Source organism: Pelobates fuscus, chromosome 11, assembly GCF_036172605.1.
Source record: "Pelobates fuscus isolate aPelFus1 chromosome 11, aPelFus1.pri, whole genome shotgun sequence".
Classification (NCBI taxonomy): domain Eukaryota; kingdom Metazoa; phylum Chordata; class Amphibia; order Anura; family Pelobatidae; genus Pelobates; species Pelobates fuscus.
The window spans coordinates 26,667,261-26,739,349 of NC_086327.1; the positions used below are offsets into that span (position 1 = coordinate 26,667,261).

The window sequence follows — 72,089 nt, forward strand, 5'->3', positions numbered from 1 at the left end:
AACTGGGAATCCATATCCTACAGAAGCTTGCTGCCCCCAAGAATTCTCGCACTTGTCTTCTATTCTTGGGTATTGGTATTTGGCAGACAGCTTCTTTTCTCTCTGGCCCCATAATTCTTTGACCTTCAGAGATATGGAATCCTAGATACTTGACAGTTGGCAAACACAACTGAGCCTTCTTTCTAGACACCTTGTATCCTGCCTTCCAGAGAATGTGTAGTAGATCGTGCGTTGCTTGCTGACAGATTTCTTTTGTAACTGCTGCTATCAACAAGTCATCTACATATTGTAACAATACACACTCTCCTGGGATGGACTCGAAATCCAATAGATCTTGACTTAGGGCTGAACCAAATAGGGTAGGTGAATTTTTAAACCCTTGGGGCAGTCTTGTCCAAGTCATTTGGCGTTTTGAGCCCGTTACAGCGTTCTCCCATTGGAAAGCGAAAATACATTGACTTTCTGCGGCAATTCGGAGGCAAAAGAAGGCATCTTTGAGATCTAAGACTGTGAAGTAAGTAGCCCCGCCCGGAATTAAAGCAAGCAGGTTATATGGATTGGGTACAACTGGATGTATGCTAACAACCGCATCATTGACTGCTCTTAAGTCCTGCACAGGTCGATACTCATCTGTGCCGGGCTTTTGAACAGGCAGCAATGGGGTGTTCCAGGGGGAAGTACAGAATTTTAGGATACCATACCGTATGAACTTATCCAGATAGGATTGGATGTTCTTCTTAGCCTTCTGCGGAATGTGATATTGTCTTAGGCTCACTGGATAAACCCCATGTTTCAGTTCAATTTTTATTGGTGGAATATTGCGGGCCAGTCCTGGTGGGTTGTTCTCTGCCCAAACTCCTGGTATGTTAAACAATGTCTCATCACTCCTAGGGTTTTGGCTAGTCAACACTGTATAAAGTCGCCACTCTTCTTCCTTTGGTACGGATAAAGTCATAATACCTGAAGGTCCATTAAACTTTAAAGATGTTGTTCCATCTGGTAGGAACGTAATCTGCGCTTGTAATTTGGATAGCATATCACGTCCCAGCAATTGGACTGGACATTCAGGCATATAAAGGAATTGGTGTTTTACTACGTGGCCTCCCAATGTACAGAGTCGACTTTTAAGAACCGGTCTTTCAGCACTTCTTCCAGTTGCTCCTATCACAGTAATAGTCCTTCCAGATGGAGGAGCAACTAGATTAGTCACCACTGAATGTTCAGCACCAGTGTCGATCATGAACGCACTCCTTTTCCCCCCTATTGATACATCGACCATAGGCTCCGCTCGACCAAGGGGGATGGAGCCCGGTCGGTATCAATAGTCCTCCATGACCGTGTCAGCCAATCCTACAAAGTCCCTACCTTCTCTATCGCGAGACCTTTGCGCTGCTGGAATATACCTGTCTTCCCTAACACTTCCTCTGTTCCCATTACTCCCTCTATAACCATTACTCCCTCCGGGACCTCCTCTACCTCTCGCTCTGCCTCTAAAGTTTCCGTAGCCTGCCCTGGGTTGGTCTCTCTCGTACTGCTCTCTTTGCGGACATTCGTTCCTCCAATGCCCTTCTTCCTTGCAATACGCACACTGATCCCTACTCAAAGGCTCCCTACTCCATCTATTATTGCCTCTATCTGGGCCCCGTTTATCTACGCCTGCGATCGCTACCGCTAGCATATCAGCCTTTTTACGCATCTTGCGCTCCTCCTCTTTCTTGCTTTCTGTTTCCCTATTCATATAGACCTTATTAGCTACCTCCATTAGTTGGGAGATTGACATACCTGCAAACCCTTCTAACTTTTGTAGCTTGCGCTTAATATCTCCGTAAGCTTGGCTGACAAAGGCGGAGTTAACCATTCGGGAATTGTCTGCGTCTTCCGGATTAAAGGGGGTGTACAAGCGGTACGCCTCCAATAATCGGTCATAAAAGACACTGGGCGCTTCATCGCTTTTCTGGATCACCTCAACTGTCTTCGACATGTTAATGGCTTTCTTTCCTCCGGCTTTCATGCCAGCAATTATAGCGTCTCTATAGGCTCTGAGTTGAACCATATCAGCACCATTTACGTTCCAATCGGGATCAGTGTTGGGATAATGTGTTGCGGCCCATGCTGCTGGATTAGCTTGGTTCAAAGCACGGGCTCTATCCTCTAATGCTTTAATGGCTGCTTGATTTATTCTTGTCCTTTCCTCATTGTTAAATAAAGTCATTAATAACTGCTGGCAATCAGCCCATGTCGGATTATGTGTCTGTACTATTGAGGTGAACAGATCAGTCATGGCTTGTGGTTTCTCAGTATACGAGGAATTATGGGTCTTCCAGTTTAAAAGGTCGGTAGTGGTGAAAGGGACATATACGAAGACAGGGTCAGCGTGTGCCATTTGACCTGCGGCATCGATATAAGCTGACCCGGGATTTAAGCGAAGAGGCATCTGATAGTGCTTTAATTGTTGGGCACCAGTCAACTGTCGGGTTTGGATGGGGCTACGTAGGGAAGCGTCAGTCATGGGTTCCGGTCGGGGAGATATAGGGTATGGGGATGTGGGAGGTTGGTTTTGGGAAAAGGTAGTGAATAGAACACTTCGGGCCGAGCTAGATGAAGCTTGACCGGAAGTCTGAAGTGGCGCCAAATCAGGATATTCGTTTCTAATGGGGGTGGGTTCTGGTTCCGGAAGGGGAGATTTAGTACGAGGGGGGGTGGATCCTGTACTGGAGGAGGAAGCGGAAGTGGATGAGGGTAATGAGGGAAGGGTTACAGGACTTCCTGTATTTGCGTCACTTCCTCTTACCGGAAAGTAAGGGGGCGGCAAAGGGATCTCGGACTCAGGGGGCGTGTCCAAAATGGGCCTAACACCAGCCCTAGTGGACGAACAAGTCCTAGCTACCATGAGGCGACACTGTTCCTCGTGGCATGCCCGGAGCCATTTTGGCGAGTCATTTACGGCCTGTCTCCAACAATCAATATAAGGAAACTGGCCGTAAAGTTCAGGCCTACCTGATACAGCCACGTGTAAGCGCTGTACCAGAGTTGGATCCAAACTGCCACGTGGCGGCCATGCCGCAACCAAAGTAGGCCACTCCCTAGTGCACAAAGTGACCAAACGTACAGGGGACATCTTAACCCCAAAATCACAAACTTTGAATCCCTTTTTAAAATTCTTAACCATACATCCTAAGGGATCCGGAATCGTTGACTGCGACGCGCCCATATTTAACAGTGGAACGTCGTCGACAACGATTACTATACACGCGTACTATTCAACAGTCACACCCGTTTCCTCTGGCAACAGCACCACGTGGTACGGTTACCAAGTGAAACGTACACAATAACAATAAACACTCAGGGAATTCCCGTACACACACAGCTGCTACACCAGTCACTATATAATCAATATTATGCCCTTTGGCGTAACTACACAGTCACCCACGCTATAATTCTCTATATACGAATTACCCGTCTATAACACACCCCAGTAACATCGTCTTTTACAAATAGCGGTTACAGTACGGTTAGCATAGGTCAAAGCACAAGTTAAGGTCACAATACAATTATTAGTGGTTATGGTGTTAAACATGCAATGGACGACAATGATTAGTACTTATTATATAATGTCAGTAAATATACAGGGTTATGGTACCGTGCACTATAATACAGCAACACACTATTAACACTCTCGCTAGACGGCTGAGCTCGCGCTATCTAACAAGATATACACTTTACTAAAACAATCGTTAACACATTTACAATTCCCAACTAAACTATTGGCCAGTACCTTGAATGGACTACCTAAAACTATATACACCCGTTTTGGTTAGCCACACTGCCCAATCACCACATATACATAGCGAGCTAGAGAACCGAATTTACACAGACGCCTCTTAGTCGCACTATACAACGAGCTAGAGAACCGAATTTACACAGGCGCCTCTTAGTCGTACTATCAAAAGTCTAGTGGGTTCCAAATTTACACGCCTTCCCACTTAGCCCAGATAGGATGAGAACTAGCGAACCGAATTTACACAGGCGCCGCTTAGTCTCCCGGTCCCTCCGACCTAGCGAACGTAATATACACCCTAGAACGCTAGTCTAGACAAGACACCGGTGTCCGGCTAGGGCTATCTTACACCTGGACCCCGCCTGACTAACCAAATCAAACGGTCTGACTAAAGAGCGTTCGATCGAGCGGTGCGCCTTCGCTCCTTCCCTCCGACAGAGGGGGCAGATACAGATTCAAAAACCCCTTTGGGCCTACCGCACAATCGGTATACCCCTAGCGGGTCCTGCCGTCTAAAACAGCAGTTATCTTACCTCCTCGTTCCTGAACCTGAGTTCACACTCATCGACGGGGACACCCCAGCACTTCTCACGTAGAGGCCGATGATCTCCTGGACAACAGACCAGTGGCGCCGAGACGAAGGGAGGTCCACGCAGAAGTTCAGGGGTGCAGCCGTAGAGAACGTGGGCAAAGATAGACCGTCTCACGCCTCTGCCTCTCAGCTACCGTTGAACGATGAGCTTCCCGGCCAATGCACCAAATGATACCGGAGAAACTGACGGAAGCCAAGCACAGAGAGATGGACACAGGTTTCTTCAGGAAGGAAGAGATTCTTTATTGGATCACCGATCGGGACTCAGAGGGACTAGCGTCACCAAAATACAGCAAAGTCTGAGTACTGAATACATAGAGTACATTCCTTATATAGCACTGTAGCTCCTCCCACAATTAACTACACCCACACATACCCTTAACCTATTTAATGAATAGAGTCTAAACTCATCCATCCGGTCTAACCACGTGGCTCATCTGATACAAAGGAGAGGGACGCGTAATTCCAGTTCTTACATTCCTGCACCTGGTCAGTACAGTGATGACAGTATCTTAGCTACGTGTAATTAACCAACTGATACTACAAACACATATACATACATATGCCTTGTGGCAATCTTAGCCTGCTAAACTTGTATTTTACTGGAATTACATCACAATACGGTCACAGTATAAGCAGTGTTTAGGAGATACGGTCACAGTATAAGCAGTGTTTAGGAGATACGGTCACAGTATAAGCAGTGTTTAGGAGATACGGTCACAGTATAAGCAGTGTTTAGGAGATACGGTCACAGTATAAGCAGTGTTTAGGAGATACGGTCACAGTGTGAGCAGTGTTTAGTAGATACGGTCACAGTATAAGCAGTGTTTAGGAGATACGGTCACAGTATAAGCAGTGTTTAGTAGATACGGTCACAGTGTGAGCAGTGTTTAGGAGATACGGTCACAGTATAAGCAGTGTATAGGAGATACGGTCACAGTATAAGCAGTGTTTAGGAGATACGGTCACAGTGTAAGCAGTGTTTAGGAGATACGGTCACAGTATAAGCAGTGTATAGGAGATACGGTCACAGTGTAAGCAGTGTATAGGAGATACTGTCACAGTATAAGCAGTGTTTAGGAGATACGGTCACAGTGTGAGCAGTGTTTAGGAGATACGGTCACAGTATAAGCAGTGTATAGGAGATACGGTCACAGTATAAGCAGTGTTTAGGAGATACGTTCACAGTATAAGCAGTGTTTAGGAGATACGGTCACAGTATAAGCAGTGTTTAGGAGATACGGTCACATTGTGAGCAGTGTTTAGGAGATACGGTCACAGTATAAGCAGTGTTTAGTAGATACGGTCACAGTGTGAGCAGTGTTTAGGAGATACGGTCACAGTATAAGCAGTGTATAGGAGATACGGTCACAGTATAAGTAGTGTTTAGGAGATACGGTCACAGTGTAAGCAGTGTTTAGGAGATACGGTCACAGTATAAGCAGTGTTTAGGAGATACGGTCACAGTGTGAGCAGTGTTTAGGAGATACGGTCACAGTATAAGCAGTGTTTAGTAGATACGGTCACAGTGTGAGCAGTGTTTAGGAGATACGGTCACAGTATAAGCAGTGTATAGGAGATACGGTCACAGTATAAGCAGTGTTTAGGTGATACGGTCACAGTATAAGCAGTGTTTAGGAGATACGGTCACAGTATAAGCAGTGTTTAGTAGATACGGTCACAGTATAAGCAGTGTTTAGGAGATACGGTCACAGTATAAGCAGTGTTTAGGCGATACGGTCACAGTATAAGCAGTGTTTAGGAGATACGGTCACAGTATAAGCAGTGTATAGGAGATACGGTCACAGTATAAGCAGTGTTTAGGAGATACGGTCACAGTGTAAGCAGTGTTTAGGAGATACGGTCACAGTATAAGCAGTGTTTAGGAGATACGGTCACAGTATAAGCAGTGTATAGGAGATACGGTCACAGTATAAGCAGTGTTTAGGAGATACGGTCACAGTATAAGCAGTGTTTAGGAGATACGGTCACAGTATAAGCAGTGTATAGGAGATACGGTCACAGTATAAGCAGTGTTTAGGAGATACGGTCACAGTGTAAGCAGTGTTTAGGAGATACGGTCACAGTATAAGCAGTGTTTAGGAGATACGGTCACAGTATAAGCAGTGTATAGGAGATACGGTCACAGTATAAGCAGTGTTTAGGAGATACGGTCACAGTATAAGCAGTGTTTAGGAGATACGGTCACAGAATAAGCAGTGTATAGGAGATACGGTCACAGTATAAGCAGTGTTTAGGAGATACGGTCACAGTGTAAGCAGTGTTTAGGAGATACGGTCACAGTATAAGCAGTGTTTAGGAGATACGGTCACAGTGTAAGCAGTGTTTAGGAGATACGGTCACAGTATAAGCAGTGTTTAGGAGATACGGTCACAGTATAAGCAGTGTATAGGAGCAGGGCCGGCCTTAGGGGTGTGCGAGCTGTGCGGCCGCACAGGGTGCCATGTAGCAGGGGGCCCCGTGCGGCCGCACAGGGATTTAAAAAAAAAAAAAAAAAAAAATATTTTTTTTTTTTTTACATTTGCAGCGGGGGCGGAGCTTACTGTGCGGCGGGGGCGGAGCTAAAAGCGCCGGAAAACTGCTGCAGGGGAAGCAGGAAGGAGTCCCTGCTTCCCCACCAAACAGTCACCAGGAGCTGCACTGCCTCCACAATTAACTCCACAGGTAACTGTGTGATTGTCAGGTGAGTGTGACTCTCTGCCTGTGTGTATTATTGTCTGTGTGTGTATGACTGTCTGCCTCTGTGTGTGTGTATGACTCTCTGCCTGTGTGTATTACTGTCTGTGTGTATGACTGTCTGCCTCTGTGTGTCTGTGTGTATGACTGTCTGCCTCTGTGTGTCTGTGTGTATGACTGTCTGCCTCTGTGTGTCTGTGTGTATGACTGTCTGCCTGTGTGTGTGTATTACTGTCTGTGTGTATGACTGTCTGCCTCTGTGTGTCTGTGTGTATGACTGTCTGCCTGTGTGTGTGTATTACTGTCTGTGTGTGTGTGTATGACTATCTGCCTCTGTGTGTCTGTGTGTATGACTGTCTGCCTCTGTGTGTCTGTGTGTATGACTGTCTGCCTCTGTGTGTCTGTGTGTATGACTGTCTGCCTCTGTGTGTCTGTGTGTATGACTGTCTGCCTGTGTGTGTGTATTACTGTCTGTGTGTGTGTGTGTGTATTACTGTCTGTGTGTATGACTGTCTGCCTCTGTGTGTCTGTGTGTATGACTGTCTGCCTGTGTGTGTGTATTACTGTCTGTGTGTGTGTGTATGACTATCTGCCTCTGTGTGTCTGTGTGTATGACTGTCTGCCTCTGTGTGTCTGTGTGTATGACTGTCTGCCTCTGTGTGTCTGTGTGTATGACTGTCTGCCTCTGTGTGTCTGTGTGTATGACTGTCTGCCTGTGTGTGTGTATTACTGTCTGTGTGTGTGTGTGTGTGTGTGTGTGTATTACTGTCTGTGTGTATGACTGTCTGCCTCTGTGTGTCTGTGTGTATGACTGTCTGCCTGTGTGTGTGTATTACTGTCTGTGTGTGTGTGTGTGTATTACTGTCTGTGTGTATGACTGTCTGCCTCTGTGTGTCTGTGTGTATGACTGTCTGCCTCTGTGTGTCTGTGTGTATGACTGTCTGCCTCTGTGTGTGTGTATTACTGTCTGTGTGTGTATGACTATCTGCCTCTGTGTGTCTGTGTGTATGACTGTCTGCCTCTGTGTGTATGACTGTCTGCCTCTGTGTGTATGACTGTCTGCCTCTGTGTGTGTATTACTGTCTGTGTGTGTGTGTATGACTGTCTGCCTGTGTGTGTGTGTATTACTGTCTGTGTGTGTGTATGACTGTCTGCCTCTGTGTGTCTGTGTGTATGACTGTCTGCCTCTGTGTATTACTGCCTCTGTGTGTCTGTGTGTATGACTGTCTGCCTCTGTGTGTGTATTACTGCCTCTGTGTGTGTGTGTGTGTATGACTGTCTGCCTCTGTGTGTGTCTGTGTGTATGACTGTGTGTGTCTGTGTGTATTACTGTCTGCCTCTGTGTGTATTACTGTCTGTGTCTGTGTGTATGACTGACTGTCTGCCTGTGTGTGTCTGTGTGTGTGTGTATATGACTGTCTGCCACTGTGTGTATTACTGTCTGCCTCTGTGTGTGTGTCTGTGTGTATGACTGTCTGCCTCTGTGTGTATGACTATCTGCATGTGTGTGTCTGTGTGTGTGTATGACTGTCTGCCACTGTGTGTCTGTGTGTATTACTGTCTGCCTCTGTGTGTGTGTCTGTGTGTATTACTGTCTGCCTCTGTGTGTGTGATTGTGTGTATGACTGCTTCTGTGTGTATGGCTGTCTGCCTCTGTGTGTATGGCTGTCTGCCTCTGTGTGTCTGTGTGTATTACTGTCTGTGTCTGTGTGTATGACTGACTGTCTGCCTGTGTGTGTCTGTGTGTGTTTGTGAGACTGTCTGCCTTTGTGTGTCTGTGTGTGTGTGTGTGTGGATGTCTTCCTGTGTGTGTGTGTGTGTTTTTTTGTGTAATCCTCCTTGAAGTGAACTACTGTGGAGAAATATAACAATTTTGTCTGTGAACTATTACACATTTTTTTATTGGGGAAATGCTACCCGGGAGAGTCACTGTAGGTGCTGAGATTAGAGCACTGTAGATAGTCCTTTTTGCTCCTTGTATTTTCCCCTTGAAGGTAAGTACCAGCAGCCTATTTTATTTCAAATTAAAGGGACACTATAGTCACCTGAACAACTTTAGCTTAGTGAAGCAGTTTTGGTGTATAGAACATGCCCCTGCAGCCTCACTGCTCAATCCTCTGCCATTTAAGAGTTAAATCCCTTTGTTTATGAACCCTAGTCACACCTCCCTGCATGTGACTTGCACAGCCTTCCATAAACACTTCCTGTAAAGAGAGCCCTATTTAGGCTTTCTTTATTGCAAGTTCTGTTTAATTAAGATTTTCTTATCCCCTGCTATGTTAATAGCTTGCTAGACCCTGCAAGATCCTCCTGTATGTGATTAAAGTTCAATTTAGAGATTGAGATACAATTATTTAAGGTAAATTACATCTGTTTGAAAGTGAAACCAGTTTGTTTTTCATGCAGGCTCTGTCAATCATAGCCAGGGGAGGTGTGGCTAGGGCTGCATAAACAGAAACAAAGTGATTTAACTCCTAAATGACAGTGAATTGAGCAGTGAAATTGCAGGGGAATGATCTATACACTAAAACTGCTTTATTTAGCTAAAGTAATTTAGTTGACTATAGTGTTCCTTCATTGATTAGGACAAAAAGGGACTTTATTGATTTTCTTCCCCACTTATAGAATTATATACCATTTTATTGTGATCAATGTAAATTATAACCAGTTAACAGAAAACAAGATCTTACGTTTTGGCACTACAACTAAATTTAAAGGAACACTACAAACCATAAGCAATACATGAATGAGCAGGCTTTTCGTAAACATTGCATATTATTTATTTTCATTTAATTTATTTTCTTCATAGAATTAAATGTGTTTATGGAGAAATTGGAAGGTTTTCTTCATTTTCTTTTAGCTACACAGAGCTAGTGGAAGTGACAGGCGTGCTGGGCTATATTGAGCCTGCATTCACTAATTCTCAATGAGCTGTACTATAGCTCATTAAGAAGCAATAGGAAGCTGATTGTGTGTTGGCAGCTCCAGCACAGAGGTTTTTCAATAAGAAGCCTCTGATTGATTAAAAGGACAGTAGATCTGCAGCTTTTGCACACTGTTTTTTTTCTCCATATTCCCCAAAATAAACATTACAATGTACCAATGTTCTTAATGCATGTTCCTTTAAATCTCAAAGATCTAGACTTGTCTCCTGAAAAAATACTTGTTTTTATACGTTATATAGATATTTATGAACAAACAAGGAACACAACATATTCATGTAGCTTCTAAAATGTCTTTCTGGGCCATAAATATATATATATATATTTTAAACTACTGTGATATCTTCTTATGAGTTGTCCTTTTTCAAAAGATGAGAGAGGTTTGCTGGAATCCCAATCCATTCAGGAAGATAAAAAGCTGCATTTATCACACGTCTGTAGGGACGGAAGTCAGTTAAAGAGAAATTTGCAAGGTAGACAGTCTCACCTCCTGTCATGTACCCAACCCAAAACCCAAATGTTCCTATAGTCATAATAGTGTGGTTGCAGTGTACCAGGAGGGCAAAGTCACGGGCAGGAGAACCTTCTATGCCATCTCCAGCAAAGTGGACATCCCCAAGGGAATTGTTTATATTCTCCTTGCACCAATCCATGCCATTACTGGCCACCACAAATATGGGGTTTTGATATTTATTTCTAAAATAGTCCATGGCTTTCTGGAAATATTCTTTATCACCGACAACCCCATCCTTAGTTTCCATAATCTTTACATAGTCTCCTCTGCGGACGTGCACCCCAATAAAGGTAACATTTTTCTTATTCCCTCGTACTTTAGCAAGATAAGCATAGCTCTCTTCTTTAATCCATTCATGAAAACTGAATTCTTTGAAAATCTCATCTCTTAAATAGTCATAAAAGTTCCAAGAGCAAGGATAACCAGTCAGTTTTACATACTCTCCCTGGATGTTTTTGTATTCTGGAGACATGAAATTACGTATTGTGTAATCTGTCCAATTAATACGATCAGCGACCTCTTGGTTAAGGACAGGCAGTTGAATTTTAAAGATTTTCGATAACTGCTCATGCATGTTTGGTAAGATGTAGGCTTGGTAACCGTTAAGTCTTGCAAGGCCATAGACCGTAGCATATTCCCCCATTAAATTCCCGAGGCGTCCAGCAACATTTACTGTCATCATACCTGTGTGAGGTGTTTTCTTGGCTATTAATGCCACTGTTTGTTCAAGTTGTGTATGTTCAATAGTTATGATGTTGCATTTGGTAATAGTTCTTGTGCCGTTATGGGAGATGTATAAAATACTCACAATAAAGATGATCAATGCAATATGTAAGACACTGAGAAGGTTTTTCCTTTTCCTGGGGGCAAGTGCTTCAAAAAAAACTACAAAAAAAGCAATAGATGAATGAGCTGGCTTTTTGTAAACCTTTGCATAATATTTATTTTCATTTATTTTGTTTATTCATAGAATTAAATGGTTAGCCCAAGCACCACACCCACTACAAGCTAGTGTGGTGGTTTTGGTGCCTGGAGTTCCCTGGAGCACACTCACACATTAAGTCAAACCAGTCAGTTTACACTTTTATTGAATAAACAAACTCTAAATTAGCACAAAGTTGACATGGGTAAAATGAAAGAACAAACGGGAGAGAACTGGAAGCCTGAAAGGAGCACTCAAAAGGAAAGGGGTTAACCCTTGGAGGAACTACCAAAGTAGTGTGAGAAGGAGAGAGGAGGTTGAGTGCCCTAATTTAATTAATACATAACCTTTAATATTACACTTAAAATAGATGTGGAAATCTCCACCATAAAGGTTAATAAACTTCTCAAATGCTATCTATTAGATATACCGGTGTTTCAAGGTAAAGCCCATTTCTATAGACAACAGAAAAGTATCAAAAAAATAATCAAAAAAATGAAAAGTTTCCCTGGTAGGGTGAATAAAAGAGGACCTGTTCAAAAGTTTTCAGTGTCCTCAATACAGAAATCTATTGCGCAAAAAACAATTTTTTGCCCAATTGAGAGATATAAGTAAGATTGTATGCTAGAACCTCCTAGATAACGGCAGCAATACAGTCACTTATTCATATTAACATATAGGCTAATATAGTGCACAAGCGCAGCTTCAATCTAAATGACTAGGTGATGGTGAAAGGCTGAGACCTCCTAAATGGAGATCGCTAATCTGCCCAGAGCTTAGTGTAACACCTAATCAACAATGTATCAATGCTAACTGTCAGGGTATTTATATCGGCAGACATTTTGTGCTATGATAGAAATACAAAGTGTATATTCTGAAGTCATTGCTAAACAGACCAGACTCCATTTTGTATCTTCAAGCTAACAAAGAGACACAAAATTTCTATCCTTTCTCTCAAACTGACTGCTTTGCCCAAGCTGAATGGAATGTGTATATAAACAAACCAAATAGATAAGACATTGAGAATGGGGGTAGACAGACTGTCTAATTGCAAATGGAATATAATAAATTCTATTCCCAGACTTAGGTGACAGAGGAGATTAAATAATTAAATTTTACTTTCGATATTGTACAACGTCCCATTATAGTTCAAGGTGAAACTTAGTTCACAAACTATCAATTTTAGGAATTATAGCAGAATTTGCAGACACATAGTCTGGACAAAACTGAGAAAGACCCTGTGATCTGACAGATAAAATAAGTTATTGGCTACATAAAGATAACGTAAATAACGTCAAAAATAGCCACCAGGAAAAGTTAACTCTTTCCTGGATAGGTATGTGTAGTGGAACAATGCTGCCATCTAGAGTCCAAATACGAGAATGATTACCTAGAAGGCAACCACACCCCACATTTGTGATTGGCTATCACTTAGAGGAATTTCCCCTTTAAAAAGTTAAGACAAGGGAGATTCGAAGATTCAAAGAAAGAGAGAGACATTACAACACTCTCGGGAGATTCAGAGAGATCCAGGCAGAATCGGGCGATCAGAGTAACCAAGAAACTCTTACACTCCATGCAGAGAAAGAGATCCATGACACTTAGCTACCTGAGGATATCTGATGAGAAAATATCTACTTAACTGGTAAATATACAGGCATTTAATTAATTAATTTAAATTAATTAAAATTAATAGCATGATATATGACTGGATAAATCGTGATTAGATTTCATATTTAGAAATCTTAATTATTAAAGAATATATATATGGTTATAGCACCCCATCTGCAGCTGGGAGTAATATAGCCATTAATGTATTTGTGTGATTAATATCACGTTAGCATATCATGACCATTTATCCAGCTGTATTGATTGGCTCTAAAATGAGATAAATTATCTGTTTAGACAAATTAATAAAATATCAGCTAATATAACATAGTAGATTTCTCTCATTGGATAAAATCAGGGAAATGGTTGACGACTGGTTAAATGTTATTTATTTAAATTACATAGGAGTAGATCTTAACTACTTAGGAGGTCTAGCCAGCATTGAAAGGGTTACTCTGCCAGCAGAAAGTCTTTATGGCTTTATTGCCTTACACTACACACTGAAGAATTCTCTGTCTCCCAGTGAAACTTCACATTCTTTGTCTCTGTGAAGCCCATCGTAAATCTTATCTTGACAGCTTGTAGATTCTATGCTGTACTAACCAGGAAGTAAACTGCCACTATTGTATTGCATATTGTTTTATACTGAATATTCATTGATTATTGCCATATTGTTATATTCGAATGCCATTGATTATTATCATGCATGTTACTCATCATTATTATTTAAATTGTTAAGAAATAAATATCTATTTTTATAACAATTTGTGATTTTTAATTACCGGTATATGGTTATACATTTCACTTATAACGATAACGATTAGGGATCTGAGAATTGAAATCGTGGGCAATTCTCTCTGTTTACAATTATTATCCCATAAATATCCCCACAAATTGGAGGCACCGCTGCTGAGATCGTTTAAGTTGAAATTATATTCCATATACAATAATAATATTTGTGTAATTCATGCAAAATTAATCTTAATATAGAAAAGAGTTTTGTATTGAGATTAAATCACTGTATAAAATATGGCCAGCGGCAGCGATACATCTGTAACAGATAATTGTGAAATAATTGAAGACCTAAGAAAAAATGCTCTAATCAATATTCATAAACATATGAAAAATGATTTAAGCTATGATGTTTGGTTAAAAAGTATTGAATGGGATGCTAAATGCACGATGATAACTGATGAACACGTACTAAGAAACCTTAAAGTAATTGCTGAACAAAAGAACATAGAGAAAAAGATGGGGTACATAATACACTCCTGGCCTTTCTTTATGACAGCACTTCTTAACCCCTTAAGGACACATGACGTGCCTGACATGTCATGATTCCCTTTTATTCCAGAAGTTTGGTCCTTAAGGGGTTAAGGCGTTAGATGAAAACAAGGTATTGAATACCAAACTGGACACGTACAGTGAACAATTTGGCATTCAAGATGGGAAACTCCAAGATTTACTTGCTGAGCATAAAACTCGCCAGGCTGATCATGAAAAAGAAATGACAGCCTTGATGGATAAATATGCACAGGAAATAAATCAGCTCAAAATGCAAGTGGATAAATATGAAAAGGAAAGCCAGGAATCAGGCAGTGAGGTTGATAGCCATCATTCTGTTCCAAAAAGTTGCACAAAAATGAAAGAAAAGACTATCTATAAATCCCCTCCTTGTCGTGATTTTCCCACACCAGACCAGGTTTTCATAAAACAGTCTGTAAGGAATGAGGTGAGTAATTCAGGAATATCACCTGTGAAACAGAATTCTCCATCTCCTGGCATTGCCAAACAACCTTGGCAATCTTGGGCAGAAGGGTTTGAAAAAGCTGTCTTGGCCAAACTTGAGAGGGAGAGTCCAGTTCAAGGTGATAGGAATGAAAACAGACATGGTTCTGTACACTGGCAGGATTCTGATGCTGATCAGAATTGTGACCGTGAACAAGAAGCTCAGAGTGATGGGAGTGAAAGTGATTGCACTGTCCACTCTGAAGGCCATGTGACTGATATGCCATCTGCACTTTTGTACGGATCTAATTCCTCTTCAGCAGACAGATCGCATAGACGTTTACCACATCGCAGGGAAACAAACAGAAACAGAAGTCGCAAATTAACGACGCCTGTTTATGAATCGCCAAAGGTTGTTAAGTTCCTTAGAGAGACTGTCCCACAATTTTCTAGAGGTTCAGGAAACATATCTGAACATCTGGAAAATTATGATAGAGCAATGAATTCATTGGGCATGTATGATGACATTCAAAAGAAATGGTTCATTACATGGACCTTTGATTCAATGTGCCGTGTTTATCTAGAGAGTCTTCAAGCTATGCAGTTAATGTCCTGGTCCAAGATGAAATATGAAATAATCATGGAATATGGTAAGTATAAAACCGTTGCTTCTGCAAAGAAGGCGCTTTATAACTTAAAGTGCCGTCCAGATCAAAGCCCCAGAGAATTTTTAGTAATTCTTAAAAATGCATACTCCGTGGCCCAAAGAAAACCCAGGTATGAAAGCACAGACTTCAAAGATCTGTATTTTCATGCCATGCCAGTAAACATACAAATGAATCTCGCAAGAGATTATGACTGTAAGCTACCATTAGAATGGCTAGTCAGTCAGTGCATGAAGTTGTATACCATACACCACGCACATGACGAAAATCAGCCAAAGGTTAAGAAACCTGGTGATAAAATGGTGTCAGAGACTAAAATTCAGTTAGGTTTAGAAACCCAACAGAAAAAGAGGACCTATTCTGAGGTTTTGAAAACACCAAAGCCTCAGAAACAGGAAAACGCCAGAAGCAATTCTGCAAACTCCTCTGACAATAACTCTGAAAAATCCAATGCCAATGGGAATAAACGCCCCTGGGTTAATAAAAACCAAGGCAATTCCCAATGGAGAAGGAATCCTCAGGGAAATAGGAGATATGGAAACAGAAACAACCAATCTGCTTCCAATAACTCCCAACAGTCTCAGCCATCCCAGCCAAATTCTAATGGGCAAAGACAAAACGGCAATGGGGGAAATAATTTGCGTCGTCAGGTTGGTCAATTGACAGACCAGATGGGCAAATTAATGGAGCAAATAACAAAGATTAACAAAGTCTTTGCTATCAATCCTTTTTTAGGAGCAGCTCAAATTGCAGAGACACCTGTTCAATTGCAACAGCAACAACAAGTGCCGCAGCAAATATAGCTACAGTGACTAAACAGGCTAGGTTGTCGTAGATGTAATACCTAACCCTGTTTCCTTTCCAGATACTAACAGTCAAATAAACGATAGTTGTGTTAGGAAACCTATTGCCAATCCCGTCACTTCACTTCCGGATGAAGGAGGCGCAACGTGTTCCTCTGTTTTTTCATTTCAGCCAAAGGCTAAAATAGCCCCAGCAACCACTAGTTTCCAGGATCCAGCCCTGAAAGGGTTAACTGATGAGATGCCGACCACTAGTTCCTGCTTGACAGTTCAAGATATTCCTACAAAGGATGGGCCTGTGGGTAAGACTGAGCATTCCTCAGTACAGGTAGAAACTACTGCTGTGACCGGTAATGTATGGAAAACAAGTAATATGTTGACACATTCTAAATTCTTAGGTGAATTAGAAGAACATGAAGGAAGGTACTACATGTCTGTAGAAATACAGGATTCGCTACCCCAACCTTTCAAAGGGTTAATAGATACTGGTTCACAAGCCACGATCTTATCCAATACCTACTTCCAGCAGGTAATGGACTTAGCAACGGATAAGCCGAAGCTAAGAAATTTCCCCAATGCTTTGTTGAGTGTTGGAGGAAATGCACTTCATGTTATTGGCAATACCTGGTTAAAGTTTAAAATAGGTAACAAAACCTTTAGACACCCGGTGATAGTGGTAGATCTCCCCTATAACTGACTAATTCTGGGTATAGATATACTCAGAAGACTTAACACAATTATTGACTGTGTGAATGGAATTGTATGGTCACAAGCTAAGGTTCCTATAACCTATGAGAAATCACATATACAATCTGATCGTAACTGCCATGTAATAGAAGAAAGACCTGACTCGATAGAGGTACATTTTAGGAATAGTCAGTCACCTGACGTGACTATCCTGCAGGTGAATGATGCAATCGCACCTGTAGATGAGCATTCTGTAAGAATTGCTCCAGAGAGGATCCAGAATGTCTCTCTGGAAGGTGATGTTTTAACCATTTCTCTCCACAGGGACTATGTTGAATCTGTAGATCTGGCAGGTCATGCTCAATTCCTTGCCAGAATTGAAAGGGTTAATAACAACTTATTCTTTCCTATTCAGATAAATGACTTAGGAAGAAGTAGGAATGCAAAGCTGGTCTTACAGAGTGAGAACAGCTATATTAGCAGAAGTCTGTTAAAACAGATCGCTAATCCTAAAATGATCAGGTACGCTTCCCCACATGACAGGTGGATCCAGAACCTGGATGGCGAATCAGAGAGTCACAATGTGATAGCAAAATGTTTACTATCTATCTCCATCGGAAATAAGACAGTTAAACATTTATTCCTAGTGATAGACAAACCTCGCTATCAGGTTTACATTGGCAATGATGTCATACATCGCTTTGCCATACACCTTGATCTGATTAATTCCAACTTGTGGACAAGGTTAAAAGGTAATCCTTGTGGATACCTACACGAGGAAAACGCCCTGAAATCAGGACAAATACTAACTTATGCGGTAAGTATCCAAATACCTGATGACATAACCATTCCACAAGGGACAAGTAATTTTCTTTTACCCCTACAGGTCAAGGAGGGTCAGAGATTAGAAAACTCTGATGCCCTAATCTGTTTATCCAACAGGATACAACAATTAGGGATGGTGGTAACGCATACACCAATGGTAAGTATTGGTAAGAATTCCACCTATATAATGGTCAACAATGTTACACCCAATAGTGTTACTTTACCAAAAGGAACATTAGTAGGTCTAGCATTGGATGCTGGGTACTATACATTTGGTTTCCAAAACCAAATTATAGGCCTCATCCCTGAAGAATACTTAACTGAGGACGAAATTGTCGATCAAATATTCCATTCCTCCCCAGAAGGATTATTCACTATCCTATCTGTGTATCCCTTCAATGTCGAAGACGGCTCATGTAAAATCGAAGAAGCATCAATCACCTTCGATCATCCGCTCAATGAGCAGGAATCACAAGAGTATCGCGACCAAAGAGAAAAGGTAAGTCAACACCGAACTGACCTAACTTCTAGGCTTGAAGAAGCTTATGAGATAGGCCAGCCTGAAATCTTTCCAGGATTTCAGGAAAGGCTAGAAGAGCAAATATCTTTAGCTGACGGTTGCTCCAACGACGCTGAGCGGCAACAGCTAAAGGAAATCCTTATGGAATTCCAAGATATTTTTGCCAAAGATTCCTACGACTGTGGGTTAACTAACCTACACGTAGCCAGAATACAAACTGATCCAAATTTACCACCTGTATTTATCAAACAATATAGACTCCCATTAGCGTCATACGATGGTCTTAAAGACATCATTCAGAATCTAAAGGAGAGGGGCATTATACGTCCAGTGCACAGTTCGTATAATAATCCGATCTTGGGGATTCTGAAACCTAATGGACAATGGCGTTTATGTGCTGACTTACGACAGCTAAATAAACGCGTCTATATGTCTGGTTGGCCAGTGCCATACATAGACCAATGTTTGGTACAAATGCAGGGATCCAAAATATTCACTGCCATTGACTGTGCGCAGGGATATTGGACTGTACCAGTCCATAATGAAGACCAATACAAATTGGCCTTCACATTTGGAAAGCAGCAGTATACCTGGACCCGTATGCCTTTCGGTTACATAAACTCTGGTCATGAATTTGCTGTGTTCATGCATAAAGCTATGCCTGATGCACTCGAGAGAGGAACGTTATCATATGTCGACGATGTCTTGCTGAAAAGCACTTCCTTTGATAACCATATCATAGAGATTAGACATGTTCTCACTCAGTTAAGAGAGGCAGGGATTAAACTATCTTTACAAAAGGCGCAATGGTGTCGCACCCATGTCAATTTCCTCGGACATGAGGTAACCTCTGAAGGATTAAATCCCCAGAGGAAGAAGGTTGAAGCCGTACTAAAGGCTAAAACACCTTCAAACATCAGGGAATTAAGATCGTTCCTTGGTATGACTAACTACTCCCGTAAGTTTATAGATAACTATGCAGAAATAACGAAACCACTCTTACACCTGCTTAAAAAGGAAACTACCTGGAACTGGGGGAGCCTCAGGACCTAGCGGTAAGTGAACTGAGGAGGAAGCTCACTCAGGCACCCTGTTTAGCATACCCAGAGGGGGGTAAACCCTTCTATCTGGAGACAGGTTATACCGATTTAAGCATAAGTGCTGTTCTGTATCAGAAGCAGGACAGTTTAAACAAAGTTATTTCATATGCTAGCAAGACTTTGTCACCTGTTGAAGTTAAATTTAACACGTGTGAGAAGGCGTTATTGTCGACTGTCTGGGCACTACAAAATTTTCGTAGCTATATCCAAGGTGAAAAAATAATTGTAGAAACAGCTCACCAACCTCTACAGTATCTGCAGAGTGAAAGAATTAGAGACGGTAATCTCTCTAACAGTCGGATTACTGCATGGACTCTATCCTTACAGGGATGGCCGTTAGAAGTCCGTTATAAACATAATAAGAGAAGCCCAGTTGCCCAAGGTTTAGCAGAATTACATGACTGTACTGCTCCATCTCTGGATGATAATGACACCGGAGATGATTTCCTAGAAGAGCAATTGCTATCCCCTTATAAAGTTTATGACGAGGAATACTGTGGACCACTACCGTGGGTATACATTGATGGTTGTTCATATCACCACGTCGCTGGTGCTGAACGGAAGTTAGTTGCAGGTATCGGAATCGCCTGGATAGGTGATTATCCCAATGTATCTATAGGATACAGTATTGGTCCCAAAAGCAGTCATATAGCCGAACTCTGCGCAGTATATAAGACCATTCAAATGGCAATAGAATATAGTATCACAGAATTTGTTATCATAACTGATTCCAACTATGTTCGCAACAGTTTCGTTGAATATCTGCCTAGCTGGAAACGTAACCAAATGCTGAAAAGCAATAACAAACCTGTTAAACATGGGAAATTGTTTTGTAAAATTGATGAGTTGGTTAAGGAACTGTCACGGTAATATACCCCAACACGCAGGAATAGTCAAGACAGTCAAGAGACAAGAAACCAGGATTCGTCTTACCGGACCTTAGAATGGCCGGACTAGACGAGTACAAGAAAAGACAGAGTCCAGAACAAGCCGAGGTCAAGGGAACGGAGAGACAGCGTAAAGTAGAACAAGCCGAGGACTGGTACACAGAAGACAAACCAGCGGATAAACAAGCAAGGATAAAGAGAGAGCGGAGTCAGGAACAAAGCCAAGGTCAAGCACCAAAAAACCAACTGAACGATACAAGCACTAAAGGGAACTGGACAGAAACCACGATAGGGCAAGGTGCAAAGGAAACAGGTGAGTATAAATACCCTAATGTTCACTTTGATTGGCCCCTGTCATATCCACGCCCCCAAAACGTGAGTGTATGGGGAACGTGGCATGACAGGGGCCAATGGGAGACTGATTCTAATTTTGTCTCCCACTGTCCCTTTAAGAGCGCGCCCGAGATGCGCTTAGTGTCAGGCGGGTCACTGCTTCTCGCAGTCACTGCCCGCCCGACTGATCTCGTCGTTGGATGAGCCGCGCGCGGCTCGTGCAGGAGCAGGACCGCGCGCGGCGAGGAGAGAGGACCCCGGCCGGCCCCTGGAGAGGGTAAGTACTGCTACAGGAACATGGTTTAACCATATATTGGAAGAAAACCAAAGGCCATTCTAAAATAGAAGGTATTGACAAGGATGGTAATGATTTAGCCGATTCACTGGCAAAACAAGCGGCCATCAATGGTGAAACCCTAAACATTGATGATCTTATGGGTTCAATTCACGTTGAAGCCATAACTAGACGACAGGCTAGAGATAATGCCGACTTAAATGTCGTGCAATGGAGTCAAGAAGCTCCTAGTGAGGACCTGATTACCAGTCAGAAGAATGATCCTGTCATAGGTATTTTCTATAAACATATAGAAGACCCTACTGCCAATCCCATCACAGATGAGGATTGCAAAGATAATGAAGATTTACGAATCTTGATGAGATATAAAGTCCAATTTAGTATCATGGATGGGTTGCTGGTCAGAACATCTAAACATGGTATTCAACAATGGGTAGTCCCAACTGTATACCGAGGGTTAATGCTCCAACACGCACATGATGCACCTACATCTGGGCATCGTGGTGATAAGATCACATATGAGATATTGCGTGATTATGCATATTGGCCACACATGTTAAGAGATGTTAAGATATACTGTCAGGGATGCTTGATTTGTCCGCAATATCAACCCCATGGTCCAACCCATCGTGCACCACTTCAGAAGAGGGGGGTGTCATTACCCTGGTCTGATATTCAAATTGACTTCATAGGTCCTGTAACAAGATCTTCAAGAGGTAACAAATACATGTTAACCGTTACATGTATGTACACAAAGTGGATAGAATGTTTGCCTTGTAAAGAGAACACGAGTACCGTGTGCGCCACTTTGTTGATTAACCATGTCTTTTCCAGGTTCGGTCTGCCTCAAAGAATTGAGTCAGACAGAGGTAGTCATTTTACCAGTGAAGTAATGGCTAAGATGTGGAATATTCTAGGTGTTAAACGAAAGCTACATATTGCATACCGCGCTGCGTCTAGCGGGGGGGTAGAGCGATATAACCAGTCTATCGTTAATATTCTGAAGAAGTATGTTAAGGAGTCTGGTAAAGACTGGGACATTAAATTGCCCCTAGTTTTAATGGCAATTAGAGCTACACCTAGCACTGCTACCAAATTGTCACCTTTTGAATTGATGACAGGAAGAAAGATGGTTTTACCACAGCATTTACTATATCGTACTTCGGATCATAATTTGATCAATGCTGCCACTACACATCAGTATATCGAAGATTTGCGCAAGCATTTACAGCATGCGTTTGCTTTCGCCCAAAAGAATCTAGAGAAAGCAGCAACAGGGGTTAAAACCTATTACGATTTAAAAACCACGAAAAAGGAATATGAGATAACAGATCAAGTCTATCTGTATAATTTTGCGCGAAATCAAGTCAAGGAAAATAAATTTTTACCTTCTTGGAAAGGGCCATATGTCATCATTGACAAAATTTCCCCAGTAGCGTACAAAATAAAAATTCCTAAGGATGGTGATTTTATTGAAAAGTGGGTTCACATTAACCAGTTGCGTGCTTGTCATCCTAAATCTCAATTAAGGATTATAGGTGTGGATTCAGATGCAGAAGGGTGAACGACTAACCTGGATGAATGCTTGATTCACGTGGTATAGTATGATGTAAAATGTTGTGATGTGCCATGATCTCATGTACGTTCATGTCATTAACCATTTCCTTGCCATCCAATAACTACATTTTCTAAGCAGGTTACTAACTTGTTTAACTGCTATAGGCATATTGCTGAGGAGTCAGTAATAAATGTAGTGAGGGATGAAGTTATAAAAATAGAATTAGAGAGAATACATATGTTGATGAATCGTAATAATGCGTTGTCCTAGGCCAAGTGATGTCACACTGTTATAAGTTTGTATACTTAACAAACCTTGAATCTGTAGTAGATAAGTCTGAAACCAGTTCCTGATCCGTGACTGTCGAAAGATGTCCAAGAAGGATGTGGCGTGTTTCTGGATCGTACTGCTCCTGTGCCAAGAGCTACGGACCGACCCGATCGCAGAGATGGGACCATCCTCCGGCATCCTGATTCAAGAGACACCAGGGTTCATCTTGACAGAGAAGAGGATCCTTACCCGACGTGTGTTCGTCAGCTTGGACCCCAAGAATTCCATCGAGAAGGCGTACAACATTTCATCGATGCAGCTTCCTGAGTTACAGACTTGGTACCAGATGCACCTCCAAAGAGCACAGGACCGTGTGCGAAACATCTTGGAGCAAGCCCGGAAACCATTTGTATCCAGTTCTATTTCGATGAGCAACCGACCCAAAAGGTTCCTCACCGCTATAATTGTTGCATTAGTTTGTGCCACTGTTGGTGCAGTTGTCGCAACTGGAATGTCTGCAGCCAACTCTATTACTGTCCAAAAGCTGGATATGGAAATCTATGCGCTAAAGCAACACATTAACGATATTCATCAGGTGATAAAACAGCAAAGAACACTTCTCCAAGACGTGTTAACTATTGTGGAAGACACAGTTGTTACAACAAATTTGCATTCGGAGTTAATTGCCAAATCCACTGAGTTGCACCAAAGTCATGACTTATTTAAGCGTGAACTTCTATTTCTGCATGACCCAATATTGTTCCACACACTTGCTTTTCTCGACGAAGTGCAAACTGGAATGATCGAATTGGCAGGGGGATGCATACCTCTGTATTTTGTATCCAAGGATATTGTTCATGCGATGCTCGCCAATGTGGATGGAGAAACAATTGAGCCCATGCAATTAAATCTGGCCTTTGAGATGGGGAGCGCTATACCTCTCTTAATTGATCCGGAACGGATGGAGATTTGCTTTTTATTGGCCATACCATATGTAACTCCCAAAAACATTTTTCAAATTAAAACAATTTACAACGTTGGTACATGGAAGGACAATACCCATGTAAAAGTCCAAACCCCAGACGTTTTGGCTTTTCAACCGTGGATACCAGTTTGGTATTCAATACCCATTTTGAATGACTGTGAAAAATTCAAAGACAATAATTTCCAATGTGATGGAAAACCTTTTGTGTACGATTCTACCAATGCTTTGTGTGGAATCGAGTACCTTAAACATGGCTCTGAAACATGTCAAGTGACTATGTCAAAAACCGACAGTAATGCGTTAGTACATGCTATCTTAGTAAAAGATAAGTGGTTGGTAAGCACGTGTCTTAAAAACATGAGTGTTTTTCGCAGGGACCAGGTGACGAATAAAGTAATTGCCTTACCAGCACCTGTATCACTGATCAAGGTACCCCACGACTCTCGTATCACCATCGGTGACGTTACGCTATACCCAGTGTACACTGACATCCTCGAAAGTGCTATTGAGATGGTGGATCCCTTCCAGAATCTAGATATCCCTCTAGATCCTAATCTTAAGTTCTTGCTAGACCATAAGCCCAACCACACTATCCAAATGTCAATCAAGAAAGACAACATTTCTGTGGACACATTTAAATACTCTGAGTTAGATACTGACCTTATTGATCGTGTTGACTGGTTCATCCATGTTAAGATTGTTATTGGGTGTGTTATGATAATGATGTTATTATGGTTGATTGTACTAAGCATAAAGTTCAAAACACTTACAGGTACAAATATATACAAAAATGTTCATTCCACGCATGGACCTATGTCAGAAATGATATGATTGCACAATATGTCTTGTGACTTCTATAGTGCCTACTCATAAGCTAAATTAATTGGCTATGACAGGCACTAAGGGGGGTTATGTCAGGGTATTTATATCGGCAGACATTTTGTGCTATGATAGAAATACAAAGTGTATATTCTGAAGTCATTGCTAAACAGACCAGACTCCATTTTGTATCTTCAAGCTAACAAAGAGACACAAAATTTCTATCCTTTCTCTCAAACTGACTGCTTTGCCCAAGCTGAATGGAATGTGTATATAAACAAACCAAATAGATAAGACATTGAGAATGGGGGTAGACAGACTGTCTAATTGCAAATGGAATATAATAAATTCTATTCCCAGACTTAGGTGACAGAGGAGATTAAATAATTAAATTTTACTTTCGATATTGTACAACGTCCCATTATAGTTTAAGGTGAAACTTAGTTCACAAACTATCAATTTTAGGAATTATAGCAGAATTTGCAGACACATAGTCTGGATAAAACTGAGAAAGACCCTGTGATCTGACAGATAAAATAAGTTATTGGCTACATAAAGATAACGTAAATGACGTCAAAAATAGCCACCAGGAAAAGTTAACTCTTTCCTGGATAGGTATGTGTAGTGGAACAATGCTGCCATCTAGAGTCCAAATACGAGAATGATTACCTAGAAGGCAACCACACCCCACATTTGTGATTGGCTATCACTTAGAGGAATTTCCCCTTTAAAAAGTTAAGACAAGGGAGATTCGAAGATTCAAAGAAAGAGAGAGACATTACAACACTCTCGGGAGATTCAGAGAGATCCAGGCAGAATCGGGCGATCAGAGTAACCAAGAAACTCTTACACTCCATGCAGAGAAAGAGATCCATGACACTTAGCTACCTGAGGATATCTGATGAGAAAATATCTACTTAACTGGTAAATATACAGGCATTTAATTAATTAATTTAAATTAATTAAAATTAATAGCATGATATATGACTGGATAAATCGTGATTAGATTTCATATTTAGAAATCTTAATTATTAAAGAATATATATATGGTTATAGCACCCCATCTGCAGCTGGGAGTAATATAGCCATTAATGTATTTGTGTGATTAATATCACGTTAGCATATCATGACCATTTATCCAGCTGTATTGATTGGCTCTAAAATGAGATAAATTATCTGTTTAGACAAATTAATAAAATATCAGCTAATATAACATAGTAGATTTCTCTCATTGGATAAAATCAGGGAAATGGTTGACGACTGGTTAAATGTTATTTATTTAAATTACATAGGAGTAGATCTTAACTACTTAGGAGGTCTAGCCAGCATTGAAAGGGTTACTCTGCCAGCAGAAAGTCTTTATGGCTTTATTGCCTTATGCTACACACTGAAGAATTCTCTGTCTCCCAGTGAAACTTCACATTCTTTGTCTCTGTGAAGCCCATCGTAAATCTTATCTTGACAGCTTGTAGATTCTATGCTGTACTAACCAGGAAGTAAACTGCCACTATTGTATTGCATATTGTTTTATACTGAATATTCATTGATTATTGCCATATTGTTATATTCGAATTCCATTGATTATTATCATGCATGTTACTCATCATTATTATTTAAATTGTTAAGAAATAAATATCTATTTTTATAACAATTTGTGATTTTTAATTACCGGTATATGGTTATACATTTCACTTATAACGATAACGATTAGGGATCTGAGAATTGAAATCGTGGGCGATTCTCTCTGTTTACAATTATTATCCCATAAATATCCCCACATAACATAGTAAGTAATAGGCAGCCTTGGATGGTGCCTAGTGAGAGCCTTATATGTAAATATATGACGGGGTTCCGTCACAATCAACAGTAAACCCCAACAAAGAACATTATTTGTACATGAATAGATAAAAGACTAACAGCTAAATAGGAAGGACGTGTATGTGGCGGAACCCACCCCGCCACTGAGCATTGGAGGGGCCTGGCTGCCTGCCTCTTACCGGCTGACTATGGCCCCTGGAAAACTGGTACACTTAAAGATTTATATTTGGGCATATTGTACTTTATCTTGCTGCTACTGGCCCTTTTAACAGCATCTATGGACACATTGGGACTTTTGGGACTACTGTCCCTTTAAGACTGTGAAGCATATTCTAGTGTACAGCCTGTAATATTATATATGTATTTATATATGTGTTAAGTTTAACCTGGGTGATTTGTATGCAGCATTCTTCTGATTGTTCGGTAGAATCACTCCATTCATTATATTGAGTGAAACTACCGAACAACCAGACCACCCAGGAATGAGTGTGCCTCCAATTACCGTTTGCAACAATGTTGCAAACGGGTAATTGGCAATCAGTGCAGTGTGGTCTGTGTCCTCTGGGTGGCCGCCATTCGGGAGCCGAACACGTGGCGGCGGCCATCTTAAATGACCGAACAGCGGTGTTTTGCCGTAGAGCGTCTGGAACTAAAATCGGACACTCGACTAGGCAAACACCGCTGAGACCTCCAGACTTCCAGGATTTCGTGGGGAAACTACCGAACGGCCCGCCGTTCGGTAGAAAGAAACTCACGAATTAGGGGATTCATGCAAATCCCCCTTAGTCTCTATAACACCAGCAATTCGTCTGTTTCATTCCCTTGTTTGTGACCGACCGCAGGGCCAAAATGCATGGAACTGTTTTCGGATACTTTACCCATGCGGTCGGTCAAATCTTTGGAAACCCATATCTGCCGAACCATTCATCCGAATGACTTGAATTTTGAGTATGTTGTTCCCCTGAATAAGGGCTATCCAGCGATGCTGGATTTAAAGGTGTACCCCCTGTTTTTGGGGTACATCCAGGAATTGGGGAAAAGTGTGTACTGTATAATTGGATTAAGTGTTAATCTAAGGGGAGGAAATGTGTGGGAGGTACATCCATGTGATTGGTCAATTTCATCCTCCCCCTGGGAGTGTCCTGTATGTACCTGTTTGTGAATAAAAGCCAGGCTGGATGAGCCAGTCCAGAGTTCCTGCTTAACCCTCAAAGTGAAGTGTCGTCTCATTATTGGGGGAAGGATTCGTTGTATGCTGTTCCAGTTTGACTGCTAGGAGTGCAAGCCTATTCGTATGGTTCCTATTAAATGGTCTACAGCATTCATATGCTTGGGAGAATTTAAAGGTTTCTCGGATTCGGTGATTGTGGTGTCTGCCAGAGTGCTTGGAGTCCTCAGGAAGCACTAGGAGCATCCATTAACGGAGGTACTCAGTCGGGGTGCCAGGTGATCCGTTACAAGTTTGGCTTATTCTTCAATATTCAATAGAAGGATTTTCTCCCTTCCACACGTCTCTGAGGCCAGGTCCAGGATCTTTTTAAGGATAACTGTGAATCAAATCAACTATAAGGAGGGGGACTGGTTGGATATAAGTTACCCCAAGGAGCAAAGTGATATTAGCACACTTAGATTGTATTTTATTTTTGCAAGTGCCTGTCCATTGTTTTTATGCATTATATTTTGGATTAAAAGGACACTATAGTCACCAGAACAATTACAGCCTATGGAGAGAAAAGGGGCAGTTAGTGCTGTGCGTTAAGGGGCAACGTCAACTGTATTACAGCATTGCCCGCCCCCCCTTCCCAATGGTGGCCCTGCTTGTAGGAGTAATTAACCATTCTAGATGTTCTGCAGGTGTTACTGGGTCTTTTAAATTACTTGCTATTCAGGAAGAAGCCTTGATATCAAATGGAAGTTAGTAATTTTCAATTTACTCAAATTATAGTAAATTGTGACTTTTTTTGCACAACAATCTGCATTCACATGAAGCAAGATTCTATCAGAGGATATAGATTACCGTGTGCAGTCTTTTTGTGAATACCAAGGTTGAATGGAAACTGTAAAACAAGTAAAACAGTTTACTCCTAACATTTAAGACATAGATCCCCCTTTTTTTTAAAAAAAAAAGACGGATGAATTACTTACATTCTTTACCTCACCATGGCCGCCGATCATCAGTGATGATGATCTTAGCCAATCTAGAACTTCTCCACTGAGAGGAATTAATGCTGTGTATGCACATTTACTGTCGTACAGTGCTAATCATTGGCTCTTCATGGAGATGCATCATTCCTATGGGAAGCTTTTCTGCCGAATGTTGGTCCAGATTGCAGAACTTTAATGAGGAGCACCTCTAGTGGCTGTCTGAGTCTTTTTGCACCAAAACCACTACAATAAGCTGTAGTGGTTCTGTTTCGAAAGTGTCCCTTTAAATCTAATTATACATTTTGATTGAGGAATTGTGCCATTCTTGCAATTATTGTGCGCACGTGTACAGTATATTATTCTATGATTTAGCTTGAACACACTTTGTATTTTAAAAGCCAGACAGTCTTGTGCATTTAACACAAACTCCTTATATGATAAAGCCATAACCTATACAGAATTGTAAAACAATTCTAATTTATCCCCTTAAGGACCAAACTTCTGGAATAAAAGGGAATCATGACATGTCACACATGCCATGTGTCCTTAAGGGGTTATGATAAAATATAACTATGTTGTAATCGTAGTTAATAATTTACATTGCACTCTTTTCTATGTTAATTATGTTCATGTTCCGGGTCCAGAATACTTGAACCTAAGGCATAATTGTTTTACATACTTTCCCTGTACTTACTTGTAATGCTTTAGGGAATTGTAGTACTTTTTATTAAAGGAGAATATTTTTTAATTGTGCCATTTGGCCTCCATTTCAATTATGGTAACATCAATCACATATACTTTTATTTTATAACATGCATGGCTTCATGGGGTCGAATACAATAAAAAAAAAATACAAAAATTTGATGTTCCTTTCCCTGCGTAAAAATTGTTTATTGCTTTATGAGTACATTAACAATGCTCAAAGAACCATAACCACTACGGTGTGCTGTTCAGAAATAAGACAAATGATTTAAACTTATGATTCACATCTGGTAGTTTGCGCTTCCATCAAAAAGGAGGCTACTTCGTGATATTAGGGGATACTCTTCTAGTTCCTCTATAAAAATGTGAACTATATGAATCCTGATTAATTCAAAGTCAGAGGTTAGAGTAAACAAAGAAATAAGCCAAGGTCGGAAGCCAGAATCAGTCTGGAGAACACTGGATCAGGATACACAATAACAGGATCCAAACAGGAGAACCAGAGTCAATAAACTGACACTGCCCTCAGGGAGAGGCAGTGTCTTATACCTAGCTATTTAGATATCTGCTTCAGGTGGACTGAGTTTGACAGGAGCAGCCACAGGTAATGTCTAGCCCCCTAGTGCTGGAGACAAGGCAGGGTTTAACATCAAGCTGAAACATGAGCTGAAGTGTGACTCTGAGGCAAGACAGCAGGACTAAGGCAGAAAGAGTCCAGAGTTCAAATCCCATTGGAGACACCAGGAGGGTGACCACACCTGGACTTCCATCTGACACGGTGTGCATTGTGACATCACCTCCTCCTCAAAATTGCCCTCCAGGTGTGAGCAGGAACTACACAAGCCCAGAATCTCTACCTCCCTTTTTTTCTTAGACTTAGGTTTCACCTTAAAGGACCACTTTAGGCATCCAGACCACTTCAGCTTAATGAAGTGGTCTGGGTGCCAGGTCCAGCTAGGTTTAACTCTTTTTTATATAAACATAGCAGTTTCAGAGAAACTGCTATGTTTATATAAGGGTTAAGCCAGCCTCTAAATCCTCTAGTGGCTGTCTCATTGACAGCCGCTAGAGGCACTTGCGTGATTCTCACTGTGAAAATCACAGTGAGAGCACGCAAGCGTCCATAGGAAAGCATTGTAAATGCTTTCCTATGCGACCGGCTGAATGCACGCGCAGCTCTTGCCGCTCATGCGAATTCAGCCGAAAGGGAGGATCGGAGGCGGAGAGGAGGAGGAAAGCTCCCCGCCCGGTGCTGGAATAAAGGTAAGTTTTAACCATTTCCTCTCCCCAGAGCCGGGCGGGAGGGGGTCCCTGAGGGTGGGGGCACCCTCAGGGCACTATAGTGCCAGGAAAACAAGTATGTTTTCCTAACACTATAGTGGTCCTTTAACTTTTTCAGTTCTTGTAGGGGAAGCGTTCGCAGCTAGCAATGCTCTTTCGAACATCTCGAGATCTTTCTTCTTACAACTGTACCATTTGAAGCATATGTACTGTGAAGAAAATAGACTAAGTTCGGCATTTTCTTCTGTGTTCGTGCTTTTCTGCACCATTTCTTTCATTTTGGATTTATTGGTTCAGCAGTTTAAAACTACCGAACACCGACCACCCTCCTGGCTCAGTAACTTCAAAAAGAACCGTCTATTAAGCCCTCTCTGGGCGGCCGCCGTTCGTCTAGCCGAATGCCACGTGGAACAGAAAACGGCGGCCATCTTGTTTGCACGAAAGGAGGCAGCGGGACTTGTTTGTCGAGTGTCTGGCACTAAAATCGGACACTCGACCTCCCAAACCACCGCTGAAACATACGAACGCCTGCTTCCTTTAGTTGCTGAACAGCCAGGAGAGCGCCATTTGGTAGTTTGGTTCATACGAACAAGGGGAGCAATCGCTCCTATGAGCCAGGAGGATCCATTTGGGACTTCATTCGTTTTTATGCCATTTACTGAATTGACCGACCGCACACGCTGAATTCGTGGAACTGTTTTGGGCAGGAGCCTCGTGTGTAGTCGGTAACTTATGACTTCCATACTTTTTGAGAACCCCTGAACCGATCTGGGTGAAATTTGAATATGTTGGTCCCCCAGATCGGGGCTATCAGGGGATAATTTGTGGGGATATCTGTTGTATAAAGGGGTGTTCTAATTTTTGGGAAAATTGTGTGCCCACTGCCTGGAGATAATTGGGTTATTTCTTAACTTATCTCAATAATTCCCAGGCAGAGAGAGGGCGGGTGTTACTGTAAATCTGTATGCTGATTGGTTATTGTCTTTGTTTACTGTGGGAGGTCCTCTTGCTTTCTCATAAAAGCCAGTGTGGCATCAATAAAAGTTATTCCTGTTACAACCTTCATGAAGTCTAGGCTCATGCTTGGGGAATATTCTACTTGCTGGGGAGAATCGTCTTGGAAGCTGCATTCATCTACACTATTCCTCTACCTCCTAACTGCAGTTATAATCACTTATGCTCAGCTATTGGGAAAGGAATAGAAGACTGCAGTACCATAACCACTGCAGGTCTTAACATGTACAATCCGGAGGCAGGTCTTCCGTAAGCTGGCAGGGAGTAAGGATGGTACTGATAATAACCAAAGTTTCTTCATCAGAGAAGTCGAATCAAGCAAGAGAGACGTTTTTCCATAGGCATCCATGCCATTCGTGCGGCTTTCTTCGAAACTCTGGGAAAAGTCAGCTCCCACAGTGGGCTTGGATTCCAAATTTCTATTACTCTAGGAGACAAGGCAGGGCTTAACATCATGCTGAAACATGAGCTGAAGTGTGGCTCTGAGGCAAGACAGCAGGACTAGAAAGAATCCAGAGTTCAAATCCCCTTGGAACCACCAGAAGGGTGACCACACTTGGCCATATGACACGGTGTGAATCGTGACAGACAGAGTATAGACAGGCAACATTTGAGGAAAGGGATTTAGGGATAATAATTTCAGATGACTTAAAGGTTGGCAGACAATGTAATGGAGAAGAAAGAAATGCTATCCGAATGCTTGGTTGTATAGGGACCTGCTAATACCTTTAGCAGTATCAAGAGGGAAGTGCTCATGCCATTGTACCTCACTTGTCTACTGTATCTCCAGAAGGATATTGATACTTTAGAGAGAGTTCAGAGAAGGGCTACTAAACTGGTTCATGGATTGCAGGATAAAACTTACCAAAAAAGGTTAAAGGATCTTAACATGTATAGCTTGGAGGAAAGACGAGACAGGGGGGATATGATAGAAACAATTAAATACATAAAGGGAATCAACACAGACAGTCAATAAATACCAGTTTTGTGCAAAAGCACTTTTGCCTTGACATAGGTGTAAGCTAGACCCAGAGTCTCTTCCTGAATACATGGAAACCATTTGCTTTGCTATCTTGCTTAAGCAAAAAACCCTACCTAATCTTACCAAGTCTTATCTTGGATAATGGACTTTGTATTTATTTTCATTCCAGCAACAGTAGTCTAATAATACTGCATAGATAGGTGAAGCCAATCATTTCCCTTGCCAAGTGCTGTACTGATTTATAACGTCATTGATGTCGTGCATGATTATAGTAAAATTGACCCTTAATAAAACGTTTATCAGATAAAAGCAATTCAGATTTGTTGTCTCTTGATTAAAGATGTTATTACTTTTTTACTACATATATACTACTAAAAATGTTATCAAATTAAAAGAATCTATAAATATATTTAAAGTTCTAATCTGTATATATGTTTTATCAGTTTTACTTATTTACACATGTTCATTTCTGTATTTCAGTAAAATTCTGCACCTCATGCACTTTTTAGTTTTTCAGTTTTATCTATTTGAATATTGATTGATTGATTTTGGGGAATATATTAGCTACACCTCACTGACAAGGCCAAAAAAAGGACAAAATGATCATCTGTGGTTGCTGTATCTCTCATGTAGAGAGGACTTGCCGGTATTTCAGATTTAGACTGCCCGTATGGGTGAGATAAGATATTTCAGATGGTAAAGGTTTACTCACAAGTGAGCAAAAACTATTTTGAAGCCAAAGCGGGGACTAACTGAAGGACAAACTATTGCGTTTTCTGAGCTCTAGCTCATTTTCAGAGTTCTCTGTTTTTGTTTCACTGTTTTGTTTCTGCAAATATATATATAGTAGACAGTGGGGCACTGTCTACATTTGCCCTGGTGGCAACTACAAGCAAGTAAGTAGCCCAACGTGAGGCTAAATCAGCACCAAATCTGCAATAATAATACAAAATATTACATTATTATATATAGTTGCAAAATATATTTAGTATGGTGATGTGAGGCAGCAGCCTAAAAACTTGTCTTTACCAATAGCCTTGGGGTAAATTGACAACCATCCCATGATAGTAGATGGGTCTCCATGGACATCCATAAAAATACTTATTAGATTTGTGCACACTCTTGGGCTAAAAGCTTTTTATTTACTTATTTAGAACAATTTTATTTCACCCTCTCTGCCTTTTACCCATGGCCAGTGAGGTGGGCATTACACTCACTCGTGGTCCAGTGGCTTCGTGCAGGCTTCCAGGGAGATTCACAGTTTAGAAGGGACTGCTGCGACCCACAACACAATATCTTCTTTCCTCCCTCCAACTCTCTCTAGATAGTGATGTCCCGAACGGTTCACTGGCGAATAGTTCCTGGCGAACATAGCGTTTTCGCGTTCGCCACGGATGGCGAACATATGCTATGTTCGGTCCGCCCCCTATTCGGCATCATTGAGTAAACTTTGACCCTGTACCTCACAGTCAGCAGACACATTCCATGTTTAGGGTGTAGCTTGCACGACGTTATCAACTGTGTATTTATATCAGCAGCTCCACCACTAGTTATAAATCAAGTGTGAGTCGCCCCATGAGATGAATAACATAATACATGAACGGTTAAGGTAAAGGCATGTAAGGAACTACAACAATAAACTCTTTAGGAGGTGAAATAATGACATGTTTAAACACTTGCTACTTTACGATTAGTTAATGTGCAGAGAGCAGTTCATGTGATCAAAGGCATGTGGAGGATCGGCTATAGTGGGACATGCTTGGCAGGCTGTTGTTTACTGCTTGTGCTCATCCGATCCCTTCTGGGCGCCAGGTGCCCAGCTTGTTTTGTCGGGTGGTCGGATCTGTCCCGGTGGTGCTTCAAGTCCGGGTTGGGATTGTAGTTGCTTAAGGTGGAGACGAGTGCTTGACGTGGGGCAGGCTCTGCATTTCTATCTGTGCCTCCGGTCCCGTCTTCGACGCCTTTTGCGTTGGTGAATTTTAATGGGGACTGCTTTGCTTAGCTGTGGTGGAGCTTGTTGGGGCTTCCTGCTTGTTATTTGCTTCCAAAATTGATTAAAGAGTCTGTCCAGCTTAGACTCAATATCCTGCCATGCTTTGCTGGTACCAGGAGGACACGCGGCTGCCGCCATATTGGGAGAGTCACAGAAGAGTATGTCAGCCTGGGCGGCTGTGCTCTGTGCGTCCATTAGCTCCAGACAGCCTCTCAGAGGTGGACTGGGATAACCCCCACCGGTCCGAGGGGGAGTAACGGAGCTCCTGCCGGGAAGTAGCTGCTCCTGGGCATCCCAGAATCGGGAGATCGGCCGCCTCTCCTGCCCGGTGAGCACCAGGCCACACTTGCCACGCGGAGGTAAGTAAGACTCTGTCGAGTCGCTGACCGCTATTAAGCATGTCGGGTCGGTCAGGTAGGAGCAACATTGCTGGGTCATCCCCTTCTGGGGTGAAATTCGCTTGTTGATAGCTGCTTAAAGTGAGATATTGAGGGAGCTCACATGAAGTGCGTCTTTCCTCCATGACAGCTAGGCCCCGCCCCCCGGAAGCTGCATTCTTAGTGAGAGGAGGGACAGTGTAGCTGCTGCTGATTTAATAGGGAAATCGATAACTAGGCTAGTGTATTCAGTGTCCACTACAGTCCTGAAGGACTCATCTGATCTCTGCTAAGGACAGCACCCCAAAAAGCCCTTTTAGGGCTAGAACATCAGTCTGCTTTTTTTCTTCTTTTTTTTCCCCTGTGTAATCTAATTGCAGTTGCCTGCCTGCCAGCGTGTGTGTCAGGCTCACAGCGTATACTGTGCCCACTTGCCCAGTGCCACCTGCACTGGTGTCACAATAGCTTGCATTTAAAAAAACAACAACTTTTTTGACTGTAATATAATAGCAGTCAGTTTCCTTAACACGTGTGCGTTTCAGGTCTTGCCAGGGCACAGTGTCACACCAGTGCAGCTCATATCTGGTGTAACAGTAGTGTACATTAAAAAATAAACCTAGAAATTTGACTGTGAAATAATAGCAGTCAGTTTCCTTCACACGTGTGCGTTTCAGGGCCTGCCAGGGCACAGTGTCACTCCAGTGCAACTCATATCTGGTGTAACAGTAGTGTACATTTAAAAACAAAAATACAGGGGGCTTGTTGTCACCTTTCGGGGACCCTTGGTGTTGTACATGGCTGGGTGGAGGAAGAGACCTTCAATGACATCAGTGAGGACAAGGAACGGGACATGGCTAATTTTATTATCCAACCTTGTGCAAATGGGGAGTTTGCGGTTGTGCAAATGGACTGTTTGCGGTGCGTTAAACGGGGAGTTTGATCTGTCACTGTGAAGCGGGCGTAACCCTTACACTACCTGATCGATACAACATCATACCTAATGTTTTAAAGCACGTTATTCCAAACAATTTAGGAATGTTAGGTGATTTATGCCCTTTATGGATTAAAACCAGACTCTGCATCAACTATGTAATTTTCCATGGGAGTTTTGCCATGGATCCCCTCCGGCATGCCACAGTCCAGGTGTTAGTCCCCTTGAAACAACTTTTCCATCACTATTGTGGCCAGAAAGAGTCCCTGTAGGTTTTAAAATTCGCCAGCCTATTGAAGTCTATGGCGGTTCGCCTGGCTTGCCCGTTTGCGAACATTTGCGGAAGTTCGCGTTCGCCGTTCGCGAACGGAAAATTTTATGTTCGCGACATCACTATCTCTAGACTGTTGTGCCATGCAGAGCTTTGCTGTGGTAATCCACAGCAATACTTTGATGGCTGGGGGTTCCTAAGAAATGAAGAGAGGATCTGAAGATAGCGTTTACTGGGCCTCTGCCACAGCCTGCTATTCAGCAATATTAGTATCATTATGAGCCAATACTGATATTACTAAAAATGCTGAATATCGGACAATGATATCAGCCAAACTGATAATTGATTAACCCCTTAAGGACTGAGCCAAATGTACACGTTGTGAACAAAACAAAACGTAAACAAAACCTGGCATTTGCGCCAAATGTCTGTCCAATCATAATTCACCTCTTTCATATTAAATGCACCCCCCTTATTATATATAATTTTATTCAGGGGAAACAGGGCTTTCATTTAATATCAAATATTTAGCTATGAAACATAATTTAATATGAAAATAATGGGAGAAAACAATAAATGTTGTTATTTTTTTAGTTCTACATGACATTTTAACTGTCAATGTCATAATACTGTTTGCTTTTACTGCAATAAAATACACATATTTGTATTCAGCAAAGTCTCACGTGTAAAACAGTACCCCCTATGTACAGGTTTTATGGTGTTTTGGGAATTTACTGGGTCAAATATAGCACGTTACAGGAATAAAATTTACACCCATAATGGCATACCATTTGCAATAGTAGACAACCCAAGGTATTGCAAATGGGGTATGTCCAGTCTTTTTTTAGTAGCCATTTGGTCACAAACACTGGCCAAAGTTAGCGTTAGTATTTGTTTGTGTGTGAAAAATGCAAAAAACGCCAATTTGGGCCAGTGTTTGTGACTAAGTGGCTACTAAAAAAGACTGGACATACCCCGTTTGCAATACCTTGGGTTGTCTACTATTGCAAATGGTATGCCATCATAGGGGTAATTTTCATTCTTGGGCTACCACAGGGTCTCAAAGGCAACGTAACCAATCTGGCGAATTTTAATGTGAAAAAAATGAAAGACGAGCCTTATATTTGACGCTGTAACTTTTGAAAACACCATAAAACCTGTACATGAGGGGTACTGTTGTACTTGAGAGACTTCGCTGAACACAAATATGTGTGTTTCAAAACAGTAAAAAGTATCACAGCAATAATATTGTCCGTGTAAGTGCTGTTTGTGTGTGAAAAATGCAAAAAACTTCACTTTTACTGGCGATATCATCATTGTAATACATTTTACTGTTTTGAAACACTAATATTTGTGTTCAGTGAAGTCTCCCGAGTAGAACAGTACCCCCCATGTACAGGTGTTATGGTGTCTTGGAAAGTTATAGGGTTAAATATAGTGCTAGCAAATTAAATTCCCTTTACTTTCGGCATGGGTTGCCAGGCAGGTCCCGCTAATTGTAATTAATTAAGATACCTAATTATGAAAAAATATTACATAAATATATGTGTAGAATTAATATATGTATATATATATATACGTATGTGTATACATATGTATATATATATATATATATATATATATATATATATAATTTTTTTAAATATTTTTATTTATATATAGGTATATATATAGTGATATATACGTATATATTTATGTATATAGATATATATATTATTTCGTTCTATGTGTATTTTGATATAAATATATATATATATTAATATCACAATACAGTTAGAACGAAATAACACACATCGATATATTTTTTCATTATTTATTTTTAATTATTTTTTAATGTTATTTTTTAACGTATTTACATATTTTTTTACATTATATATAAATATATATATAACAATAAACAGTAAAATAACAGTAAAATACACCTAGACAGTTTGTATATGTATATGTGTATATATATACTTAGATCATATATATATATAAGTATATTATTTTTATATTATTTCCAGCCAGCAGGGGGACTAACTGTCATTACAGTTAGTCCCGCTGCTGGCAATGCCTGAGCCAGCTAACCCAGCCATGTGATTGTGAGGTCCTCGCAAGGACCTCACTCTCACATGGCCGGGAGGGCCCCCAGGAGGAAGGACGTGCTGCGGGGGGCTCCCTGGGAGTCCTTCCAACCGCGATCGCCGGCGTGGGATCGTCGGCAGCCGGGTAAGTAACAGAAAACTGCAGGGCGTACTATTACGCCCGGCGGCGTTTAGAGCCGCTTAAAATAGGACGTAATAGTACACCCTCCGGTCTTAAAGGGTTAATCCAGAGTGAGCACGTGTATGTCAATAAGCTTCTCTGTAGTAAGCTTTTTTGTGTGTTAGTGAGCTTGTCTGTAGTGAGCTTGCATATGTTTGTGTCAGTGAGCTTGTCTGTAGTGATTTTGTATGAGTGTGTGTCAGTGAGCACATATTTAGTGAGATTGTGAGTGTGTCAGTGAGCTTGTCTGTAGTGAGCTTCAGTATGTGTATCCATGAGCTTGTCTGTTGTGAACTTGTGTGTTAGTGAACTTGTCTACTGTGAGCTTGTGTGTGAATTAGTGAGCTTGTCTGTAGTGAGCTTGTGTGTCTGTGTGCAAGTGAGGTTGTCTGTAATTACTTGTGTGTTTGTGTTAGTAAGCTTGTCTCTAGTTTCCTTGTGTGAGTGTGTGCCAGTGAGCTTATCTGTAGTGAGCTTGAGTGTGCTTGTGTCTGTGAGCTTATCTGTTGTAAACTTGTGTGTGTTGTGTCAGCGCACATGTGTGTGTCAGTAAGCTTGTCTGTAGTGAGCTTGTGTGTGTGTCAGTGAGCTTGTCGGTAGTGAGCCTGTGTGTGTATCAAGTAAATTGTCTGTAGAGAGCTTCTGTGTGTGTATCAATTAGCTTGTCTGTAGTGAACTTGTATGTGTGTCATTGAGTGTGTTTGTCAGTAATCTTGTCTGTCTGTAACGTGGGTTTGTATTAGTCTTGTATTTGCATCAGTGAACTTGTCTGTAGTGAGCTTGTGTTTGTCTGTGTGTCAATGAGCTTGTTCGTAGTGAACTTTTATATATCAGTGAAAGAAACAAGGTAAGTGGGAAAAAGTGCAGTTGAACAGTGCAGGCTAGCCACTCAAATTAGGGGACCACTCCCAAATCCCCAAATCACAAGATCTAAAAAATAGTATAGTTTTATTGTAATAGTATGCTTTTTATAGTAATAGTATCGTGCACGTACTTTAGATCAGGATCTCCACTTGTTTCAATCTGTTCCTTTTCCTCTTCCTCACTGTGGAAGAAGAGAAAATGAACAGATTGAAACAAGTGGAGATCCTGATCTAAAGTGCGTGCACGACTACTCACACACATCACTCTCTCTCGATAAGGTTTCCTATTGGTTCACTAGATAAGTCACCAGGTGAAACGCGTCAAGCAGAGAGAAACTTGGAGTATCCCTGAGGATTAAAGCCAAAAAGCCAATACTTGTCAGACCTACAGGACAACATCCAGCTCCTTTCACATTTCGTTTGAAGATTGATGAATACCGTGAGTGACTGACATCCTGACGTACCAAGGCTGATACCAACTTTATGGGGACTTAGCCCTTTGGTGGCTGACAAGCTCTTTAGCACAAATAGATATATTTCTCTTTGTGCCACTTATTTTGTGAGTGTATCCATTGGGTTTTTTTTTGTCATTAAATACTTCACTATATTTTCTCTTTTGTTTCTATTACATGCCAAATTCAACGATTTGAATGGTAATTGCATTTGCACATTTTTTGATAGTGGCGCCCTTACTGGTATATGTTTGTAACTATACTATTTTTTGGATTTATACATCAGTGAGGTTGTCTGTAGTGAGTTTGTGTATGTTTGTGTCTGTGAGTTAGCCTGTAATCTTGTATGTGTTTTCCAATTAGTTTGTCTCTAGTAAGCTTGTGTATGTCTGAGAGTTTGTTTGTGTTAATAAGCTTGTCCGTAGTGAGCTTGTGTGTGTGACAGAGGATCGTATCCTGACAACTATGTTTTATCTTCATTTATTCATGTTTCTTTAAAAGAAGTTCCAAAAAAGAAAAAAACAGAAGTGCCTCCCTAGCCACTAGTCACCTCAGTCTTCACCTGCATAGGAGTAATTACAATCCTAGACAGGGCTGCAGCCGTGAATACCAGTGGCCTTTACATTGAAGTTGGTGATTTACCTGAATCACTTCATATCTTGGTTCCTGTGAACCTGCTTCAGACTTACCTTCAAACCTGCCCCATACCAGCCTGCTCCAGACTTACCTTCAAACCTGCTCCTAACAATAACCTGCTCCATCCTTAATTCAAGTATACTTCAAACCAGCCTGCCTCTGTTACCAGCCTGCCTCTGTTACAACCCTACCTGGAAATTACAGACATTCTTTATTATTTGCAAGTAACCTGTTCTGTGGAAAGTATCTTGTTTTGTGGCATATTGCCTAAATTCTGTTTTCACTCAAGTTTCATAATATGTCTAAAATCACTAATAAAGTACCTGAAGTCAACCCTGGCATAAGTCTCCTATCTGACCTGCTCAAAATTATGACAGTGAGCTTAACTGTAGTGAGTTTTTGTATATGTATCAATGAGCTTGTATGGGTCAGAGAGCTCCTGTCTGTGTCAGTTAGCTTGTCTGTAGTCAGCGTGTGTGTGTATACCATTGAATTTGTCTTTAATCAACTTGCGTGTGTCAGAGAGCTTGTCCGTAGTAAGTTTTATGTGTGCCATGGAGCTTGTCTTTGTGTGTCAGTGAGCTTGTGTGATTTATTCATGGGGAACATGAGATATAGATATATATTCCATGTTCCTAGATTGCACGGCTGCAATCTATTATGAACGCGGTGGCAAGGCTCATTTTCCTGTCTGCCCGCACCTCCCACGCCTCCTCCATCTGTCAGTCCCTACATTGGCTTCCAGTTAGATAAAGGGCTCAATTTAAGATTCTGGTGCTTTCTTACAAGTCTCTACATAATGCTGCTCCAACCTACCTATCCTCCCTAATACACAAGTATGTCCCGTTGAGACCCCTGCGCTCTGCCGAAGACCTCCGTCTATCATCTGTCTGTACTCCTATATCTGATGCTCATCTCCAAGACTTCTCCAGGGCTGCACCTTCTCTGAGGAACTCTCTTCTCCGTTAGACTTTCACTCAGTCTTCACTCCTTCAAAAAATCTTTGAAAACACACTTCTTCAGGAAAGCATATCATTTAAACTGTTAGCGGGTTTTCATTCCACCCCTCCTCGCCACCCATGACTCCTCTCCTGCAACTGTCAAAAATAAGTTCTCAGTGAATACTTTTCTAGCAACCTATTTGATTACCCCTACTTATACCTTTTGTGTCACTATACCCCATTCCCTCTAGCATGTAAGCTCATTGAGCAGGGCCCTCAACCTCTCTGCTCCTATGCGTCCGTTTGTCTGGTTACAATTACATGTCTATTAGTCCACACATTGTACAGCGCTACAGAATTTGCTGGCACTATATAAATAATAAAATAATATTAATAATCACTGGTTGGGAAAAAACCTTTGCCTTCCACGCCATCAGATTGAGGGAGGCTGATTTTGGGTGAAGAACTGGACCTTGTTGTAGTAAAAATGGAACCTTCGGTAGTTGCCATGGTTTTTCTTTGCAGAGTCTTAACCTCAGTGGAAACCATAGTCTGCGAGGCCAAAAAGGAGCTATGAGAGTGATGTATACTTTCTCCCGTCATAGCCTCCTCAGATGGGGAAAGATGAGTGGAGTTGGAGGAAAAGCATATCCTAGGTTGAATAGCCATCTGCTTGACAATGCATCTCTTCCTATGGCCTGTGGATCGAGATTTTTGGAGAAGTCCTTTACCTTTCTGTTCTTGTTTGTTGCCATTAGGTCTATTTGTGGAAATCCCCATTTTTCTGTTATCATCTTAACTATTTTGTTTGATAGACTCCATTCTTCTGGATCTATTTCCACTCTGCTTATGTCAGGGTACCTGTGGTCTCTACCTCCGAAAGCGGTAGAGACTTAGCTGTTCCTCCATCCAGACGGTCTGATGGCTCCCTTCCCCGCGGTCTATCCGGTCATCCTAGGCCGGCCGCGAGGGAGTGACTGCCTTTTACAGCATCTAGGCAGGAAGTAGTCATCAGGACACTCCCCCGGAATGACCTGTCAGTCAATTGCTGCAGGACCAATCAAGACGCCTCGGAGGCGTGGTTACTGCTCTGAACAGGGTATTTAACAGAGCTTCGTTCATTAGCTCATTGCCCTGTCGTGGTTCTAGCTTGTTCTAGTCACTCAGTGCTTGTGTATTCTATTATCCCTTTTGGTTTTGACCCGGCTTGATTACCTTACTCTGCTTCTCTCTGTTACCCTTGATTCGGCTTGTCTCTCGCTTACCTGTCTTCTGTTACCCTCGACCTCGGCTTGTCTTTGACCATTCTATACTGTACTACTTACGTTAGTCCGGCCATTCTAAGGTCCGGTATACGTATCTGGCTACTGTTGGTACTCTGCGTGTTGGATCCCTGTCCCGATCCTGACAGCTTAGAAGTTGGCTATCAAATTCTGTATTCCAGGAAGATGAATGGCTGTTAAAACTGCTAGATGTACTTGTGCTCATGTCAATAATGCTCTCATAATCCTCATCATACTGCGACTCCTGGCTCCTCCTTGATGGTTGATATAAGCTACCACCGTTGCGTTGTCTGTTCTAATTTTGACCCATTTGTAGAGATGTGGTTGGAAATACTTCCGAGCTTTAAACACGGCCATGAGCTCTAGGAGGTTCGAGGGAGTGTTTGTTACTGATGGTATCCATTTTCCTTGAATTAAATGGTTTTGAAGATAGGCTCCCCATCCCCATTGGCTGGCATTTGAGGTTATGATAGTCCACTGAATGTTTCCCAGGGGAAATCCTCTGAGTAGAAATCTCTTGTGTAGACATAACATCAGGGATTGGTGAACCTGAGGAGGAATGTTGATGGGATGTTGCAGATTTCCTGATCTGAATTGGCAAATTTAATTTGTTTTAAACTTCCTCATTCTCCATTGTGCCCACCTTGTCAGACCTACAATGGAGGACATTGAACCTAGCAGACTCAAACATTTTTCTTCTGAGGTTACATTGGATGCCAACATCTTTCTATCTTTCTTTACAAAGTTTGCACCTCTCTCTGGAGACAGCTGGACCGTACCTTTGAAAGTGTTGAACGTGGCTCCCAGGTACTTCATGTTCTGAGATGGATGTAGCTGACTTTTTTCTCTGTTGATCTTCCACCCATGAAGTTGAAGGAACAAAAAAAGAAGGAAAAAAGGAAAATGTATTCCTACTTACCATAATTTTCTTTTCCTGGTCATAGGCCAAGAGAGCAAAATGATCCCACCTTGGGATATTGCTGGAAATAAGACTGAGGGTGGAAGGAGTAGCAGGGGTTACTTATACCTTCTGGTTTAATTAGGTTCCTGTCTGGTTAGGGATACGGAGGAGTTACCCACCATTGTTGTTGTGCTGCCATGGCCTGTGACCAGGAAAAGAAAATTACAGTAAGGAGGAATCCATTTTCCTATATATATATATACATACATATATATCTATATCTATATATATATATATATATATATATATATATAGTTGCATACTGTAATACATATAGTTACATATATATAGTTGCATACTGTAATACTCTGTTATTTTGGCTATAACAGAGTATTACAGTATGTGTGTGTAGTTGGGAGTATTCCTCACCCTTAATGTGTATTTGTGCTTTTCGAAGTGCAGGGTACATCCCATGAATTGCTGGGGATCCTGAGTTTGTATATTGTGTAGTTCTGTAGTCTGTATCAACTATATTGACAAAATGCACTAACCTGGAACACAACCTCATAAAAACAGTAACATATCTTCTATTACCTTACCAACAGCCCCATTCAAGCTTTTTTTCTTTTGATTAATATGGTGCCTCACCCCAATAGAAATTTTTGATGAAGGTTGCCAGACGAGTTTTGTTTGTTTGTATTGCAACATGACAAGTCTCGGTTGTGGCAGAGTCAAACAGTTAGTCATTTTATAATTGTAGTATTTTGTGTAATTCTAAGTTCAGGGAGACTATTATGGGATACAACTAAAAGAGTCATAGTTTCATTATGGTGCTTGGACTGTTCAATAAAGTTTTGGGCAGTAAACTAAATCCTTGCCTAGGGTGTAGAAAACCTTGCATGGGCCCTGGATATGTACTCCTGGAGAATTATTGGGAAGTGAATTGGGACTATATAATTATGAACTATAAGAATAATAGCTTAGATGCCTTATTGTTTAAAAAAAGGATTGTTTTTTATTTTTTTTTATTTTAATCCAAACGGCACGAAGGAAATCCATACATTTGAAGGATGAAACAGGTAGGGCAGAGTCATGTTTGGAACAGTGGGTGCTGCTTCTTACTCTATAAGTTAATGAGACACCATAGTCACCAGAACCACTAAAGCTTAATGTAGTGGTTTTGGTGTCTATAACCAGTCCCTGCAAGATGAGTACTGTAAAGACTGTATTTTCAAAGAAAATGCAGTGCTTACATTGGTGCCTAGTAACATCTCTAGTGGCTGTCACTCAGATGGTCACAGAAGGTGCTTCCACTTGCAATGGAGACACTGAATGCTCCCCATAGAGATGAATTGATTCAGTGCATCTCTATGAGGAGATGCTGATTGGTGCAGTGTGTCGTTTTGCTGTGCATGCATAATAGCCTCCCAATACTTCCCTATGGGAAAGACTTGAATTGACTAAGATGATCAAATCTGATGATCTCAGCCATGGAAGTGAAGTCAGGCAGGTACAGAGAAAAGTTGAGTAAAATCACTTCTTTAATGTAAGAAGAGGGGACCGGTCACCTAAATATTAATTTTATCACTGTAGTGTCAGGAATACCTTTTGTAGTGTTCCTTTCATACATTATTTTTATTGCATTCTAACAATCCCACCTAAATATTTATTCTTCCTGTAATACTACAGTACCTCCCATCCCCTGTCCCATGGGAATGGGAATGGTTAAAACACTCAGAAGAAATATGGAGGGCACCCTTAATGCCATTTAAATATTTACAGGGTTATTCACTAAAGTGAGAATTCAAAGTGTCATATGCTGTGTCACTGGACACTAAATTGTTTGATCTCTTGATACATAACTTGACAGCAGTAAGTGTGTCATCCTATAAAGTTATTCCTCACTGTCCCCTGCAACATGCAGCAATGCTCTTGACTACTTTGTTTGCCAGAGAAATCACTGTACCCAATAATAGGGATGTGCACGGGCAAAAAATATGGTTCGGTTCGGCACTTCCGAAATTCGTGACTTCGGCAATTCGGCACTTCGGTTCGGCACTTCTGAAATTCGGGACTTCGGCAATTCGGCACTTCGGCAGTCAGGACTTCGGCATTTCAGTTCAGTTCGGCACTTCCGAAATTCTGGAGTTTGACAATTCGGGAATTCGGCACCTCAGGACTTACCCTACCCCTAACCCTACCGCTACCCTTACCCCTACCCCTAACCCAACCACTCACCTTAACCATAACTCTACCCCAAACCCTACCCCTTACCTTATAGTTAAATCCCCCCTCTTATAATATTGTAAAGTATTGTTGGCGCTATATAAATGGTAATCATAATAATAATAATAATAACAGTGCAAAATTAACAATTTTGCAAAAGTCAGGGATACACATTTTGGATTTTGTGGGACATGTCATTCAATTTGCATAGAAATGTTCTTTGTGTAACATTTGTTACAAACTTTTCTATATAATATAATATACAGGATGTTCGGTGAAGAAATACTAAGGACATGTGATGAGACCTTATGGGCAAAATCTTGCCCAAAGCGACAGTGATATTAAAGATGGCACTGCATATTGGTTCACCTTTTGTATTGCCAATTTCTATCTGTAATTATCCATAATCTAAAAATATAGCAAACAAAATTCAAATCGCAAAGTTTACCCAAAAAAGGGGGTCTTGGAAAAATGCTCAAACGTTATACTGCAACTGCTGCACTTTACAATTATAAAATGTGAATATCTGACAACAAGTAATAGACATACGGAATGTAGACACGAGGTGAAGCTCAAATGAGCTTACACTCTATAACAAAGGGGTAAAGACACAATCAAAATAACAGAATGTCAGAGGGGGGTAGGGATTGATGGACAAGCTGCCTGTGTCGAAATAAGTAAAAGACGCACGTTTGCTGAGTAAAGAGGAAATGTAGTGATGGGTGGAGTAGGTGAGGGTTTTGTAGGTGAGGGTTAGCAGTTGGATTTGGAAAGATACAGGAAGTGAAGGTAACGATTGGCAAAGGGGTGAGGTATGGGGGTAGCGGACAGTCAGAAAAATAAGCCAGCTTTCATTACAGATAAAAGAGGGGCAAAACGAGTATAAGTACATCCCACCTTGGATTTTTAAAGGCATCATTTTCACATTCAGATTTTTATTTATATTAATTTAGTCAAGTTTAGTGATTAATATTGACAGGAACGAATTATCTAGAATTCAATGAAAATTCAAAGCAAATTTAAATTTTTAGGTTGAAATATCCAAACTGAAAGCATGTCAGACTTGGAGAATATTTCTGATTTTGTGTATTCTGACCAAAAATTTAAAAAATAACTTTGAATTCCTCACAATTCACACTTTAATGAAAAACCCTGTAATTTGTAATTCCAGCTGAAAAAAAAAACTGAAGCTTTGATTAAATATCAATTTGTACAAATCAATGGCAGATAGAAAAACATGTAATAAAGAAGGATTTCAATCTTTTGCTAAACTTTTTTGATTTTATGCAAAATATTGCTATAACTTTTCTATATAAAGTTCTTGCAACCTTGAGACATTATCTCACAAAGGTATACTGATATACACATTCTCTCTCTCTCTCTCTCTCTCTCTCATAGTGTGAGTTTTTGCATTCTCCCATTTTCAATGCACCAATGACTTGTTCAATAAAGAAAATCAGCTGTGTTTTTTTATTAAAATTCAAATAGATTTTGGGGTTCATTGGTTAACATAAATGTAATAGACAGACAGTCCGACAGAATATTTATTTAGGTTTGCATGCGTTTTGGATATATAATAAATGTACATTATACATACATAAAATTAAATTATATGATCGGCCATTATGATATCCTTTTAATTCTACTAACCTCTCATTCTTCTGTTCATTGTCATCAAGTTCGTTTCTAGAAAATAGTTTTTCCAGAGCAGGTTATTTGAGACATTGGATTTTCCAATTTGAATGTAAAACCTGTAGCTACTGCCCTATTTAATATATGGGTGTTTAAAACAAAGGGGGGAGGAGAGAAATGTTCAGGCTGAATGTTGCAATGAATAAAGGTGTGAGCTCTCTCTTTCTATTCTATAGGATTAATACAATACAGTTCTTTAAAAAAAATGTAAAAAAAAATGCATAACATTTATTTAAAACTTAGAAACTCATAACTCTCATATAAAAAAAAACAATTTTAAAAATGCATATTTGTTATCAGATTGCTGTTTAATTATACCTAAAAATGAAATTATGTAAATGTATATCATTATAGCTTTTTATTCCATTTACCTTAATAGACTATGCTCTGAATGTTTTTATATTAATACCACCCATGTCTGTAGTCTATTTAATATATCCTACCAATGTGGTTTATTCTGTTTAGGAATGTTTGTGCAATATAACAAAAAAAAAATAGATTTCAGATCAATAGTTCTATGCCTGTAATCCTTCAAACATCTAACTATCAGAACTGGATTACCTGCAAGGAAACTTTGTTGCCCACCTTGATACCAGCAGTAATCCATGGCCCAGCACATTGGAGGACAGCCAGAAATCAGTTAGCGAGTTTAAGGATCTCACTTTCTCTGACTCAGTGGAATGTCTGTTGATACGATGCTGCGTTGGAGGAACTGAGCTGAAGTGTAAATCACCTGCACTTCTCACTTTAGTGAATAACCGTGAGAGATTATAAGCAGGCGATAAATTAAAGGGGAAGAGAGAATAAAAGCTGATGAGAGAATATAGAGGTATTTACTAACAGAGAGATATGAAGATTATGAAGGAATGGTGAGCGCAGGTCAGACCAAATTACAAACTGAAAACTGAACTGCAAAATATAGGATAAAGTAGTTAACTTGAAAGAATTCTCCAACCTGTCAGTGCTTGGATGTTTTTACCTAATTATTGCTACTCTGTGTTCAATTCACTGCAACACTGGAATTTAGTGAATAAACATCTGAAATAATGTAATTGAACTGATAAGGGGATAGCAAAATCCATCTTCGCCTAGACGTAAAAAAATACTTGCACTGGCCCCGGCTAATCCTAGTTAATAAATAACTGATCTGGACAGAACACAAAGGGGCTGAGGGAGAAGGAAAAACACAAGGGGTTGTGGTAGAAAGAGACACACAAGGGGCTGGAGGGAAGTAAAAGACACACAAAGGGGGGGTGTAAGAAACACACAAAGGGAAAATATGGAAGTATAAGATAGATTAAATGAGGTAAGACATTCAAAAGAGAGGATAAGGACCTCAAAAGGGGTGTAAGAAATTCATGAGGGCGTTTAAGGGACATACAGACATACACATGCAGCAAAATGCATCTTCACCTGTGTAGCTGGGAACCATCGGGGAAGACAATTGGGCCACCGTGATCCAGGTAAGTAATTTTCTCCCTTTTTGGCACAACCGCTCTGCTCAGGTGCGGTCGCGTCAACCGGGGACTTGGGTGTATTAACAGTATTGTCACGACCGCACCGATCAGGCATGGCCACGCCGATATGAGCACCAGGGGCGGTGACACTTACTACCTTTTAGATGGGCTTAATACCAACAGTTTTTTATGTGAGTGCATATGATTGCATTTTACATTTCTTGTGCATGCAATATTATGCTATGGTATTTCCATTATTCGCACAGCTGACCAACACCAGCTAGAAAAGGGATTTGGATCCCCCTAAAGTATCTTCCTGTGTATACCTTTGAGCCAGGTGTTCCATTGGCTCTAATCTTGTGCATGATGTCCTTATTTATCAATAGCCACATTTTGTGTTTAGAGGAGAGAAAACCCAGCACCTCCGGTCTGCAGCTCCACTGGGTGCAGAGCTACAGACCATGTAGTAGAGATCTTGCAAATTCAGCCAATAAAAGCATTGCCGTAGGTTACTATGGCAATGTTCTGACACTTTAAGTGCCAGAGCTCACAAGACCTCTACCACATGATCTTCATCTCCTCACTCGAAGGAGCTGCAGATCGGATAGCAAAGCCACCGAACCACCAGAGAGAGGGACTACTGGAACACCAGGTAAGGAGACCACTAAACCACCAGGTAATTGATTACTTTTTTTAAGTACACACTGTCTCAACCTGCCCACACACACTATCAAAACCACCCTGATGATATATCAGGTTTACTGCTTATTCACGTGATATACCAAGTGAATTATTGTTCTGCTAATTGCAATTTATTTGTTTTATTTACTTGAGGTTATGACTTGTTTTTTTTTTTTGGCCTTGTCTTTTTAATTTATCATTTCCGTTTTGCTGTTTGTTTTTTGTTCAAGATGTTTACTTAATTTTCTTTGTCAGACGACAGCAAACTGTAAGGTCACTCACCAATATTGGAGCATCAACGTCAATTCAACCGCTGTCCCAGAATTATAGATGCAGCATCATTTTCACTAGATCCAAGTTGTGTTGTTGTAGTCCCGATCAAACCTAAATGACGCTAGCCACCACCCCTTTCTGTTGGCATCTCTTATGATGCATTTTGCCTGCACAAAAGAGGCCAAATATCACGCAAGGGGCCTGGACCTATTTAGACTCCTGTCATCTTTGGACCAGTGCTCTTTCGTGATTTCAGAGCCCTTTTACCCGGCCACGCTATGGTCTGATAATATGCCTTATGTGAGTGCATATGATTGCATTTTATGTTTGTTGTATATGCCTGTCTATCTTTTGACCTTGTTCCTTTGGTGTACAAAAAATAGGAGGGGAAACCCCAAGAAAATGTGGGAAAAATACACTTGATTAAAACATAAAACTTTATTCACTTTGATTTTAAAAAGTGTAGAAATTAAACAAAAAAAAAACAAACCCAAAAAAGTGCAATCATATCTGTTCCTTAAAGGATAACTGTCACCTCAACACTATCTTTTAATATAATGATCCTTCCATCCAGTTTTGAAAGGAAATTGGGTATATGTTAAATTAATTATATGTAGAAAAATTAGAAAAAAAATCCCTGCCTTAAGTATTTGAACTGCACTGTGTAGGGAGTGAAGCAGGGAAGACCATAGAGACTATATAAATGTTACAAAGCTCTGTATTGTGTGCTGAATTAGTAGCATGGATTACAGTGTGTATTTAGCTGTACGTGGGTTGTTTACCCTTATGTAGGACATCCATTTGGTGAATAAGGGCACTTCAGTCTCCCTTCCTACTTGGCTATACTTCCCTTCTCTCCTTTTTGTTACACTCTTTATCCATTTTAAAGGAATTAAGCTCTGCCCCAGTTATCCTTTAATAGCCTTTCAACTTATTAGCAGAATTTATATTAAAAAAAATTATATTAGGCATTCTCTGCTTTGTAGGCTTTTTGATAGATCTATATGGTATTTTAGTAGTGTGCTTTTGAGTTAATTAGCTATTTCTCACTGTAGATGTTATCTATCCTATTTTTTGTGTCATATTGAATAAGGACTTATATTGTTAGGCTTGTCAAAATTCCTATAATTTCTTGGTGGCTTTTCAAGATATGGCTTAGGAGATTTTTTACTTTTTTGTTGTGACTTTGTTTAATTAATCAAGTCTGTCTTAGAAAGGGGATACGGATGTCTTAGTATGCCTTTTAAAGGTGGTCCACACATTCACAAAAGGGCATTTAGATTGTGCCTGCCCTTTATTAAAAGGTGGCAACCAAACCCTAATAGATGCCTAAGTAGGACTTACCATGTGGCACTAATGGCATATTTGGACAACCTTCTACAAGATAAAGCAGAATTGGGTAACCCCAAAGAATAAAATGTATCAGTAATTTTGATGTTGGTTGGTATGCGATGAAAGACAAAAACGGGGAGATATTGGCCACTCCTGACTTACGATGAACATCTGAAAGAGTGATTTCACCAAGAATCGAAATTACAGCAAGAGGCGGTAAAACAGAAAAGATTTCACAAAACACGGCCCAGATAGAAACATAGCTGTCTTATAAATGAGATAAATAAGACTCTATTGTATTTAATAACACGCACATTAGCTGTTGCCAGAGGACATGCAATCACTTAAAAGTTCCTGGGGAAGTACATTGTCCATACATAAAGCCCTCTGTCTCATGACAGTGCTCTAGAAGTTCTCTTGTTCTCAAGGGTTAATGACCCTGAATGAGGATCTCGGTGGTACAGAAGATTGTCAAATCAGTGGCGGATCCAGGGGGGGGGGGCAACGGGGCAATTGCCCCCCCCCCCCGAGAAAATTGACGGTCTCCCTCACCCCTGCCAGCACATGCAGGTGCCTGCGGACCGGGGAGGGAGATCAGAGATCTCCCTCGCCGGTCCGCAGGCACTATGCTGACAGCCGGCAGGGGAGAGGGAGAGGGAGGAGAGAGGACCCGGGAGCTCTGCCTGCAGCTCCTCCGGGTCCTCATCTCGCGAGCTTGGAGCGTTGCCGCGGTAACCACGGCAACGCTCCAAATCTCGCGAGAGTGAACTCTAGCCCGGGAGCTATGGGCTAGAGTTCACTCTCCCCACTGGGCCACCAGGGAATCACCCTCTGACCACCAGGGATCAAGAAATGTCCCCCCTCCTCCCGGTAAAGGTAAGAAGGGAGGGGGGACATCAATATTTATTTAAATTAAATAAAAAAAAATATATATATATTATTAAAAAAGAAAAGCCCCCCTTCCCTTATCACACACAATCTACACACATACACTGCCCCCATACTGCCCCCATACACACACATTGCCCCCCATACTGCCCCCATACACACACATTGCCCCCCATACTGCCCCCATATACACACATTGCCCCCCCATACTGCCCCCATACACACACATTGCCCCCCATACTGCCCCCATACACACACATTGCCCCCATACTGCCCCCATATACACACATTGCCCCCCATACTGCCCCCATACACACATTGCCCCATACTGCCCCCATACACACACATTGCCCCCCATACTGCCCCCATACACACACATTGCCCCCCATACTGCCCCCATATACACACATTGCCCCCCCATACTGCCCCCATACACACATTGGCCCCCATACTGCCCCCATATACACACATTGCCCCCCATACTGCCCCCATACACACATTGGCACCCATACTGCCCCCATATACAAACATTGCCCCCATACTGCCCCCATATACACACATTGCCCCCCATACTGCCCCCATACACACATTGCCCCATACTGCCCCCATATACACACATTGCCCCCCATACTGCCCCCATACACACACATTGCCCCCCCATACTGCCCCATATACACACATTGCCCCCCATACTGCCCCCATACACACACATTGCCCCCCATACTGCCCCCATACACACACATTGCCCCCCATACTGCCCCCATACACACACATTGCCCCCATACACACACATTGCCCCCATACTGCCCCCATACACACACCTTGCCCCCCATATACACACATTGCCCCCCATACTGCCCCATACACACACGTTGCCCCCATACTAGCCCCATACACACATTGCCCCCATACTACCCCCATACACACACATTGCCCCATACACACATTGCCCCATACACACATTGCCCCCATACACACATTGCCCCTCATACACACATACTGCCCCCCATACACACATACTGCCCCCCATACACACATACTGCCCCCCATACACACACACTGCCCCCCATACACACATACTGCCCCTCATACACACATACTGCCCCCATACACACATACTGCCCCCATACACACACACTGCCCCCATACACACACACTGCCCCACATACACACACACTGCCCCCCATACACACATACTGCCCCCATACACACACACTGCCCCCATACACACACACTGCCCCCATACACACACACTGCCCCCCATACACACATACTGCCCCATACACACATATTGCCCCCATACACACATACTGCTCCCCCATACACACACACACACTCTATATACATACACTAACCCCATACACACACACTGCTCCCCATACACTGCCGCCCCATACACACACGTTGCCCACACTCACACATACACTGCCGCCCTCACTCACACACTACAACCTTCACACACACACACTGCTCACACACTGTCCCCCTCACACACACACTGCACCCCTTACACATTGCACCACTCACACACACCACTCCTACTACAGCCCCAGTTCCCAGCAGACCTCAGGTAAGTTGTCAAACTGTTCTTAAACGGTTTGACTACTTACTCTGGGAGGGGGTCCCGCCACTATTGACACCATAACCACTACACTGAGCTGTAGTGGTTATTGTGTCTGGATTATTTCTTTAAATAATCTACAAGTGCCCCTCCCGAGATCAGGCTCTGGATCCGCCACTGTGTCAAATAGAGTGTTAATTATGAGATAAAACTATCTGAATTTTGAAATAGGAAGAATTAATTTAAAAGGACCCCTCACTCCCTTTTGAAGAGGAGATCCAATCAAAGGAAGTGCTTGAAAGACAAGATTGTTTTGAATATCCAGCAGGGCACTTAAACTCTGTTGGTGCAGGAGCAACTTCACTATGGGTCCCTGATGATGGTGCATTTTGGCACCAAAACTTACGTTGGGCAATTGACACAATGTGAAGTGTTTCTTGTTTAGGTTTTAGGGGTTTCCTACTTTTTAAATATATGTGATTGCATGATGTGCCTCCAAAAAGCATGTCAGACCTTAATAGGAATGAAGCTAAAACATTGAATGCACCATTAGCTTCCCAGTCAACACAGTGTGGTAGAGCGTGGTCACTAAGTCAAGGAACAAAGTTTCTGCATAGTTTGCAGCAGACACAACCTAAATGGCTTTTAGTGAATTGGGAGACCACCATCATAAGGCAAACTAAGATGTCTACATTTTAGAGAAACTTAAAGGAACACTATAGTCACCTAAATATAGTCACCTAAATTAGCTAAATAAAGCAGTTTTAGTGTATAGATCATTCCCCTGCAATTTCACTGCTCAATTCACTGTCATTTAGGAATTAAATCACTTTGTTTCTGTTTATGCAGCCCTAGCCACACCTCCCCTGGCTATGATTGACAGAGCCTGCATGAAAGAAAAAACTGGTTTCACTTTCAAACAGATGTAATTTACCTTAAATAATTGTATCTCAATCTCTAAATGGAACTTTAATCACATACAGGAGGCTCTTGCAGGGTCTAGCGAGCTATTAACATAGCAGGGGATAAGAAAATCTTAATTAAGCAGAACTTGCAATAAAGTAAGCCTAAATAGGGCTCTCTTTACAGGAAGTGTTTATGGAAGGATGTGCAAGTCACATGCAGGGAGGTGTGACTAGGTTCATAAACAAAGGGATGTAACTCCTAAATGGCAGAGGATTGAGCAGTGAGGCTGCAGGGGCATGTTCTATACACCAAAACTGCTTCATTAAGCTAAAGTTGTTCAGGTGACTATAGTGTCCCTTTAATTCATTGAAAGGCACTCCAAGACTAAATTTTTAATTATATAGTGTTCAAGTAGAGATTGTAGCCGTATTAGTCCAGTGATGTAGATGTAAAAAACAGATAAAATTTGTATCTTGTAATACCTTTTTTATTGGACTAACAGAATTTTTTAATGACAAGCTTTCGGGAGAACCTCCCTTTCTCAAGTCTATCTACACTCATGTCGCTTTAACCCCTGTATCAAAACTCGACTTTGAATTCTATGTGTCGTCTTGCTCAGAAATGCTTCAGACTTGAGAAAGGGAGGTTCTCCCGAAAGCTTGTCATTAAAAAATTCTGTTAGTCCAATAAAAAAGGTATTACATGATACAAATTTTATCTGTTTTTTCATTATAAGTATTTATAATATCTAAGTGGAAAGCGGTTACTCGTTTTGATGAATGATACAGTATAAACTTTGAGCTTTAGTTAACAACATAATTGATAGCCGTAATCAAGGTTGGAGCTCCCTCTGCTGACTAAAATAGGAATTGATTGAGCAAGGGGAGAGTGTTGTGAAGTAACCACGCTGAGGTCTCATTCAATACTGATAGCCATAATAGATGCTGGAACTTGCTCCACTGGCAAAATTATGTATATATTGAGCAAGGTGCCAAAATTATGCAAAGCAAGCTCACTTAGGCTTATTTGAAATTAAACACCAGCATTTTTTATTTTATTTTGTTTTCTTCAACTTCTACACCTTTTTAAGTCAATATGAAAAGATTTTAATATTTTAATCAATTGTATTTTTACCACTTTGTTGTTGGTATTTCATCTACATTATTATAGGGACAGTAAAGTCACAAAAACAACTTTAGATTAATGAAGCAGATTTTGTGTATAGATTATGCCTCTAAAGTTTCGATGCTCAATTATCTGCCGTTTAGGAGTTAAATCACCTTTGTTTCTGTTTATGCAGCCTTAGCAACACCTCCCCTGGCTGTGACTGACCCAGACTGCATGCAAACAATATGTTTTTTTTTTAAATCAGCTGTGACTTATAGTGATGTACCGAACTGTTCGCTGGCGAATAGTTCCTGGCGAACATAGTGTGTTCGCGTTCGCCACCACGGGCGAACACATGCGCGGTTCGATCTGCCCCCTATTCGTCATCATTGAGCAAACTTTGACCCTGTGCCTCACGGTCAGCAGACACATTCCAGCCAATCAGCAGCACACCCTCCCTAGCAGACCCTCCCACCTCCCTCCCAGCATCCATTTTAGATTCATTCTGAAGCTGCATGCTTAGATAGAGGAGGTAAAGGGTAGCTGCTGCCCATTAGATAGGGAAATTGATAGCTAGGCTAGGGTATTCAGTGTCCACTACAGTCCTGAAGGACTCATCTGATCTCTGCTGTAAGGACAGCACCCCAAAAAGCCCTTTTTAGGGCTAGAACATCAGTCTGCTTTTTTTTTGTGTGTGTGTAATGTAATTGCAGTTGCCTGCCTGCCAGCTTCTGTGTCAGGCTCACAGTGGATACTGTGCCCATTTGCCCAGTCAGTGCCACCACTCATATCTGGTGTCACAATAGCTTATGCTTGACATTTAAAAAGAAAAAAAAATGTTTCACTGTAATAGATTGAATAGCAGTTAGTTGCCTGCCAGCTTCTGTGTCAGGCTCACAGTGGATACTGTGCCCATTTGCCCAGTCAGTGCCACCACTCATATCTGGTGTCTCTATAGCGTACTTTTACAAAGAAAAAAGTTTTTTCAGTGTAAACTAATAGCAGTGAGTGTCCGTAAAGCGGGAGTGTCAGGCCTTCAGCGTGTGCTCTGCAGACCCCTGCCAGTGTACTTTGCCAGTTGCCACTCATATCTGGTGTCTCTATAGCGTGCTTTTACAAATAAAAAAAGTTTTTCAGTGTAATCTAATAGCAGTCAGTGTCCTTAAAGCGGGTGTGTCAGGCCTTCAGCGTGTGCTCTGCAGACCCCTGCCAGTGTACTTTGCCAGTTGCCACTCATATCTGGTGTCTCTATAGCGTGCTTTTACAAATAAAAAAAGTTTTTCAGTGTAAGCTAATAGCAGTCAGTGTCCTTAAAGCGGGTGTGTCAGGCCTTCAGCGTGTGCTCTGCAGACCCCTGCCAGTGTACTTTGCCAGTTGCCACTCATATCTGGTGTCTCTGTAGCGTGCTTTTACAAAGAAAAAAAGTTTTCCAGTGTAAGCTAATAGCAGTCAGTGTCCTTAAAGCGGGTGTATCAGGCCTTCAGCGTGTGCTCTGCAGACCTCTGCCAGTTGCCACTCATATCTGGTGTCTCTATAGCGTGCTTTTACAAAGAAAAAACGTTTTTCAGTGTAAGCTAATAGCAGTCAGTGTCCTTAAAGCGGGTGTGTCAGGCCTTCAGCGTGTGCTCTGCAGACCCCTGCCAGTGTACTTTGCCAGTTGCCACTCATATCTGGTGTCTCTATAGCGTGCTTTTACAAAGAAAAAAAGTTTTTCAGTGTAAGCTAATAGCAGTCAGTGTCCTTAAAGCGGGTGTGTCAGGCCTTCAGCGTGTGCTCTGCAGACCCCTGCCAGTGTACTTTGCCAGTTGCCACTCATATCTGGTGTCTCTATGGCGTGCTTTTACAAAGAAAAAAAGTTTTTCAGTGTAAGCTAATAGCAGTCAGTGTCCTTAAAGCGGGTGTGTCAGGCCTTCAGCGTGTGCTCTGCAGACCTCTGCCAGTGTACTTTGACAGTTGCCACTAATATCTGGTGTCTCTATAGCGTGCTTTTACAAAGAAAAAAAGTTTTTCAGTGTAAGCTAATAGCAGTCAGTGTCCTTAAAGCGGGTGTGTCAGGCCTTCAGCGTGTGCTCTGCAGACCCCTGCCAGTGTACTTTGACAGTTGCCACTCATATCTGGTGTCTCTATAGCGTGCTTTTACAAAGAAAAAAAGGTTTTTCAGTGTAAGCTAATAGCAGTCAGTGTCCTTAAAGCGGGTGTGTCAGGCCTTCAGCATGTACTCTGCAGACCCCTGCCAGTGTACTTTGACAGTTGCCACTCATATCTGGTGTCTCTATAGCGAGCTTTTACAAAGAAAAAAAGTTTTTCCGTGTAAGCTAATAGCAGTCAGTGTCCTTAAAGCGGGTGTTTCAGGCCTTCAGCGTGTGCTCTGCAGACCCCTGCCAGTGTACTTTGACAGTTGCCACTCATATCTGGTGTCTCTATAGCGTGCTTTTACAAAGAAAAAAAGTGTTTCAGTGTAAGCTAATAGCAGTCAGTGTCCTTAAAGTGGGTGTGTCAGGCCTTCAGCGTGTGCTCTGCAGACCCCTGCCAGTGTACTTTGACAGTTGCCACTAATATCTGGTGTCTCTATAGCGTGCTTTTACAAAGAAAAAAAGTTTTTCAGTGTAAGCTAATAGCAGTCAGTGTCCTTAAAGCGGGTGTGTCAGGCCTTCAGCGTGTGCTCTGCAGACCTCTGCCAGTGTACTTTGACAGTTGCCACTAATATCTGGTGTCTCTATAGCGTGCTTTTACAAAGAAAAAAAGTTTTTCAGTGTAAGCTAATAGCAGTCAGTGTCCTTAAAGCGGGTGTGTCAGGCCTTCAGCATGTACTCTGCAGACCCCTGCCAGTGTACTTTGACAGTTGCCACTCATATCTGGTGTCTCTATAGCGTGCTTTTACAAAGAAAAAAAGTTTTTCCGTGTAAGCTAATAGCAGTCAGTGTCCTTAAAGCGGGTGTTTCAGGCCTTCAGCGTGTGCTCTGCAGACCCCTGCCAGTGTACTTTGACAGTTGCCACTCATATCTGGTGTCTCTATAGCGTGCTTTTACAAAGAAAAAAAGTGTTTCAGTGTAAGCTAATAGCAGTCAGTGTCCTTAAAGTGGGTGTGTCAGGCCTTCAGCGTGTGCTCTGCAGACCCCTGCCAGTGTACTTTGACAGTTGCCACTCATATCTGGTGTCTCTATAGCGTGCTTTTACAAAGAAAAAAAGTTTTTCGGTGTAAGCTAATAGCAGTCAGTGTCCTTAAAGCGGGTGTGTCAGGCCTTCAGCGTGTGCTCTGCAGACCCCTGCCAGTGTACTTTGACAGTTGCCCCTCATATCTGGTGTCTCTATAGCGTGCTTTTACAAAGAAAAAACTTTTTTCAGTGTAAGCTAATAGCAGTCAGTGTCCTTAAAGCGGGTGTCAGGCCTTCAGCGTGTGCTCTGCAGACCTCTGCCAGTGTACTTTGCCACTCATATCTGGTGTCACAATAGCGTGCATTTAAAACCAAAAAACTTTTTTCACTGTTATAGATTGAATAGCAGTTAGTTGTCTCCAAGCATCTGTGTGTCAGGCCTACAACGTGTACTCTGCCAACCTTTGCCAATTCACAGTGCCACTCATATCTGGTGTCCCAATAGCTTGCATTTAAAAACCAAAAATCTTTTTTCACTGTTATAGATTGAATAGCAGTTAGTTGTCTCCAAGCGTCTCTGTGTCAGGCCTGCTCATCTGCCCACAGTCAGGTGTCTGTCAAGGACATGTTTGAGCGTAAGAAGCCAATGTCAGAAAGTCACCCCCTTGCCCGGCGTCTGACAGCTGGCTTGTCTGTACTATTAGCCCGCCAGCTTTTACCATACAAGCTGGTGGAGTCTGAGGCGTTCAAAATTTTTTTTAGCTATTGGGACACCGCAGTGGAAGGTACCCGGCCGAAATTTTTTTTCACAAAAGGCAATCCCCAACCTTTACTCGATTGTGCAAAAGGAAGTAATGGCATGTCTGGCACACAGTGTTGGGGCAAGGGTCCATCTGACCACTGATACCTGGTCTGCAAAGTATGGTCAGGGCAGGTATATCACCTACACTGCGCATTGGGTAAACCTGCTGACAGCTGCCAAGCATGGAATGCGTGGCTCTGCAGAGGAGTTGGTGACCACGCCACGACTTGCAGGCAGGCCTGCTGCCACCTCCTCTACTCCTCCTACTCCATCCTCTTCCATAACCTCCTCGGCTGAGTCCTCTTCTGCTGCTGCGTCTTGCTCCACATCAACGGCACCCCCCCAGCTCCCCAGGTACTATTCCACATCCCGGATACGGCAGTGTCACGCCGTCTTGTGTTTGACTTGCTTGAAAGCATAGAGTCACACCGGACAAGCACTCCTGTCCGCCCTGAACGCACAGGTGGAAAAGTGGCTGACTCCGCAGCAACTGGAGATCGGCAAAGTGGTTTGTGACAACGGAACAAATTTGTTGGCGGCATTGAAGTTGGGCAAGTTGACACATGTGCCGTGCATGGCACATGTGTGTAATCTGATCGTACAACGCTTTGTGCATAAGTACACAGGCTTACAGGACGTCCTTCTTGTCTCTGTACTTAACTGCCAACAGCTCCTCTTGGCGCAGAGCTGAGGTCTCCCCCCTTCGTAGCCGGGTGCGTGCAAGTTGTCCTGGGAAACCTGTGCTGTTCTTTTTAATTGTGCCGCAAGCTACTGTATCAAAACAGTACAGTAGCTTGAACAAAGGGACACTTGTATAAAAATTGTCAGTATACAAGTGGTACCCTTTGTTCATCAGGGGGAATATCAGGTCCCAGACAATCTTGCCACTGGTTCCCATATGTTCTGGGCAACCTGGAGGGTCAAGGTGGCTATCCTTTCCCTCGTACACCCGGAAGGCCTGAGTACAGGGCCGGATTAACATAGGGGCTGATGGAGCTGCAGCTCCAGGCCCAGGCCCATGGAATAGGCCCATTTAAAAAAAAACACACAAAAAAATTTTTTTTTTGTTACTTTTTTTTTTTTTTTTTTTTTTTTTTACACACTACTCTTAGGTTTGCCACCTGACTGGTATTTTAAGGCACAGCCTGTATTTGAGGCTGCCTGGCCGTGATGGTATTGCAGTAAAACCGGCAATACAAATGCAAATATTTTTCTCAGTATAAACGGAGATTACTCTGCAATACCAGCACCGACCAGTAGGGGTCACTATGTATGGCGAGAGGCAGGGATAGGAAGTTACAGCATATGCCTCCCTGCCTCTCTCTACTCACTGATACACAGGGGAGCAGCTACACAGCACAGAAAGTTCAGACAGCAACTCCCAGCCTGCAGAGCCAGACTACAGCTCAGGGAAGTGAGGGATGAGGGGAAAGGCATCAGGGAGACATGGGGACACTGAGACACTAGGGGACACATGGTGACACTGAGACACTAGGGGACAGTGGGAGACGTGGGGACACTGTGAGACATGGGGGCACTAAGACACATGGGGACGCCGTGAGACATAGGTAGACACATTGGGACACGGAGACACTAGGGACACAGTGTCTCCATGTCTCCCAGTGTCCCCATACCTCCCAGCCAGTGTCCCTAGTGTCTCAGTGTCCCCATGGCCCCCAGTGTCCCCATGCCTCCCAGCCAGTGTCCCATTGTCCCCATGGCTCCCAGTGTCCCCAAATGTCTGTGTCCCCATGTCTCCCATTGTCCCCATATGTCTGTGTCCCCATGTCTCCCAGTGTCCACATGTCTCCCAGCCAGTGTCTGTGTCCCCATGTCTACCAGTGTCCCTATGTCTTCCATCCAGTGTCTCTAGTGTCCCCATGTCTCCCAGTGTCTGTGTCCCCATGTCTCCCAGTGTCTGTGTCCCCATGTCTCCCAGTGTTTGTGCCCCCATGTCTCTGTGTCCCTAGTGTCTGTGACCCCATTTCTCCCAGTGTCCCCAAATGTCTGTGTCCCCATGTCTGTATCCACAAGTGCCCTCATGTCTCCCAGTCTCCCCAAGTGTATCAGTGCCCCCATGTCTCTGTGTCCCCTAGTATCCTAGTGACACGGGACACACTGAGACATGGGGACACTGGGAGAAATGGGGACACAGACACTGGGAGACTAGGGGACTGGGTGCCATGGGGACACGGACACTGTGATGCATGGGGAAACTGATGCCAGGCTGGCCTTCCAATTCTTTGGACAGACATACCCCCTTTTTGGGCATGTTCATCCCTTTTTGCAGTTCTGGTCATGTGATTCGCATCAGTGGCCTACTCTTTTACACCGCCCATTGATTTCCTGCTTCACTGGACACTGCTGTTAGGGGTTATGGATTTACTTGAAAGATGAAAGCATAAATTAGATAAAGAGATTACCATAGAGTATGTGTTTTCTTATAGCCGCATCCTTTGAGTTCCCCTCCAACACCAACTCCATCAGATACATGACGCTTGAGAGGTATGACTGTTTTAGTGTTTTTGGTCGATAAGATTCTGTAATTAGGCCCCATCATAATTGTCAGCACCAGGTCCACTGGGCTCTTAATCCGGCCCTGCCTGAGTATACCCAGTTTCGCTATCACAGAGCTTATACATCTTTACACCATACCTAGAGCGCTTGGAAGGAACATACTGCTTGAATCCCAGCCTTCCCTTATACTTCATCAGGGATTCATCCACGCATATATTCCTTCCAGGTGTATAAGCCTCTGCAAACCTGGCAGCAAAGTGGGTAATCAGGGGGCGGATTTTATACAGCCTGTCAAACTGGGGATGCTCCCAAGGGGGACACAGGCTGTTGTCGCTGAAGTGCATGAAATGCAGAATCATTTCATACCTCTTCCTCGAAATACATTGGGAGTAAATGGGGGTAGAGCAGATGGGGCTACTGCTCCAGTAGGAGCGGATGGAGGGCTTCTTTATGATGCCCATCAGCATAGTCAATGCCCAGAATCTTTTAAATTCTGGCACAATGTGTATCTTTGCCAAAAAAGAGTCCGGATTTGTAGCTCGGAATTGATGGGCATATAAATTAGTTTGGGCGACAATGTTCCCCAATACAGGGATCCTTAGGACAGGTGTCAATCCATACCTGCCAAGTGACCCTATGTAGGGGGAACAGTCTCTATTCTGCTCTGTGTCAGTGTGTATCATGGTCTCTGAGGACCGGGAACAGTCTCTATTCTGCTCTGTGTCAGTGTGTATCACTGTGTGTGGCTTTGAGGACAGGTGTCAATCCATACCTGCCAAGTGACCCTATGTAGGGGGAACAGTCTCTATTCTGCTCTGTGTCAGTGTGTATCATGGTCTCTGAGGACGGGGAACAGTCTCTATTCTGCTCTGTGTCAGTGTGTATCAGGGGCTTTGAGGACAGGTGTCAATTCATACCTGCCAAGTGACCCTATGTAAGGGGAACAGTCCCTATTCTGCTCTGTGTCAGTGTGTATCAGGGTCTCTGAGGACAGGTGTCAATCCATATGTCAAGGTGTCAATCCATATGTCAAGGTGTCAATATGTCATATGTCATGTGTCAATCCATATCCATTGTGATTTAGGAATGTTAGGTGATTTCTGCCCTTTATGTATTAAAACCAGACTCTGCATTAACTGTGTAATTTTCCATGGGAGTTTTGCCATGGATCCCCCTCCGGCATGCCACAGTCCAGGTGTTAGTCCCCTTGAAACAACTTTTCCATCACTTTTGTGGCCAGAAACAGTCCCTGTGGGTTTTAAAATTCGCCTGCCCATTGAAGTCAATGGCGGTTCGCCGGTTCGCGAACATTTGCGGAAGGTCCCGTTCGCCATTCGCGAACTGAAAATTTCGTGTTCGCGACATCACTAGTGACTTACTTTAAAAGTGTTTACCTCCTGCTCTGTAAAATGAACGGTAATTACATACAGGGGTCTCCTGCATGGTCTAGCAAGCTGTTAAGAGGAGACAAGAAATTCTAAATTAAACAGAATTTGCAATAAAGGAAGTATAAACACTAGCTGACTATTTCCAGGAAGTGTTTAGGAAGGCTGTGTAAGTCACAAGCACGGAGGTGTGAATAGACTGCATAAACAAAGTGATTTACAGTGGCATTGTCATGCCGAACTTACATAATTTTCTATTGTTTCCTCTTCCTCTCTCAGAATCTGTTCTTCGTTTCTTCCTTTCTTAAATGATCAAAATATGGCCTCAAGTTTATATTGTTGGATACGCTTTTCAAATTATTTAATATTTTTTATACTTTTTTTTTAATTATTTAATATTTTGAAAAACATTTCAATATTTTTATATTTTTAACATATTGAAATATTTTTATAAAAATTATAAATTTTTTGTATTTCAAACAATTTGAATGTTTCCAAAAGATTGTTTTAAATGTTAATCTAAAAATATTAAATCATTTGAAAAGCTTATCCAACAATATTAAAGCTAGGCCTAAGTTTGAAAAATTATAACGCAAAAAAGTTTTTACAAAATCTAACCATTTAATTTTGAATAATCTTTTCAAATGACCACATTCTGTTAGAAAAACGTCACCATTCAATCCCTGAACATGAATGTATTTTTTCTGAAGATTTTCTTTGAGAGTATATGAAAAAAGCAAGCTGAAGTGCTTTATGTATGGGGAGTATTCCTTTAAACACTTTGAACACTTCTCCCTCTTCAGCCACCCAATCAAAGGAGAGCCAGGACTAACGATGAGACAGAGGAAAATTTACATGCGGAGCTCTGGGTTTAATTCATTGGGGAGGTGGGTGACTAGGGGAGGTGGGTGACTAGGGGTGGGTGACTGAGGGTCAATATGACACCCATATTAGCATAAGGGAGATTGTCAGCATGGGTTTTTTTTGCGCTCTGTTTTTTTTTTTATTTTCAAAGTTCGATGGGAATTATGGCTTTTTATTTGGCCTTTTTTGGGACTGAAAAAAGAAGGTTTAAGAAAAAAGAAGACAAATAATGATAAGTATATTTTTTTTAATTTACAGGTATTTAGTTTTTTTTGTTCCCCTTCACTATTTTTAGGGTGAGGGGTAGATAGGGTTTAATTCATTGGGGAGGTGGGTGACTAGGGGTGGGTGACTGAGGGTCAATATGACACCCATATTAGCATAAGGGAGATTAAAATCTCTCAAATGCTCCTACTCGCTATGCCGTGAGTAGGGGCATGTCTACTAAACAGTGAGCAGCCAGTGGCTGCTCACTAAAAAAAAAAAAATGCCCCCCGGCCTCCACCCATGAGCGACAGATGTGGACCCTAATTAATTAAAGGGGGGGACCTAATGTCCCCACTGGTCCCCAACCATGAGCGGCGGTGGGGACTCTAATTAAATAAATTAGACCTAATGTCCTCCCCAGGTCCCCACCTATAAGCTGTGGGTGGGGACCACAAATAATAAATTGATTAGAGGTCCCCAAGCCCCTAGTCACTCTCCCCCCAATAAAAAATACCCTACCAACCCCCTCACCCTTATAATAGTGAGGGGGAGCAATAAACTAACACCCTGTAAAATAAAAATTTACACTTACCATTAGATGTCTTACTTTCTTTTCTTTCTTCAGCCTCAAAAAAGGCCAAGCAAAAACCCATAACTGTCCCATCACAACTGTTAAAATAAAAAGAAGAACTGGAGTGCAAAAATAAAAAGCAGCAAAATAAATAAAATAATCCATGTTCGCCCACGGTGGGCTCTGCGCAGAATGAACTTTGCAGGGTGGGGGCAGCATTATCTAGGCTACCCACGCCCTGCAATTTGACTGAGAGCACTCTGATTGATTCCAAGCCAACCAATGAGAGTGCTCTGAGTCATTTTACACAGCGTGGGAAAATTCTAAAGAACTTTCCCATGCTGTGTAAAATGACGTGGAGCACTCTGATTGGCTGGATTCCAAGCCAACCAATCAGAGTGCTGTGACAGATAGAGACTTACCTGTGCTCTAAGTCAAATTGCAGGGCATGGGAATGCTTTCTAACCCTTTCCCCACCCTATGAAGCACAGTCTGCATGGTGCCCTCGCTGGGTGAAGATGGATTTTTTGGGGGGGCTCTGGGTTTTTCTTTTGTCAGCATGGGTTTTTTTTGCGCTCTGTTTTTTTTATTTTCAAAGTTCGATGGGAATTATGGCTTTTTATTTGGCCTTTTTTGGGACTGAAAAAAGAAGGTTTAAGAAAAAAGAAGACAAATAATGATAAGTATATATTTTTTTAATTTACAGGTATTTAGTTTTTTTTGTTCCCCTTCACTATTTTTAGGGTGAGGGGTAGATAGGGTTTAATTCATTGGGGAGGTGGGTGACTAGGGGTTTGGGGACCACTAGTCACTTGTGTGTGGGGTATTTTCTATATTTAGTCCTCACCCACCTCTCATGAGTGGGGGCCGGAGGGTGGAGACAATAGGTCTCCCCCATTGTCTGCTGGGTCCCCCCTTTTGTTACTTAGGGTCCCCACCCGCCGCTCATGGGTGGGGACCTGGGGGCAGACAATAGATGCCGCCATTGATACTTAGAGCCCCCACCCGCTGCTCATGGGAGGGGACAATAGGTCCCCCTTTATTGTCATTTAGTGCCCCCACTCACCTCTCATGGGTGGGGACCATGGGGGGGATGACAATAGCCCCCCCATTGTGTGTTAGGGTCCCCACCTGCCGCTCATGGGTGGGGACCTGTGGGGAACATTAGGTGTGTCCCCCTTTATTAAATTAGGTTCCCCATCCACCCCTCATGGGTGGGGACCTGGGGGGGACATTAGGTGTCCCCTCCACTTTATTTGATTAGGGTCCCAACTCGCCACTCATGGGTGGGGACCCCTTTATTTAATTAAATATGGCCCCCACCCGCAGGTCCCAGAGGAACCTGGGGGGAACACTATGTCCACCCATTTTAGTTATTTGGGCTCCCCAGGTGCCACTTAGTAGCCACTTAGTCACAAACACAGGCCAAAGTTAGCGTTCATAATTGTGTTTTGCATTCTTAACTCACAAACCAATATAAATGCTAACTTTGGCTAGTGTTTGTGACTAAGTGGCTACTAAAAAAGACTTGACATACCTCATATTGAATACCCTGGGTTGTCTACTTAAAATAAATATGTACATGTGGGGTGTGATTCAGAGATTTATGACAGACAGCAGTGTTACAATGCCACTATTGATAAATTTTAAAAATATATATTTTAAAACTGCAATTTCCTACTTGTACTTATAGCCCTATAACTTGCAAATAAAAGAATGTAAACATTGGGTGTTTTTAAACTCAGGACAAAAGTTTGAATCTATTTAGCAGTTTTTTTCATTAGCTTTTGTAGATAAGTAAAAGATTTTTTAAGTAAAAGTTTTTCATTTTTCACCATATTTTACTCTTTTTTTTTTTTTTTAAAGTAACTTATTTGACATGATTCAAATAATGGTATGTAAATAAAACCCTTCTTCTTGTCCTGAAAAAAACAATATATAATTTGTATGGGAACAGTAAATGAAAGAGAGGAAAATTACAGCTAAACACAAACACCACAAAAGTGTTAAAACAGCCCTGGTCCTTAACGTACAACATGGCCAAAACAGTCCGGTCCTTAAAGGGGTTAATATGGGGGTCATAGTGACCCCCCCTAGGTTTTAATGCAGGGTGAGGTAGGAATTGTTACTATTTATTTAATGCCCAGTTGTAGTCTCTCTAGTCCCAATAGTATGTTCATGATTTATAGTGTCTTTCTGGTATTTTGAACAGGGTAGCCTTAACTATTCTGCTCGTTATTGTCACGTTAACTTTCATTGTCCAGGCCGGACACAACCTGGGGAGGTCCATGAAGGGGAGATGGACACTTCCCATGGTCCCTCTTTTCACCTCAGCGGTTCTGACTCCAGCCGCTGCAGCCCTGCCCCTTTTTATGATGAGGCACATGCGCACCGACATCATGATGCTGATGACGTCACAGTCTGCCAAAACGTTCGATTTGGAACATTTTGGGGGCGTGGCTATAGAACTAAAAGCTACAAGCTATAAAAAGAACACTTAGGGTATGGTTTATTGCCCTGTTGTGGTTTCTGTTTACAGTTAAACTTAAATTAACTCCATTCTGTCATCCTGTGACTCCGCTATTCGTTTTTCGCTTCCCTGACTCGGTTTGTCCCTGACCATTCTTATCTAACAACATCTAACCCGGCCATTCTAAGGACCAGTACCCGTTGTCAAATCTATTACCAAATACACACTGCGTGTTGGGTTACTAGGTATCGTGACAGTTATCCTTTGGCCTAGGTCTGTCTACTGTTATTGTGTACCTCTCCTGTCCTTGGCTTACTTTGACTATTCAAGTCTGGCCACCTCTAAGGACCAGTAATACACTTCATACCCTTTACCTATTTATATAGGTTATCTTTTGGTTCAAGTTCTGCCTGTTCTGTATCCCCAATCTATATGCAGTGGGTAGTCAGTTAATAGTTGCAGTGGGCCCTCTTTCTCCCACCTGGCCAATGGGATGGGCTATCTGCTAAATGGTTTTTGAATAAACCAAATGTATATATAAATTGTTTAGAGCAATTGGCAAGTTCAGCAAAATACATAAGCTTGTGTTTAATTAGATTTTTCCTGATGCTTAAGACTTTAACCCCTTAGGGACCAAACTTCTGGAATAAAAGGGAATCATGACATGTCAAATCAAGTCCTCCATTTCAGCATTTAGTGATTAAAGACAAACTATATTCAGATTTAGCTTAATTAAGCTGTTTTGGTGTATAGATCATGCCCCTGCAGTATCACTGATCAATTCTCTGCTATTTGGGGGTTAAACCACTTTGTTTATGCAGCCTCAGTCACTCCTCCCTGCATGTGACTTACACAGCCTTCCTAAACACTTCCTTTAAAGAGTCATCTAATGGTAACACTTCCTTTATTGCAAATTGTAGATTATACTAGCTTTAGTGTAACTATAATCTTAATTTTATTAATGACAGGAGGCGAATATTTGCTTAAGTCTCTCTTTACTAGAACTCCACAGCAGCACATTAACAGAGAGATAAACACCAAAGACAAAATCATAAGGTATCTATATAAGGCTCCTCCTAAGCCACCATTTCCTCTTTCACGCTGTGACAACGTAACGTACACAACAATGACAATATCTAAATAAAGAAAAATTTACAACATAACAATGAATGCCATCTGGAAAAACTTTGGATAATGGATGAACTTGATCTTCATCCTGCCAAACAGCCGATTCTATGAACTGAAGTCGAACCATTAAACTGAAACGAAATAAACAGAGTCGAAAACACTGATTAGTGAACTAAATGTACTGATAAAACATAAATCCCACGATCCAGTACTGATAGAATAAAGACATGAAATACAATATAACATGCACTTCCCACAACATCACCCCAGACTACCAAACCTAGCCCAGATAATCAGACAAATCAACAGAAATACAATCAATACAATCAATGCAATCCATCCAAAACAAGGGGGGGGGAGAAACCAAACTGGGTGGGAAATATTCGCCTCCTGTCATTAATAAAATTAAGATTATAGTTACACTAAAGCTAGTATAATCTACAATTTTATAGCATGACAGGAGGCTTCATATTTGCTGTTTTAACGCTCCGACAGCAAAGCAAAAGAAACATAGTCCGACGGTCCAAAATAAACTGGCACAAACTCCTCACGGGACCTGACCGCCACCTACAAAAAACGTCCCGAGGAGAAACACCCATCAAGGAAAAACTCGGAAGCAGTAGCGCCGCTAACCGAATGTACTCCAAGAGTCGCATTCACCCCTGCCAGTGTCAATAACCATCTCATCCATCGAGAGTGGACAGGGGCGAAGGATCGGACATCAGAAACACGTCTGAACGAAACCAGACACAACAAGAGGGCAAACACAGTAGAAAGCTGACGAGGGGAAAAAACAAGGAACTCTGGCCGAATCCCGAAGAAAAACGCTAAAACCATACTTACCTCCCAGAGGGAAGGGTATTTAGGTGCCGGAGGACGTGCCAATCTCATCCCCCGTAGAACCAGCGGGTCCTGATCGATGGGAAAAAACCTCCAAACGGAACACGCGCCGCCTAAATAAATGACTAATCACAAGAACCAGACGGCACAGCCATCCCAAAACATCGAGGAGGGACAAGACACTCAGCAAGTTGGTCACGGGCCGGAAAAAAGGGTTCAGCATCCTGTCCTAAGCACCAACGAGACTATGAAAAAACATGCTGAGAGGAAACCTCCCCTTGTCCCGGGAGCTCAGGGATCCCAGAGAAGGTCCCTGACCGATAGTGACAACGCCTCGACATACCAGGCACTCCCGAAAGAGTCCAAGAGGAGAAATCGAGAGGACGGTAAGAGAAGAGGATCCCGACAAGAAAAAATCCAGAAGCTCCGTGAACCCAACCGATCTCGCCATAGCGGAGTCATCAACACTAAGGACACACGTCGACCATAAACTAGAAGTACCACCAGGGGAATAGAGGCGAAAGGAGGAAACACCTATGCTTCCTGAGAAAAACGACCGCACCCGTTGAAGCGCGACCATCACCACGCACGCTGGATCCGAGAGTCAACCAAAGCCCGACCGAATCCGATGGTCGTCCCGGATGCGAATAGAGAGCGCCCAGTCGCTGGCATCCTTCCAATGTCTGGAGAACCAATCCGACGTCAGGTTTGACTCCCACAGCAGATACACTGCCTGTAATGCGACGTTGTGCTGGGGCAGAAACTGAAAATCCCCTTCATCACCTCCAGTGTGCGAGACCGAGCGCCCCCCCAAGCGGTCGGTATATTGCACCGCTGAGACCTTGTCCTTCCGAAGGAGGACGCAGCAGTCCGACAGGTGACTTGCCAGTCTCCGAACTGCCAACGAACTCGCAATCAATCCAGGCACTTGATGTGGAATTCAGATTCCTTGTTCGACCACGGGCCGCCCGTGGACCCGGTCACGCACGTGGCATCCCAACCCAAAGGCGTACAGTTGATTCCAGTACGAAATCTGGGGTTGGTCCGAATATTGAATTGCCGTTCCATGCGGCCATGCGCAGAAGCCACCAGCGCAGTCCGGCCTTCACTTCCGGAACAGAAAAATCATCCGGTCCGAAGAAGGTCACATGCGTAGAACAGGGGCCTTTAACCGTTGCATGGTCCTGTAGTGTACTGAGCCCGGGTATATTGCCTGTATCGAGGCTGAGAGGAGGCCCGCCACGCGAGCAAACATTTGAAGGGGAATCCTTGCCGTAATATCCTTCTCATCACCTCCCGGGCGGTTGCCATCAGTGCCAGAGGCAGACGGGGAACGTATTCCGTTGCATTGACCACGACACCCAAGAACTCCACCGTCTGGGAAGGTTCCAAAGCTGATTTCTTCAGGTTAACTACGAATCCCAGGAGCTCCAATAAGGAGATCGCCGAACGCGTTCGAAATCCGAGCCAGGAGGGATCTTCGCAGAGGACTAGCAAATCATCCAGAGATAACAGGAAACTGACGCCCTCTGACCAGAATCGGGCGACCACAAGCGTCAGCAGCTTGGTGAAGCACCAAGGGCCGAGCTGAGGCCGAACGGGAGGCCTATGAATTGGCGAGGGACGCTCCAGGTGAAGCGAAGCGACCACTCTTGTCCACCAGGACGGAGAGGTAAGCATCCTTCAGGTCCAGTCCATGAACAAGTCTCCCGGCCGGGGAAGGTCCGGATGGAGATGAATGCCCCCCAACTTGAAGTGGTAGCAGACAACGAAGGTGTTCAATTCCCGAAAATTGACCACCGGGTGGAACACCCCCAACTTCATCTTCACTAGAAATCGAGCCAATGGCGAGCAGAGTCCGAACCTGTCAAGGAACGTTGAACCCACGCGATGAAGGAGACACTTGGAGGTTCAACCTGCGTCAGTGGGGAGTGGAAGTCCATGACCTAATCCCCTACAGTCCGATGGACCCATGTATTTGAAGACACTTCCTGCCACCTGTGCCTGCAGTGAAACGATCTGTCTGTACGTAGTAGAGGGAAATAGAAAAGTGGCAGGATATGTACACACCCGTAGGAAGTCTCGCTCGTCCTCCGGCACGGTCTCCATGACCTCTACCCGCCCTTCGGGTGCAGGGAGGTCTGGGCTGGTATGGTGGAAAAGAGGATGGGCCACGAGATCTGTGGGGACCGAAGACCAGCCGGGATAACCGTGAGCGAAACACCTTCTGTATAGAGGACTGTGCTTTATCCCGGGAAGCAAATAAATTGATGCGTTTCTGTAGCTCCTTAAAGAAAGGTTCCCGGAACAGCAGGACTTATTGCCAGGGGGGCCCAATTCTCCGGATCCTAGTTCCGATAGCTTGGTGTCCATATGGAACAGAGCCGTGTACCTGCGGTTGGTGCAGAACCACATTAGCATTGCCAAGAAGGCGGCTGGGGCGTAGTGTCCAATCCCGCATGATGGCTGGGTCCAGGCTCGTACCATCTGTGCAGGCCACGTCCATCAGGGCCAGCATCCTGCACAAAGGACCCAGCCTATCCGGCCGTTCATCTTGCGCCGGGCAGAGGTGACGCTCGACCCCGTACGTGGGGTCCCGAGCCATACGATTCAAGTACGAGGCCACCAGGGGGTCAAAATCCGGGTACCCCGCCACCTTGTCCGGCAGGACGGCCAGGGGCATTCTGCCCGAAGTTACTCGCGGGCCTCCCTTTCCAGGGGT

The 72,089-nt window shown here is 42.4% G+C and overlaps 1 protein-coding gene across 1 annotated transcript; it reads right to left on the reverse strand.

Moving 5' to 3' along the window:
* Positions 1–10,351: 10,351 nt before the first annotated feature.
* Positions 10,352–47,303, reverse strand: LOC134578165 (galactoside alpha-(1,2)-fucosyltransferase 2-like). Its single transcript, XM_063437171.1, has 2 exons — positions 47,242–47,303; positions 10,352–11,408 (listed from the first exon to the last, which is right to left on the reverse strand). Exons 1-2 carry the CDS (start codon positions 47,264–47,266, stop codon positions 10,357–10,359), a joined length of 1,077 nt encoding a protein of 358 aa, XP_063293241.1. The 5' UTR covers positions 47,267–47,303; the 3' UTR covers positions 10,352–10,356.
* Positions 47,304–72,089: the final 24,786 nt, after the last annotated feature.

Excerpts from the sequence above, each read along its gene's own strand:
- LOC134578165 (XM_063437171.1), bottom strand. The coding sequence starts at position 47,266 with ATGACAATGAACAGAAGAATGAGAG. Across the intron at positions 11,409-47,241 it reads AATGAACAGAAGAATGAGAG|TTTTTTTTGAAGCACTTGCC; the intron begins GTTAGTAGAATT and ends CTTTTTTTGTAG.